We start from the raw sequence: 72,089 nt of genomic DNA, 5'->3' as shown, positions 1-72,089 counted from the left end.
TGAAGGTGAGTAAATGATGAGATACAGTAATTTTCTGTATTACTGGGGGGGTCAGCTTATAAAATATGAATTCCTCTTCACTGCATTAGTGGACAGTACACCCAGAAAATGGAGCTCACACATGCCCATTCGCCCAACAACACTTACCACTTTCGCCATTGGGGGCAGTGTGTCGCATTTTGGTAAGCACAGACCAATTTTAGCTAGAGAAAAGTCAACCTACTGTTTTATTCATGGAGGTGGATAATGGCAGTTTGAATAACAGTACCCAGCCGGTCAAATCTAAATTGTAAATTTAGCATAATATTCACGTATCACATACATACAGCATGTGTGTTTGCAAGTGGTGCACCATGCACATGCTGTATGGTGCATTCGAAGCGTAAGGCAATATGAACTCTGTGACCCCTCCCCAACCTTCGATTTTACCTCACACTGATTGCAACATGTCGCCACATAACAGTTCCTGCAATGACAGTGTTCTGTTTCCTGTAACAATCTTCTATTCCTTCCTTACCCCCTCCTGGGAGCACCAAGGGGTGCTAGGCACCACGACTATATTTACCTCACCTCCTCCGGCTTCTAGCCTTGGCCTTGACCTCCCCCCCCACAGGTGCCTGGCTTGTGCTGGGAAGGAGTGGCACTGTTATGGACCCCTTTCTGGGTCCTCTGAGTGCTGGCAATTAGTTCAACAGAATCCTGAAGGCTGCCAGAGCCATCTGTTCCAACAGAGGGACAAAGAGGGGGTCTCACACCTATTAATGGGCCTAAAGTGTTCGCCTGCCTCAATTAGTCCATGCGCCACATGAGGCTGGAGATGCCATACCAGGCTCGGCATGAGGAAGGGCGTTTAAGGGGAGGAGAGTTTACATCACATTTATCTCACTCTCCATTTAAAGCTCGAAACTGCAAAGCCAGTCACATGGGGTGATCACTGGTTCTCTGTTAACATGCCCCTAGCAGTGTCCGAGTTTGCACTCCACAACATGCAAAACAACCTATTGCAAGTCCTATTGCACTTTTCCTTGTAGAAGTTATTCTTTCTTTATTTGGAAATTTCGACTTTCCAAGTTGAAAGGAATACATAAGCATAAGGAAGGAATATATCTTTATATTTAATGAGACATTGTCATGATAAAAGTCACATGGCAACCATGCCATTATCCTGCCTTGGATTTCTATCAACAAGATTGGTCCGAGGATAGAACCTAGAAGCTACAGGGAACAGTGCAGTGATTATTGCTGATGAGAGAGAAAGAGAGATGGTATTGATCAATGTTCGAGTGTTGTTCTTGGTCTATCATGAGACCTCACTGACTGGGATTGAACACGGTTACAGTGGTATGGTATTTCTAATAATCTTTTCACTGTGAACTACCCCTGAAGAGCAGTACTTACACTTAATTTGATTCTGGACCTGAGGATATTGATACAAATTCTGCAGCATGTAGTGAGAAAATCAATGGTACTATGGACCTCCTGTAAGATAAAGGGAGAAAACTTAATGGAATGATAAATTAATGGAAAAAGAGCCAAAGGCTGCAGCATGTTTTGAACTTTGAGGTAGCATTTAGATGAGTTCTTTCCTCAACTAACCTTTTCCTAGAGACTTTACATAGAGTTATTTTTTAGGGCCATCAGAAAGCATATACAAGATCTGAAAACCTAAGCAAAAGTTGCTCTGGTCTAAAGGGCAGAGAAATGTTGATTCAGGGCTGAGGATGTTGATGGATTTTAGTTTAAAGGTAAAATTAAGATGGCTGTTCTGTTTCCAAGATTTTTGCTTGTTCTGTTGGTTTACTAAATTTCAACATTTCAGATTGATCACAAATCAGTACTCAGTTATAGGCTGGAAACATTTTGACAGTTTGGATCACTTCTAAAATAATCTTGGCATGAAATTCTGTAAGCATTTTTCTCATGCAAATTACCTGTCAAATCTCAAATTGATCTGGGCTCAGCATCAAGGTTTCTGGCTTGTCTGACACGTCTGCCTCTAGACAATACACCTACCCTGGGGTGACAAGTTCGGCCAACATTTATACTGCATATGTTGTTGTCGATTGTACATTGAAAAAGCACTGCAGTACTTAATAATAATAATAATAATAATAATAATAATAATAATTATATATATATATATATATATATATATATATATATATATATATATATATATATATATATATATATCATCCCCTTTTATAAAGAAATAAGGCACAAGAGGATGTCCATTACAATGATTTTACCATGGTAAAGGGGTGTTAAGAATAACACAAAACAGGGTGACTAAAACCCCTTTAACCAAAGTAAAATATTAAAATGACATCAATGTTCAACAAATAATTACATTTGTTGTAATGATAATCATAAAAAATATAGCTCATTAGATTAACAACTGGCTGTTTTTGATTGCTAGGCAAAGTAGCACCTTGGCGTATAAATATAGAAGTCAACTTATGCACTGTGTTTACTAGTGTACATATATTTAGTACAATAGTCTCTTTTACAGTGGCTTCAAATTTGGCTCATCCAATCATAGTTTAATAGTTAGAACTATCAATTTAATTATATAGATTCTATTCTATTTTCTGAAGAATTTTCTCTACATTTAACTCAAATTGTGAGAAATGTTGTGTTTTCTAGTTTTCAATTCTTGGCGAGATTATGACAGATTTTTTTAGAACAAAATGTTCAATAAATGTTCCAAGAGAGCTGGCATGCCTCCACTGTAATAACATACTCATCTGTTATGACATATGGAAATGTCTGCATGTCAATACTGATCAGGAGTGTTATGATATGTTTGATAGTTTCACTTTACAATGTCAATTGTTAGAGGGTATGTTGGATAAAAGCACTCTAGTAAGGGTCAATAAGTTAAACGAGAGCAGTATTTTAATGAATAGCATTTATGATTATGAGAGCAGTGAACATTTTAGATTTTAATCTAGGAATAAAGTGATGACATACTGTACGTTGACAACACAGAAGGACATTGTAGTGGGCGACCCCTCAGGTTTTTACCATTCCTTATGGTGAAAACATCTTTCTTATTGTGCAGGGAAAAGCGATTGTGCTCCTCGATAGGAGGGCAATCGAAAGGGAGAATGAAGGAGAGAAATGGAGAAAAGGTTGGATGGAACCCCTCTGCTCTCTCTCTTCCTCCACACCCAACATCTCACCAAATGGCTCCTCCAAACATTGTCCTTTCACAGACTAATAATAGCTGAGAGTTCAATTCTCCAGCCTCTTTGGAGTGTAGAGAGGGAAAAAGAGAAGCAGGGAGAGATAGAGTGTGTGATAGCAGTGATGATGGTCTACAACCACATGGATGATACATCTTGAGGAGGGGGTAACACAGAGAACAATTTGGCCCCCATCTTGAGGAGCACATTGTGAACTGTTGGGCCAAGTTCCTGGAGAGCTTGTGAGGGGGGTTGGGTTGAGGAGCTGAATGCATTTCTGTTAGATTTCAGGATGTGCCCTGCACACTTTAGCAAGAAAATACTCATATTGTGCCTGTCTGCATGAGAGAGACAGAGTGACACTGCTGTGGTACTGAATAACACACAAAAACTCTGTTCCCAAACCTAGTGAGGTCAAGGTAGACATGGCAAATATTGTGTGGCCTAGGTAGATACCACATTTTTTGCCAATTAACTCAAATCTAATAAAAAATTTACTATTTTATACAATATTTGGATACATAGGCAAAAAATATTGGCATCATGGGGGCACTCCTGATGCAAAGGTTGTTTAAAGGAACAGTTCACCCAAAAATGAAAATGCTCTCATTATTCACTTACCCTGATGCCATCCCAGACGTGTGTGGCTGTCTTTCTTCAGCAGAACACAAATGAAAATTTTTAGAAGAAGAAAGATCTCTGTCAGGTCCTTGGTAAATGGGTGTCAGCACTTTGACGGTCCAAAAGTCACATTTAGGCAGCGTAAAAGTAATCCATGTGACTCCAGTCGATCAATTCATGTCTTCTGAAGCGAATCGATAGGTTTATGTAAGAAACAAGTTGATAAATAAAACATTTTTAACTTTAAATCGGTGCTTCCGTCCAGGGCTCTGATGCTGTTAGAAAGGGCGAAACTCTCACGTGACATTCGTTTTTCTGTTGTAAATAAGCACCGCTTCCAAATTCTCTCGTTAACTTGCTGATGCTCTTACGTCATGTGACAGCTACGTGATGCGGCAATTGCTGGCAGGAAGCGCTTTTTAAAAGTTAATAATGTTTTAATTACCAATTTATTTTTTACACAAATATATCGATTTGCTTCAGAAGACATTCATTGATTGACTGGAGTCGCATGGATTACTTTAATGCTGCCTAAATTTGACTTTTGGATCATCAAAGTGCTGGCACCGTGTACTTGCATTATAAGGACCTCCATCTTCTTCTTAAAAAAATCTTCTTTTGTGTTCTGCTGAAGAAAGACAGCCATACACATCTGGGATGGCATCAGGGTAAGTGAATAATGAGAGAATTTTCATTTTTGGGTGAACTATTCCTTAAAGAAGGCTGTACCATGTGTTTGAGAATGCATTCATTTTGCTACATTTACGCCTCGGGGGAATAACGTTTTCCTCCACTGAAGACGAAGACTTTCAAAAACGCTCTTTATAACTGCAAACTTTGGAAAACTAATGACGTCAGGAAACTGAAACCTGAATATCCAAACTTAAATGCACGTGTGTTTCAGTTGTTTAAGATATTTAGTTTGAGCCTAATTTAAGCAACATTGCATGTATCATTCATGTAGAGGGCAATCGCAGGATGCATTGGGGTAAACTCAGTGAAAAACAAAATACAAGATGCCGGACAAGTCAAGACGAGTGTATTTTTTAAATTGTTTTATTTTCGGAATAGCATACTGCCATCCTATTACTACTTCTGCTGTATCCATGTATAGGGCCACAGCTATCCATTTCCAATGCAATATCAATGCAATATCCACATTGGTGTCCCCTTACGAGCGCCCCTAGCTGGGTTTCCATCCACGTATTATTGTGCAAATTTTGAGATGTTGCATAAAAAATGCCAGATGGAAACACAGATATGCAAATAAAATCTAACTCTAACCCTAAGCATAAAAAAATAAATAATAATTTATATGCTCGCTTGAGGTGGATAAATGTTTTATTTGTTAAGAAGACATGAGCATAAACAATGATGGAAACGTGTTTACCAAACATATTCCTATAGAATTCATATAGCAATGTGGATAGAAAAACCATGTCCGTTATCAAAATGATTGGCTAGTATTACCTCCCAGAATTGTCTGACACACTTTCGCTCCCAGACATAAGACATGGCAAACATAAAGTTTGTCAGTAATTTTGTTACGTTTAATAAAACAGACACGGTGGCTTCAACCTCCATTTTCCATTTCGGCAGTTTCCCCAGAACAGATGATTTTGCTCACTTGAACACAAAACGCTGCTTTAATCACTAATTGTTGTTGCAATATACCGAATGTTCACATACATTACATTTGTAACTTGGATGGAAACATGAATACTGTCTATATTCTGCAGAAATTAGTATGGTAGTATGCTATTCTGAACACAACTTTTGACTATAACTAGGCTATGTTTTAATGTATTGTTAACAATATGTTAAATTGAATAAAAAATTTTTACCCAATTTTACCAAGTATTTTGTGTACTATGTAAAGTTTAAGATGAGAGTATCATGTTATTAGCTTAGCAACATGCTGGACCCGCTATGTTGCCTCCTGGTGACTTTGTGTGAAAGAATGCTCATGCAATCACAGCTCTCACTTGAGCATTCTTTCTCACTTTATTGCACTTGCAATCCAAGACAAACAGTGATAAAGCTAAGGTAACCATAGCTACCTCTAATGCCCTGTGGAATCTTTCATTTTCTATAACACCTTCAGAATGTTTCTGCCAGTGAATAATTTCTCTCTCTCATATTCTACAGCTCTTCAAGGTCATTGAAACATAGGATGCTGTTGGATGGAATTCAATGCCCATTTCTTTTTCTTTATCACTTGGAAATGACTGTTGGTTTTAACAAAATATCTGGGCACACAAAACATATGGTGTAGTATTTAGTGGTGCATAATAAGGCAAGCATCACAATTAGAAATGAGTAATACCACTTATTTTCTTTTCAACCAATGCAAAGTACTACAAAGGCAACATCTCTGATATCAAGGCCAATGCGCCTCTAGATACCTTTATTAAATGGAAAGTTTTTGTGAATTCTAAAATTCAAAGATAAAATAGGTAAGTACAGCCATTTAAAATTAAAAAGCCATTACTTCAGAAACATCAGTTTTTCTAATTACCGCTTTATCATGACAGCTTGTAGTGCAGTGCTACTATCAAGGTGGTAAGTATATTTGTACTACGCTGTTTTATCATGCAAAGGGACGTGTCTTAAGCACTTAAGCGAAAGGGACATGTCTAGATGATTGACACACTAAAGTAGAGCCTCATGCTGTGTTTTTTTTTTACTTGGCATTATTCCTGTTGTAGGGTCAAAGGTCATTCCCCCATGGGGAAACAAACAGCTCTTTCTTTGAGTGCACATTCAAACAGTTATGAAACGTTTTCTGTCACAGACCTCTAGTGTTCATATTTGAAAAATTGTTCACCAGAGGAACATATCAAGTGTAGTAATTGAAAAGAAGAGTAAAAGTAAGTTACAATACAGAGATGAAAGCTTGCTCTGTGGAGACTACAGGTCAAAGGTCACATCATACCCCAAGGAGGTACACGACAAGGATGTAATAGGTTTTCTCTCACCACCCCACATTCTCAAAGGTTTTGCCCTAACTAATTTTGGGGTTAGGGTTACCCATGTCTGCCAAAGGTCTAGAACACTTTAGCACAAAAGGTTGACAGTTTTTCCTGTGGAGTCTTGGATGTAACAAAGCAATAGTTCTCACTCTTCGAGAAGGATTTTGGAGAGATTTCTTGCCCCTTGGGCACTTGTCTTTAACAGCACGTATTCTGGTTCCCTCTGCTGAAATAAAATTCAAAACATTACTATATCTTCATACAGATGAGGGAAAGTTGAATGTTTTCAAAACAATCATTGTTTTCTAGCTTCGAGTTTCAGAGGGTGGTGACTGGACGTGTCTAGACGATGAAGAATGAAAACGGTCCGTTGGCTATGAATAAACACTTTGATCTGCGCATGATTAGGCTTGCTCATCTTTGTTGGTGGGGATTATTTGTGCTTAATTTAATTCAAAATGCTTTCCAACGTAATGCACGGATAAGCTGGACATTTCTACAGCAAAATCAGAGGAATCACAATTCATTAGGTGTGAAGTGGTGCTACACAGACTGAATTTTGAGAGCAAACTCTGGAAACAAGAACAAATAACTTTTATTTGTATTTTCTGAAGAAAAATGGGAGTGGTGCTTATGCTTGTGCAACACTTGCCGCCATGATGCAAGACTATTGTAGCTGGTTGCCAGGGCTTTGCTATGTGGTTGCTAGGGTATTCTTGGTGGTTGCTTGATGGCCCAAGTTAAAAAAGTCTACACCCAAGTCTCTGTTATATTCTGGTCCCTTGACATGGCTTGGGTTCCTCTGGATTTTTGCCCAATTTATCACCTGCCAGGAGCAAATCATGAGTCAAATTGCGGTGGAAAGTAATAGCATATATCTCTTTATAAAGCTGGGCAGTTTGAGGTATCATTTATATTCGTAGGACAATCAGTGTGGGTCAAATTTAATACTCACGACTAGAGATTTGTTGAAATCCCAACCCTAGTTATGAGCAATAGTAATGTGATGCTTGGAAAGGCAAATCATGATCCTTACCACACAGGGTTGTTTCAGACCATTCTGGTGCACTAGGCAAGATCTCTATTGCTGCCCCCATTTGTTGGGGGGAGGGGGGGGGGCGGAGTTTGGAGTGCGTTGCTTTGGCACCCTCTTTGGCGCCCCCTGCCTAGTTCGCCTAAGCCTAGAAATGGCCCTGTTACCACATATGAGTTGCCAAACAACCATGTTTCTCTGTGAGCTTGATTACATGGACACCAGAAAGCCATTTATTGCAAGAAAGCTGCTTTTTTCATGGAAAAGTATGCAAAAAATGTTCCTACTCCTTTAAAAATAATAATTAATAAGTGTCCTGTGATATCTCACCGGTCTCTATGACAGCCGTAGACTTTGTAAACAGCAAACAAAAATGTGTCCGCAAACCGTGGATATTTACGCTTTTCACTTGTCAATTATTTTGCTCGTTCTCATAGGGTTGTATTTGAAGCAGATCATTGAGGCTATGATTCATAATGTTTGTCAGTTGAGGACGCAATTGTGCCACTGTTGAATTTGACAGCCACAGGAACAAACAATGCTGCTTTTTTGCTCGGTTTTGGTCTCAAAATTATCTTTGGAGGGCAGGGTTTTATAATGAGGGGACATGGCTAATTCAACGGCTCAGTCACGTGAAAGCTTCAAAATGCTAAAATCGCTTACAGCACCAAATTCATTGGTGTATGAATTTACATGCACGTGGACGGCTTTCTATTTACTCTCGTCAGTAAGCAACTTTTTCCAGGCAACATAATTTCCCTGTGACACTTAAATAACAAACATGGGATCCGTGGAAGAGATGTTGCTGTTTTTTTTTCTTAACTGTCTATTGTAACCTGCAGCCCAATTGTGGTGCAATAGTGGGGTTTCCCTCTTACATCATACCCCCAATGTATTGACAAGCACACATCTAAACAATATTAAGTAATTAATCTCACTGTCATTAACTATGCATGAAAAACAATATATGCCTCTGCATATCTTTATTAGAACAAGCACAGTGAGGCTGACTTAAATGGTCTTGTACTGTATATACATTAACACCATGGATGCCTGTTTCACTTACTCTCTGGACTTCTTTAAAATGTATATTATGTTGTTGTTATATAGCTTTTGAGTTGGACACATTTGCTTTTAACCTCAGTGTCAATTCCTGGAGAGTTCTGCAGTACTTGAAGAGATGTACCATACATTGTAGAGATTGCTTTGATAAATTGCAGATTAAAGCTAAAAACTGAATAGTCAACCTCACAAATAGACTAGTCGGTTATTGGATAATTAGTAGACCATCCTGAAACATTCATAATTATTTGCAAAACCTATCAAAGCAAGGTTAAAAAGAGAAAAGGTGTAAGAACCTCTATACCTACCCCCATGGAAAAGAATTAAGCATACTTTAAAAAAAATACTGATCATGAAGTACTTTCAAAGATCACACTTGAGGATATGTACTGTTATGAACACTCCCCTCAATAACCACCAGAGAGCGCCGTCACCCGAGTATTAACTGTTTCTCACGAACTACGAATCCCATCATCCTCAGCGGGACTGATTACTACACAACTGTACCTTATTTCATGGACTATTTAAGCACCGCAAAACTGGGTTCAGTGCAAAGTCTTGTTTTTGCCCTGGCTAACATTTCTGAGCGTTTTTCCATATTAGTCTGCCTGTGTTTGAACTTCTGCCTGTTATCGCCATTCTGATTCACTGCCGCCTGCCTTTTGACTTTGATCTGTTCCTGGATATACTCTTTGTGATTGTTTGTGAATCCCATCACCGCCAATCCATGACTCACCATACCAGATAAGTTTGACGGTACACCTTCTAAATGTAAGGGATTTTTGATGCAATGCTCAATGTTCGTGGGCCAACAGCCTACACTTTATCCCACTGAGGAAAGTCGCATTTGCTTTGTATGTTCACTGCTCACCAGGAGAGCACTGAATTGGCCTACTGCCGTGTGGTCTAATGAGGGTTTGAGATTCACCTCATTCACACAACGCTTTCGTGAGGTATTTGAACATCCCGAGGGAGGAAGAAGTGCGGGCGATCAGTTACTCTCTCTCCAACAAGGAAGAAATACAGCCGCCGAATATGCCCTGTCCATCCGCACTCTCACTGCACAGACTGTATGGGTTGACGACATGTTCAAGGTGCTGTTTCGAAGAGGATTAAACATCGAATTGCAATCGGAGTTGGCATGTCGTGATGAAGGAAGGATCTTGGACCAGTTCATTGATCTTGCCATCCATATTGACAATCTCATTCGCTCGCGGAGACCAGATAAACCTCCCTTGCAGAATTATCAGCCGGCACGCACTGCTGAGGAATCGGTGCCTATGCAAATAGGGCACGCTCATTTGACTTTGGAGGAGAGAGAACGCCGCGTCAGACAACACTTATGCTTATATTGCGGTCAACCCGGACATTTAAGAGCAGCCTGTCCCATACAACCAGCACAATCATCTCAATCGGCGGTGAGTAATGTCTCTCTACCTCTCCATGTAACCTCATGAATTGATGTTCCGATAACAATTTTCTTCACAAACAAATAATTTCCCACTCACGCCATACTCGACTCAGGGGCGGCTGGCAACTTTATTGATGAGGAGTTAGTCAGACAATTTAAGATACCACTAATTCCCTGTGAATCTCCCTTGGCAGTGGCAATGCAAGATGGATGTCCTGTGGGGACCGGCCATGTTCAATTCACCACCGCAGACATCACCCTTCAAGTGGGCATCATACACACTGAAATCACACGCCTCTATGTCATTCGCTTACCACACCAACCGTCATTCTCGCACTACCCTGGCTTCAGCAACATAACCCACAAATCTCTTGGAGAGAGAGACAGATATCACAATGGGGCTCCACATGCTTTTCCAACTGCCTGAGGTCAGTAGTTCCTTTATCTGTTGGAGCTGCATCAGTCACAGAGAAGATCATTGAGGTACCCAAATTACCAAAGGAATACACAGATCTGATGGAGGCCTTCAGTAAGACCAAAGCATCACTTCATTGTTCCAGCGACTGTGCTATTGAGCTATTACTGAGCACGAACCACCACAAGGCAGGATTTTTCCTTTATCTGAGCCTGAAGCCAAGGCCATGAAAGGTTACATCGAGGAGGAGCTGGCCAAGGGTTTCATACGACCATCCACTTCCCCTACTACAGCTGGATTCTTCTTCATGGGTAAGAAGGATGGTGGTCTCTGACCTTACATCGATTATCATGCTCTCAATGATATCACTACGAAATTTCGCTACCCTTTACCATTAGTCCCGGCAGCACTGGAAAAGCTACGAACCGCCAAGTATTTCACCAAACTGGATCTGCGTAGCGCTTATAACCTCATTCGCATCAGAGAGGGGGATGAGTGGAAGACAGCATTCTCCACCAGCAGTGGACACTATGAATACTTGGTTATGCCCTTCGGACTTGCTAACAGTCCTTCAGTGTTTCAGTCCTTCATCAACGATGTCTTCAGAGATATGTTAAACCGATGGGTGATTGTATACATCGACAAGGTTCTAATTTATTCTAATATCCTGGAGGAACACACTGGACATGTCAGAGCCATTCTCCAGCATCTAATCTCACACCAGCTCTACGCCAAGGCCGAGAAATGTGAGTTTAACCAAACATCTGTATCGTTTCCGGGCTACATCATTAGATCTGAGGGGGTCGCCATGGATGACAACAAGGTACGGGCAGTCTTAAACTGGCCTCAACCATCGTCTCTGAAGGAACTACAACGTTTTCTGGGGTTCGCTAATTTCTACCGACGGTTCATCAGGAATTTCAGCACGATTGCTGCACCTCTTATGTCCATGCAGAGAGGAGAGGGAAAAAAATATGTTGGTCTGCATCAGTATTACAAGCCTTCAAAGATCTCAAAGCCCACTTTACCTCTGCTCCCATTCTGTATCATCCTAATCCAGACTGTCTATTAGTAGTCGAGGTGGACGCCTCGAACACCAGGATCGGAGCCATTCTTTCACAACGCCATGGGTCACCTCCGAAACTCTACCCCTGTGCTTTCTAGTCCCGAAAAAGTTGGCAGGACAAAACTACAATGTGGGGAACCGAGAATTACTTGCCATGAAAGCAGCCCTGGAAGAATGGTGACATTGGTTGGAGGGGCAAAGCATCCATTTCTCGTGCTGACAGATCATCTGAACCTTGAATATCAGCGCTCAGCAAAGAGAATGAATCCACGGCAGGCCAGGTGCGCACTACTTTTTACACGTTTTGACTTCAAAATCACAAATCGACCTGGCTCTAAGAATGTTAAAGCTGATGCCCTCTCGTGTCAATTTGAAGCTTAGAATCAGAACCAGACATCAGAACTCATAATCCCCACATCTCTAATCATTGCACCAGTCCAATGGGACACCATGACAGAGATTAATCAGGCCCAGTCTCAAGATCTGGTTCCTCACGATTGCCCTGAAGGTAAAACCTATGTGCCACAGTCATTACGGGAAAAAGTTTTATGGAGGATCCATACCGCCACCAGCTCCAGGCACCCAGGCATCACGACTAAACTCCATCTGTTCCGGAACCAATTTTGGTGAAGAACCATGCAGGCAGACACCATTACTTATGTCAACCAATGCCCCACTTGTGCAGTAACCAAATCTTCCAGACTACTCCCGGCAGGCCTGCTATAACCACTTCCCATTCTGCAGCGCCCATGGTCTCACATCGCCAATGACTTTATCACTGATCTTCCAGTCTCTCAAGGTAACACCACAATCTTAACTGAAATCGATCGTTTCTCCAAGGCATGTTGATTAATCCCTCTTCCCAAGCTCCCCGCAGCCTTCGAGACAGCGGAACATCTATTACATCAAGTATTTCGGTTCTATGGGTTACCTGATGACATCGTATCCGACCGAGGTCCACAATTCACTGCTCGGGTCTGGATGGCCTTCTTCCGTCAATTAAATGTCAACATCAGCCTCACCTCTGGGTACCACCCTCAATCCAATGGGCAGACCGAATGTCTGAATCAAGAGATCACTCGTTTCCTCAGGATGTATTGCCATCAAAACCAAAACGACTGGAGCCGGTACCTGCTGTGGGCAGAATACGCCCAAAACTCACTACAGAAACCATCCATGGGCACGACTCCATTTCAATGTGTGCTGGGATTTCAACCACCCATGTTCCCCTGGTCAGGAGAGCCCACTGAACTACCGGCCATCAACGACTGGCTCCGGTAGAGCAAGGAAGTGTGGAACCAGGCACATGTCCATCTACAGCGAGCCGTGAGGAGACAGAAAGAGCAGGCCGATCGGCATCGTCGTCAGAGTCCACAATATATACCAGGACAATGGGTCTGGCCATTCATTCGCGACCTAAGCCTTCGTCTGCCCTGCAGAAAGCTCAATCCCAGGTATGTGGGTCCCTTTAAAATCATAAGACAAAACACTCCCATATCATTCCGTCTTCAACTGCCTGCTAACTATCGTATTTCTCCCACATTTCATGTCTCGCTGCTCAAACCTGCTGTTAGTCCGAGGGAGGAAGTGGAGGACAGTACTGTAAACCCCCCCCCCCCATAATCATGGATGGCGAGGAAGCTTACCAGGTTCAAGAACTCATGGACTCCAGACGGCGGGGTCACAGAATTCAATATCTGGTAGACTGGGAGGGATATGGTCCGGAGGAGCGTTCCTGTGTCAGTGCTGAGGACATTCTTGACCCCAACCTCATAACAGAATTCCACAGGACTCATACGCAAAGATCTGCCCCCAGACCCCGTGGAAGACCCCGGCATCGTGTGCTTCCTCACACCAGGAGCCGCTCGCGCGGGGGGGGGGGTTTGGGCTCTGTTACGAACACTCCCCTCGATAACCACCAGAGAACGCCATCACCCGAGTATTAACTCAGCGGGACTGATTACTACACACCTGTACCTTATTTCATGGACTATTTAAGCACTGCAAACACTGGGTTCAGTGCGAAGTCTTGTTTTTGCCCCGGCTAACATTTCTGAGTGTTTTTCCATATTAGTCTGCCTGTGTTAGAACTTCTGCCTGTTATCGTCATTCTGATTCACTGCCGCCTGCTTTGTGACTTTGATCTGTTCCTGCATATTCTCTTTGTGATTGTTTTCTGCCTGCCTTGACCCTTTGCCTGTTTTGGATTTGCCTGCATTGCTGTATATTTTGAATACTGACCTCTGCCTGTTGTATATTCTCTGTGACTTTACATGTAAAGCTGCAAATGGATCTAACTTCTAGTTCTCCTGAGTCTATGTTACATGTACAAAGCTAGTGATAAAAATTCACTTGTATTAAATAATACTGATCAATGAGTCAAAGTTCCTACATTGCATGATATTAAAACTTGTTTAACAAATGTTTGCAGAGACAGATGTACAAAAGCAGTGATGGGCAGTAGCGTCGCTAAAAATAGCGAATAGAATAGAAACACATTTCTGAGTAGCGATACGGTAGCTTCGTTTTTTTTTAAATCAAGTAGCTTTTCAGTAGCAAAGCTATATTTTTGACAAGGTAGCGGCATAGCATTGACAAAAGCTACACCGCTACATCATGCCTTGTATCTGGTGTTTACTAATGCCAGTTTTGAATCAGAACTAAAGATGTTCAATCACAAATTAATCGCTCATTTGAGTCAGTTCTTTACAATGAATTGGTCACACGTGATAGGAAAGTGGTCTGAATCATTTCGCGATTCAATCTGAATAACTCAGAAAGCTTGCACTCGCTCTGCTGAATCATTTGGTGCGAGCTCTCACTTGTCAACAAGTTTATGGATTATTTTATAATACGGCAAATAAAGATAAAACTGGTTGCAGTGGATCTACAATCAATCAATGGAAACCAAACCTGCAAATACATTCTATCGTTTGCCAGTGAAGAAGAAAGTCTTTATTATGTTCAATACGTGTGCAGATTGTGAATGACTTCTGCAGGTAAAGACAATTTCCAATCAAGAGAGTATCAAAACAATTGTTATCCTACACAAAAACACTTAAAAAAGTACCATGACATTACCATGTTTTTTTTTTTTGGATATGTACCATAACCTGGGAGCACCATGTTAATACAATGGTATATCAATGTGGTAATATAGCGAAGTACCATGGTATTTTTGTAATTACCTCGAAGCACCATGTAAATACAATAGTATATGAATATGGTAATCATATATCAAATTACCATGGCAGCAGGGTTGGGAGGGTTACTTTTGAAATGTATTCCAATACAGATTACAGAATACATGCTGTAAAATGTAATTTGTAATGTATTTCGTTAGATTACTCAAGGTCAGTAACGTATTCTAAATACTTTGGATTACTTCTTCAGCACTGGTAGATTTTTTCACTTGTTTTGACTATAAAAACTCTGCCAGTACAGTAAGACAAAATGCACATGTTAAAAATACATTCTCTGAAAAACCTAAATATCTTATGCAGTGTTGTTTCTAAAACAAGATTAATATAATTGATCTTGTTTTAAGGATTTTTAGATATTTTTACAGGAAAACAATACAAAAATTATCATCAAGAATACGATTACTAGAAAAAAAGAAATTATGATCCAACATGAATTTTCTTGATAAAAAAATATAATCATACCTGTTAACGCGCATGTAAAATGGATAGAAATAGCATTTTAGCTTAGCGTAAAGCTGACAATTTACACAAGGTTTATTTCTATTTCTTCTGCTCCAAACTTACTTCAAACTCACTTCTCTGTCTGCTCGTATGAATGTAACACATCATAAGAAAGTGTTTCAGCGCTGTTCAAATGCACTTTGGATCGCATCATTTATATGGATAAATGTTTTCCATCTAAAAGGACTAAATATTAAATGAAACAAATGACAATAAAATGCAAAGTAATCTCTTCAGTAATCAAAATACTTTTTGAATGTAACTGTATTTGAATTACCAATGATTTAAATTGTAACTGTAGTGGAATACAGTTATTTATATTTTGTATTTTAAATACGTAATCCCTACATGTATTCCGTTACTCCCCAAACCTGCATGGTAGTAACATGGTATTCTTTGAAGTACTTTGAAGCACCATGCAACTACAGAATGGTGCATAAATAGTTGTAATAGTTGTTATTGCCCATATGTGCTCACACACACACACACCACCAAGGAATTTAGCCTCTTATCAAAAGCTTCCAGTACATACAGAAATAATCAACTAGACACAGAATTACAGGATAAGATGAATTGTATACTGTAAGTATGCAGAGTTTTTATACAGAAATGTGAAATGAAATTACGTTTAAATGTGTATGGGTTTGTAGAGGTAGTAGTATAAATATAAAAAATAAAAATGTAAAAAATTGAGATTTTTCATATTGAACACATGTTTGTAGAGGTAGTATAAATATGAAAAATAAAATGTAAAAATAGTGATTTTACATGTTGAACATATAGGTCCGAATAGGTAGCATGCCAAAATATGAATTTACATGTTTGTTTGTTTGTTTTACGTGCACATACGTATTGCAACTACTGTATACTTGTATACTGTACAGTCGTCTTCAGCTGGCTCACAGGGGTTCTAAATACAATTATTATTTAATTAATTTCTATACACATTTTACAAATCAAACTACACAATGATCACTGTAAGACATTTTATATATTACAGTTTCATTTTTTTGTTAATGCATGATTTCCTGTAAAGCTGCTTTGAAACAATGTGTTTTGTGAAAAGTGCTATACCAATAAAAGTGACGACTTGTATTGCACTAAACTGTAATATACTGTACATGGCTTTGATAAACGTCATGCGAATATGTCTTTTAGGTTCTTTGTCTATGACAGTATGCTCTGTGCAAGTAGCTTAAATGTAGCAAGCTACTTTTGGTGTGTTGCTTGTAGTGTAACTTGCTACTTTTTCTGAAGTGTAGCTTTTAGCTTAGATTATCTAATTTTTCTGTTGAGTAGTTGGTAGTTTAGCTAGCTACATTTTGAGTAGCTTGCCCAACACTGTACTAAAGATGGTTAATTATACACTCTTTTGATAGTCATACACCTGTAGCACAAATGCTAGCATTGCTAATGCTCATTCCATTCAAAATCAGATGTGCAATATTCCAACTTGACATCTCTGACCATAAAGGCAAGATGCTCGGAAGATGACGTGTAAGGAAACAAAACTGCAACACTCCTGTTAGCTTAGCAGGTGTTTGACTTTCATCAAAAACGTCTCCTACAACCCAACTGATAAACAATGCTGCAAAGCTAGCATTTGTGCTACAGGTGTATGATAATCAAAAGAGAGTAATTAACCATGTTTTGGACCTGTCTCTGCAGGCGTTTGTTAAACAAGCTTTTATATCATGTAATGTCGGAACTGTAACAGACTCAGGAGAACCAGAAGGTAGATCCATTTGCAGCTTTACTTGTAAGGTCACAGAGAATATACAACAGGCAGAGGTCAGTATCCAAAATATACAGCAACATAGGCAAGTCCAATAATCGTGGTCACAAAACAGGCAGAGGGTCGAGGCAGGCAGAAAACAATGACAAAGAGTATTCCAGGAACAGATCAAGGTCAAAAGGCAGGCAGCAGAGAATTAAGACGATAATAACAGGCAGTAGTTCAAACACAAGCAGACTAGAATTGAAAAACACTCAGAATTGTTAGCCGGGGCAAAAACAAGACTTCGCACTGAGCCCTGTGTTTACAGTGCTTAAATAGTCCATGAAATGAGTTACAGGTGCATTGTAATCAGTCCCGCTGAGAATAATGGGAATCGAAGTTCGTAAGAACAGTTACTACTCGGGTGACAGTGCTCTCTGGTGGTTATCGAAGGGAGTGTTCGTAACAGAATGGATCATTGGAATGGAGTCATGCCCGTGGATGGTTTCTGTAGTGAGTTTTGGGAGTATTCTGCACACAGCAGGTACCGGCTGCCGTCGGTTTGGTTTTGATGGCAATACATCCTGAGAAAACGAGTGATTTCTTGATTCAGATGTTCGGTTTGCCCGTTGGATTGAGGATGGTACCCAGAGGTGAGGCTGATGTTGACATTTAGTTGACGGAAGAAGGTCGTCCAGACCCGAGCAGTGAATTGTGGACCCCTTCCTGCGGTGCATGTTTAGGGAAGTTTAACTGGTCTCCGCGAGCAAAGGAGATTGTCAATATGGATGGCAAGATCAATGAATTGGTCCAAGGTTCAACGTTCATCATGACATGCCAACTCTGATTGCAGTTCAATGTATAATCCTCTTCGAAACAGCACTTTGAAGGTGTCATCAACCCATACAGTCTGTGCAGCGAAAGTGCGGAATGACAGGGCATATTCGGCAGCTGTGTTTCTTCCTTGTTGGAGAGAGAGCAGCTGATTGCCAGCATTTTCCCCTCCCTCGGGATGTTCAAACACCTTGTGAAAGTGTTGTTTGAAGCTGGTGAATGAAGTGAATTTTGAACCCTCATTAGACCACACGCCAGTAGCCCAATCCAACACCCTCCCGGTGAGCAGCGAACATACAAAACAAATGCGACTCTCCTCCGTGGGATAAGGTGTAGGCTGTTGGCCCATGAACATCAAGCATTGCATCAGAAATCCCTTACATTTAGAAGGTGTGCTGTCAAATTTATCTGGGAAGGCGAGTCGTGGATTGGCGGTGATGGGATTTGGTGTTGTCGGATTCTCCGCTGGATCTGGTTGAGGTGTCGGCGGAGACGGGTTTGTCACGGATAGGTGAAGGTTTTCACCATCTCCTCTGTCAATGCGGTCAGCTGTTGTAATTGTTGCTGATGAACTCCCAGTACATCAGCCTGAGCGGAGAGTCCGTTGGAGAGCTGAAAAATTGCTGCTGGATCAGTAGGTGGTGAAGTCTTCTGTAACATAGACTCAGGAGAACCAGAAGGTAGATCCATTTGCAGCTTTACTTGTAAGGTCACAGAAAGGCAGAGGTCAGTATCCAAAATATACAGCAACGTAGGCAAATCCAATAATCGTGGTCACAAAACAGGCAGAGGGTCGAGGCAGGCAGAAAACAATGACAAAGAGTATTCCAGGAACAGATCAAGGTCAAAAGGCAGGCAGCAGAGAATCAAGATGATAATAACAGGCAGTAGTTTAAACACAGGCAGACTAGAATAGAAAAATGCTCAGAATTGTTAGCCGGGGCAAAAACAAGACTTCGCACTAAGCCCTGTGTTTGCAGAGCTTAAATAGTCCATGAAATGGGTTACAGGTGCTTTGTAATCAGTCCCGCTGAGGATAATGGGAATCATAGTTCGTAAGAACAGTTAATATTCGGGTGACGGCTCTCTCTGGTGGTTATCGAGGGGAGTGTTCATAATAGGAACTTTGACTTATTGATCGATAGTCACTTTTGCACATCTCCCTGGGTGCCGACATGTTTGTGTGACGTCACACACTTGCATCTCTGCAAAATTTGAATTTTTAAGATTTCCACATGAGATTCCAAGTTGGAAGTCCAACTTCAAGTGGTGTTTAATTGCACTTTTCCTAATAGGAAGTTTTCCTAACAGGAAATTCCACCTTTCCAAGTTGAATGGAACACAGCATTAGACATAAACCAATATACAGAAAATTGTTTCCTGCATATTTGGCTAGAAATATTTTAACATCAAAAGTACCCATATCACTTGCAAAGGATGTGTTTTATCACATGCACATTTGGTTATAAAAAGTTGCAATACATAAATTCCTCATTGGGGTTTACGTGATAACGGATTTAGAGACCTTACAATAATTGCATCTTGCCCTCCGGCTAAACAACATGAATATAATGCCAATATTATGAATATATGCCAGTTCATTATGAAACTGTGGCCGGACAAATTATTAGGTAATTAATGGGAAACACTGTTTATGATTTAATTACTTTCGTCTTTGTTTCTTTAATACAAAGATATACATTACTGAGCCTGCAGAGTTGCAAGTACAATGCGAGCATGTTAACCACAAGCTGCTCTGTGGAAATAAAGTTAACTAACTCACAGCACCTCCTGAGATGATCGGAGATCATTTGCAGCATTCTCATAGTCAACATTATTCTTGCAAACAGTTTTCAGATGAATGAGACCTGTTCCTGCTCATTCTGCATGCCTCTGAACAAACAGCGAATCAGACACGAGCATTGATTGCTTTTCTTTTGTCTCTGTTCTTAAAAATATAGTAAAGTGTGTTTCTTCAAGCGTGTGTCTTTGTGACTAACAGCATTTCTTGGCAGGTGTCACTAAGAGACGTCTTACAGGTCATCTGCCTGTTGCAGTTATTCCTCCTACACACTACACGACTTTCAAAGACGTCGGATTGTGGTACCGTTCATATTACACAACTTTCTGTCTTGTCATGGAAGTCGTGGGGTTTTCAAATTACAAGAGGAATCGGCGACGGGAGAACATTATAAAACATTTCACTATTGATGAATTCCCGACTACTCTGCCTGGACTCCAAAGTACGTTTCACATCAGAGTACATGCGAGAAGTGATACGAGATACGAAAACAAATGCATGATCATATGTTATGCATTTCAGAATATGATGTGTATGTTTTTAATCACCTTTACATAATGTGTAAAGGCATCATATATTTTATTGGTTACAATATGAAAAAGTACCTATTTGCTTACCTGACTGCCCAAGAGAATTGGCAATTTCTCTCCAACACTTCTCTTTCTCCACCCGGTTGTGGTACAGTTCAGAGGAAACATCAAATAGGCACTGGTGTTCCTGCCAATGTTCCACTAATTTTTCCTCTATTTCTTCAGTCCAATGAGACTTTCTTGATACCGCAGCCATGCTAGTTGATGTTCTGTTGCAGGTACAGCAGGACTCCTCCCACTGAAACTTCCCGTGCCCCGTTTCTTGCTCTCTCATTGGCTGTAGGTCAACGCTGCAGTTGTATTCAGTCAAAACACATTTCACATTGCGCGATTTGGAATCGCAGACAGGTCCAGATATTTAACATGCTAGATATCTTGCTGACATCGGCAACAGCCTTTGTCTTTGATTATTCATACATTGCGTTCGTCGCTCACGGGAGCGAGCTCTGATTTGCCTATGATTTCGGGCTTTTGTCAGTGATCTCCACAAAACTGTTGGCGAGTGAAAATCGGGCCTAAAATCGTGTAATGTAAACTTGGCATTAGATGAGAAAAATGACATGAAATTATAATGAGGAGCTTGCGTACTGGATTCAGCCTCGTCGCATTTTGTGGGCGCAAGTTTCACACCCTGGGTTACTGTTTAATATATTTGTTGACTTCCCAGATCCATGGTTTTGCCATTTCCTGATATTGTCGATCATCGTCTGTTAATCGAGTGTCGGAATTGGCATCAGGATCTTTGTAAAATATCGTCGATTCCTGATTACATCATCCTAGCCCTAAATTATACACAATAACACAAAATATTAGATGATGCTCACCATGTATAAAGAGTTGTCTGGATCAAAGAACAATCATGTTTTCATGCTGCTCCAACATAGCTGAGAAATCCATGAAGTCCAGGCATCCTTTCACACTGTGATACAGAAACACACAAGTTCGGAGAAATGAAATGCTAGAAACCTTGCTGCTTGCAGGATGACATGGAAGAAACCAAACTCATACCAAAGATAAATAGACAAAAAAAGACATCCTATTGACAATTTTGATATCCTTAAAATTGTACTTTGCTCACTTTTGAAATCCTAAAGAAAAAAGGGCACTACATTACTCCTCCGTTTTCAGCACCACATCCATATGGTCATAATTCTTTCTTGAAAAGAAATGGCTTACTTATAACTGAGTCTGGATATCAAGCAAGGATTGGAGAAAGTACACTATTATAACATCAAGAAACTTGCCAACATTAGCTTTAAGTTGTTAAATGTTTGCATTTCGAGTGCTTCAATCTCAAAGACTTATTCAGGATGAAGTCAAAAACAAACCATACATAAATAAAAAAACAACAACAAATGCTTATTTTATTAAATTGTTTAAAAGTTTAAGAGACTACTGGCTTCCTCTTCTTATTATTTGGACATCAGGACTTCATTGTGGACTTCATTCTCCTAATAACACATGAATATTGCGTGTTACACACTAAACAAATAACATGCATTCAGAGTAGGTCTTAGAAGGTCTACATGCTGTGTAGTTCACACAGAAAATACAAAGACACTGACCTTAAGGCGTAGAGACTTAGAACGGTCCAGGATGTGGAGCAGCTCAGACCTGATGTGAATGTGCTCTCCAAAGACTTTATGAGCCAGCCTCCCAGCAATGAAGAAGTACTTTCGACTGTTGCTGTAAAGAGAGACATAGAGACAACAGGTGATGTGATGATGAAAATCATGTGATCTTATATGGGTGAAAGATGGTTTTCTCTGAACCTATTCAGGAACTGCTCTCATTGGGCCTGATTTCTTGAAGTCTTCTGCATCATCAGGCGTGATGTGAAGAGTCCGAGATGCTAGCAGGAAGAAAAAGCAGGGAAAGACAAGTCAAGGACATTGAAAACAGTATTTGAGTGTTTGTAAGTGTAAAACATGATGCACTGAAGGAGTCTACACTTACCCAAATGTAATGCATCTCATTTTTCGAGAAACTGTGTGGACACGGGTCTTGTCGGTCGTGAGCTCTGTGAATGAATAGTAGACTTCTGGATGTCATCAGTCGAATCTGCTGCTGCACAAGAGAAAAAAAGAGAGCTTTTATCAAATCTGTAAAAGTGATAAAACTAGAGAAGAATGAATTACATAAAGTCCACTCAATAACTATTAGAAGAACTGCATTTTTACATAATCTGATGAAAATGTAAGCAGTGCTTGCCCATGCAAAAGTCACTGCCATGACAATAAGTGTTGCTAATGTGTTTTGAGTGGTTGCTAGGGTGCTGATAAATATGTTGTTGGCTGGTTACATACTGGCTCAAGTCAATGCAATTTTAATGTCTCCCCATAAAAAGGTATTTTTTAAGTTTGACATGTAAGAAGTGGAGCTGCTCACCGTTGTTGAGAACATCTTCAGTAGCTCGATCAGGGCTCGGTGTAGGCAGGGCGAGCCGATGTCAGCGGTGAGGCTGGTTCAGATCCTGTGATTCAGGGAAGCCTCTGTGGTTTGACGATTGTCAAACAAGAGCTTTTCATTCACCTGGATACACAAACAGACATGACTGTTGCACTCTAGCTCAAGTTCTGCTAACCTGATTTCAGTAGCCATATATAAGAATGAGGTTCCCTGAGCACTGACATTGCAGTTAAAAGGAACTGATATCAGCAGGTGTGGCAGCTCAGAGTTCAAAACGTCCAATAGGGCTGCAGAGATCAGTGGGCGGAGACTCTCACCTGTGACATTAGAGTCAGAGATGTGCATTCATCAATCAGTAGTCAATAGAGATAAGACAACTGAATATCAATTATAATCTGTTAGTCTGGCTGCTGTTGAAGCATCATTTACAGGAAGAGATTTAAAGAAAGAAAAGAAAGTCCAGAAAGAGGGGCTACTCACCCTGAGGGAGAACACCCACTGCAGCCCGTCGAGAGTTTGGTTGGAGCCGCACCAGCTGGTTAACAGGACAGACACTCACGGAGTCGGGAACCTTTGAAATATGCAAAATGAAGTTGCGGTATTTCATGTCAACTGCTCATATTCTATTCAGTTAACCCTATCCTGTTTTTATTTTTATTATAATTCTGTGTGTTTAATTCCTACTGTAAATGTTTTTGTAGCACATCTCACCTGAGGAACAGTGGCCACAAACTGTCCAGAGGGCACATCAGGCGGGATGGGGCGCAGAGCAGGAGGTGGTGACTCATTCTCATGCTCATTGTTGCCAGGTCGGGACTTCTCCTGGTTGTGCAGGGACAGGACAACACTTAAAAGTCTGCCGCCAACAACACGGCCGTTCATTGTTGCCACAGCCTTAGTGGCAGATTCAGCTGAGATGAAGGCCACGAATCCAAAACCTTTGCTCCACCCGTTCTCCATCATCATCTGAACCCAGAACAGTCAATGTGTTTTACGTAGGCTTTTGTTACTTACTTTATCTCTTTTTTTTTAACTAATGGCCACCCTACCTTTGCACTGATGACAGTTCCAAAGGGGGAGAATGCTGTGCGGAGCTGCTCGTTGTGCATGTTGTACGGCAGATTGGACACATAGAGACACACACCCTGTTGAGAAAACAAAGAGCGAAGAGTCAAGATCACAAGTCAGCCTACACCTCAAGACATCACTATTCACTAAAGATATAATAACTAATAAAGGGGGTCTGTGATGGATACCGGGTACTGCCTCTGGTGGTCCTGATTCCTTGTCTCAAAACTGGCCATCCGCTCAGCCTGACGCTCCTCGTATAATTTGTAGTGGCAAATAGACCTAAAAAACACAAAACGGGCTCATCTAAGTATGATTCTCCAGCATACATGTAAATAAGTTTTAGTATGTGAAGTGTAAGGCATTTTATGTCAAGTTTTGGAAGACAATAGACATTCAGCATCTTCAACAATGTAAGTGAATTAATAATCACACTTACACTATTTGGTCATTTAACATCATGCCATTTAGTTTCCTAATGGCCATCTCTGCAGCCTCATAGGTGGCAAAGTGGACGTAGCCATACACCTTGGAGCCGTTCTTATCACAGACCACCTTGATGAAAAAACAAAATCAAAATTGCACAAAACATTCAAATATGCATAAAAGACAGCTGACAAAGATTGGCACAGGATCTAACTGTGGCCAAACTGCAGCCATTACCTTGCACGAGAGGATGTCACCAAAGGTGGAGAAGGTGTCGTAGAGAGCCAGGCTATTGATGCTCTTCGCCAGACCCTTAATAAAGATGTTTCCGATCCCGGTCTTCCTAAGTGTGGCATCTCGCTGGGAAAACATGATCCTCATGGGCCTGTCAATAAGCACCTGGAAGAGGAGGGTGTCTAGGGCATTCTCAGCTAAAAGTGGGGGTTCATGTTAGTTTTTGATGGCCCATTCATACGTTACATTTGTTGCATTTCAAATTGTAACCAACCTGTTTCCATAAAGCCAGTTACACAGAATGGATCTGATTACAAGTTTAAGTTCACCTACCATCAGCGAGATTAACAAAATTAACATAGCCATACCCCAGGGAGAGCAATGTCTCCCTGTCCCTGCACACCCGCACAGAGAAGATCGGACCAAAGGGGATGAAGGTGTTGAGCAGCATCTCTTCGGTCACGTCCGGGTGGAGATCGCCGACGAACAAGGAGGAGCGCTCGTCGATATTGATGGACGACATCGTCTTCTTGTCAGTTGAAGTAAACTAATAAATAAATAAATAAACATTTTAACCTAAAAAATGTGCTTCATGTGGTAACCTCTAACTGTTTTGATTCAAAAGTATATACAGTATTTTAACGCCACTGAATCAACCTTAGTACATTAGGTTACAACAACAAAACAATTTTCAAGGGTTTGATAAGTAAAAATTGATATAAATGTAAGTACTGTAAATAAAGTAACAATTGCACGTTACCAATTTTGACAGTGTATATTATCTCTGAAGTATCTCTGAAGATCGTAATCCAGGACAAAATGTGTCAGATCAGATATGGAGATCACTCTATAATTTTCAAATGTAAATATTCGAAAGACTGACGCTTCCGTCGTCAAGGCAACAGATGACAGTTTGAAATAACGTGTACACGCCATTTATGAAAAACAACTTTTAATACTAATAAACTATCTAAAGTGTGTTTTTCTTTATTTTTACACTGTATTCAGGTTTAAATTAGTAATACCTGCTGACAGGATGGTTGTGACCAGGTCGTGACTTCTTGCATAGTGACGGCTTGGCCTATATTAATTAGGTTAAGCTAGTGTTGCCAGCATCGTTGAACGTTGCTAAGTAACCTTTCTGTAGCGTTTGGAAACGCAACTGCGTATTGGGCAAACGTCACGTTACTTAATTAATATTCATATTGTCTACATTCAAATTTTGTATTTCAAATAAAATAATAATAGTAGTAATAATAATAATAATAATAATAATAATAATAATAATAATAAATAAAAAAATAAAATAAAACATGTAAATCTTTCCTAAATTAACGGTGCTGGAAAATGTTGTCAAGTTGTCAGTTAGAAAAGATTTTCAATTAGTCAATTTCTACATCAATTCTGGATGTTGCACATATTTGTTTCTGAGAAAAAAATTATTTAAGAATATCGTTGGCCATGTAAAACTTTATTTGTTGTAGTGAATATGAATATAACATATTTTATATCTAAAATATAAAATATATTTTCATAAAAAATTATATCATATAAAATATTGTATAATGTTTTTCTGTAACAAGCTTGTCACGTAAATTAATCAAGAATAGAAAAAGTCATCTGTTGTATGCTTTTGACGAAGTATCAATGTTTTTAGAATTATTTTAATTATTTTATTATTTTCATTTTCATTATTGTTATTATTATTATTATGATTTTTTTAAGATGCTTATTGTTGTTGCTTGTTATTGTATTGTACATTTGGTTAAGTTTCTTAAAGCAAATAATAAAAATTATAATAAAATTACAGTAGTCATGCTTTGGCATTGTGTGTCTTTACCATCTAGGAAGGTTACCTAGCAACGCAAGCGTGATCTAATTAATATTCATGAGCTCAGCAGTCACTATGCCCTCACAACCATCCTGTCAGCAGCTATTACTCATTTAAACTTGAATACAGTGTAAAAAAAAAAAAAAAAAAAAACTTTTAGTTTATTAGTATTAAATGTTTTTTTTTTTTCATAAATGGCGTGTACACATTATTTCAAACTGGCATCTGTTGCCTTGACGACGGAAGCGTCAGTCTTTCGAATATTTACATTTGAAAATTATAGAGTGATCTCCATATCTGATCTGACACATTTTGTCCTGGATTACGATCTTCAGAGATACTTCAGAGATAATATACACTGTCAAAATTGGTAACGTGCAATTGTTACTTTATTTACAGTACTTACATTTATATCAATTTCTACTTATCAATCACTTGAAAATTGTTTTGTTGATGTAGCCTAATGTACTAAGGTTGATTCAGTGGCGTTAAAATACTGTATATACTTTTGAATCAAAACAGTTAGAGGTTACCACATGAAGCACATTTTTTAGGTTAAAATGTTTATTTATTTATTTATTAGTTTACTTCAACTGACAAGAAGACGATGTCGTCCATCAATATCGACGAGCGCTCCTCCTTGTTCGTCGGTGATCTCCACCCGGACGTGACCGAAGAGATGCTGCTCAACACCTTCATCCCCTTTGGTCCGATCTTCTCTGTGCGGGTGTGCAGGGACAGGGAGACATTGCTCTCCCTGGGGTATGGCTATGTTAATTTTGTTAATCTCGCTGATGGTAGGTGATCTTAAACTTGTAATCAGATCCATTCTGTGTAACTGGCTTTATGGAAACAGGTTGGTTACAATTTGAAATGCAACAAATGTAACGTATGAATGGGCCATCAAAAACTAACATGAACCCCCACTTTTAGCTGAGAATGCCCTAGACACCCTCCTCTTCCAGGTGCTTATTGACAGGCCCATGAGGATCATGTTTTCCCAGCGAGATGCCACACTTAGGAAGACCGGGATCGGGAACATCTTTATTAAGGGTCTGGCGAAGAGCATCAATAGCCTGGCTCTCTACAACACCTTCTCCACCTTTGGTGACATCCTCTCGTGCAAGGTAATGGCTGCAGTTTGGCCACAGTTAGATCCTGTGCCAATCTTTGTCAGATGACTTTTGTGCATATTTGAATGTCTTGTGCAATTTTGATTTTGTTTTTTCATCAAGGTGGTCTGTGATAAGAACGGCTCCAAGGTGTATGGCTACGTCCACTTTGCCACCTATGAGGCTGCAGAGATGGCCATTAGGAAACTAAATGGCATGATGTTAAATGACCAAATAGTGTAAGTGTCATTATTACTTCACTTACATTGTTGAAGATGCTGAATGTCTATTGTCTTCCAAAACTTGACATAAAATGCCTTACACTTCACATACTAAAACTTATTTACATGTATGCTGGAGAATCATACTTAGATGAGCCCGTTTTGTGTTTTTTAGGTCTATTTACCACTACAAATTATACGAGGAGCGTCAGGCTGAGCGGATGGCCAGTTTTGAGACAAGGAATCAGGACCACCAGAGGCAGTACCCGGTATCCATCACAGACCCCCTTTATTAGTTATTATATCTTTAGTGAATAGTGATGTCTTGCGGTGTAGGCTGACTTGTGAACATGACTTGTGCTCTTTGTTTTCTCAACAGGGTGTGAGTCTCTATGTGTCCAATCTGCCGTACAACATGCACGACGAGCAGCTCCGCACAGCATTCTCCCCCTTTGGAACAGTCATCAGTGCAAAGGTAGGGTGGCCATTAGTTAAAAAAAAGAGATAAAGTAAGTAACAAAAGCCTACGTAAAACACATTGACTGTTCTGGGTTCAGGTGATGATGGAGAACGGGCGGAGCAAAGGTTTTGGATTCGTGGCCTTCATCTCAGCTGAATCTGCCACTAAGGCTGTGGCAACAATGAACGGCCGTGTTGTTGGCGGCAGGTTTTTACGTGTTGTCCTGTCCCTGCACAACCAGGAGAAATCCCGACCTGGCAACAATGAGCATGAGAATGAGTCACCACCTCCTGCTCTGCGCCCCATCCCGCCTGATGTGCCCTCTGGACAGTTTGTGGCCACTGTTCCTCAGGTGAGATGTGCTACAATAACATTTACAGTAGGAATTAAACACACAGGATTATCATAAAAACAAAAACAGGATACAGTTAACTGAATAGAATATGAGCAGTTGACATGAAATACCGCAACTTCATTTTGCATATTTCAAAGGTTCCCGACTCCGTGAGTGTCTGTCCTGTTAACCAGCTGGCGCGGCTCCAACCAAACTCTCGACGGGCTGCAGTGGGTGTTCTCCCTCAGGGTGAGTAACCCCTCTTTCTGGACTTTCATTTCTTTCTTTAAATCTCTTCCTGTAAATGATGCTTCAACAGCAGCCAGACTAACAGATTATAATAAATATTCAGTTGTCTTATCTCTATTGACTACTGATTGATCAATGCACATCTCTGACTCTAATGCCACAGGTGAGAGTCTCCGCCCACTGATCTCTGCAGCCCTGTTGGATGTTTTGAACTCCGAGCTGTCGCGTCTGCTGATATCAGTTACTCTAGACTTCAAGGTCAGTGATCAGGCAACCTCATTTTTCATATATAACTACTGGATTCAGGCTAGCAGAAATTGAACTAGAGTACAACAGTCCTGTTTGTGTGTCCAGGTGAATGAAGTCGTGTCTTTGTTTGACACTTCTCAAACTATCGAGGCAACCCTAATGTCACAGGCACTGAACCAACAGCACCCCAGACGTCAGCTCGCCCTGCCTGCACCGAGTCCTGATCCGCAGGTGAGATAGGCTACAATATCATTTAAAATGACAAATAAATGCAAATAATTTAGTATTATTTAAACATTTGGAAAAGGAGAAATATAGCACCTGTATCTTCTCTGGGTACCTTGTGTCACTATTATAAATGCCCCAGCAACAACGTTTTACTGTATTTGTTAAAAGTTTCTGTACGATTCCAATTCAAACTATACAAACACACAGGACTTCTAATGACTTACATTAGAAAAGAGCAAAAGATTCATTATGTGTATTTCAAAGGTTCCTGATTCCGTGAGTGTCTGTCCTGTTAACCAGCTGACACAAATCCAACAAAGCTCTCGACGGGCTGCAGTGGGTGTTCGACCTCGGGGTGAGTAACCCCTCTTTCTGGACTTTTCTTTCTTTCTTTAACTCTCTTCCTGTAAGTGATTCTTCAACAGCAGCCATACTAACAGATTATAATTAATATTCAGTTGTCTTATCTCTATTGACTATTGATTGAGGAATGCACATCTCTGACTGTAATGTCACAGGAGAGAGTCTCCGCCCACTGATCTCTGCAGCCCTATTGGACGTTTTGAACTCCGAGCTGTCGCGTCTGCTGATATCAGTTACTCTAGACTTCAAGGTCAGTGATCAGGCAGCCTCATTGTCTTATAAAGCATCTGGATTGAGGCTAGCAGAAACTGAACTAGAATACAACAGTCCTGTTTGTGTGTCCAGGTGAATGAAGTCGTGTCTTTGTTTGACACTTGTCAAACTATCGAGGCAACGCTGACGTCACAGGCACAGAACCAACGACACCCCAGACGTCAGCTCGCCCTGCCTGCACCGAATCCTAATCCGCAGGTGAAATATGCCACAATAACATTTAAAGTGCCCCCCCCCCCCCCCCCATTTTTATCTGCAGAAATTGGTCAATTTTGCACTAACATGATTAAAATTGTGTATTGCGAATCAGAATCAAGATAAGCAATTATTAATGTCAAGTTAAAAAAGACAGAGACCTCAGTTGATAGTGATTAAAACAGATAAAAAAGTTTAACTTACGAAGAACTGTTCTTAACATTTCTACAGCAAACTTACTGTGGTAAGTATGAGTTCAGTATTCAGAGTACTGAACTCTTTTAGTAACAGTCATATCTGTTATGACGTGAATCAACATGTCTTGTTAATTAATTTATTTTAAGTTGTTATTTTTAATTTACATTGGAGCAAATGTAGGTGTGCTTTTTGCTTTTATATGTGCTCCTTTGGTAATGAGGGCTGACACAAATTTAATTCACAACATGGAATTCTCAAGAATTATTTACACATTTGGAGAGAAAAAAAATACCACACATGCATCAAATATGAATTAGAGTACAACAGTCATGTAAGCATGTTTGTGTGTCCAGGTGAATGAAGCCATGTATTTGTTTGACCCTTGTCAAACCATTGAGACTACACTGACATCACAGGCACAGAACCACCCCAGACGTCAGCTCGCCCTGCCTGCACCGAGTCCTGATCCGCAGGTGAGATATGCCACAATACCACTTACATTGACAAATAAATGCAAATTATCTAGTATAATTTAAACATTTAGAAAGGGAAACAAATACCACCTGTATCCTGTCTGGTTACCGCGTGTCACTATCATACTGTAAATGTCCCGGCAACAAAGTTTTACTGTATTTGTTGAAAGTTTCTGTAAGATTCCAATTAAAACTTTCCAAACACACAGGACTTCCAATGACTTACATCAGAAAAGAGCAAAAGATGTCTGTTAATACAGCGGATGGGAACAGCTGGATTGATCATTAATGTTTTTAATGTGGGGCTTAATGAATGTCAATTAACTGAACTCATTTTGCATATTTTAAAGGTTCCCGACTCTGTTTGTGTTTGGCACACTACCCAGCTGACGCGGCTCCAACCAAGCTCTCGACTGGCTGCAGTAGGTGTTCTCCCTCAGGGTGAGTAGCCCCTCTTTCTGGACTTTTCTTTCTTTCTTTAACTCTCTTCCGTAAATGATGCTTCAACAGCAGCCAGACAAACAGATTATAATTGATATTCAGTTGTCTTATCTCTATTGACTGTTGATTGATGAATGCACATCTCTGACTGTAATGTCACAGGAGAGAGTCTCCGCCCATTGATCTCTGCCGCCCTGTTGGATGTTTTGAACTCCGAGCTGTCGCGCCTGCTGATATCAGTTACTCTAGACTTCAAGGTCAGTGATCAGGCAGCCTCATTGTCTTATATAGCTTCTGGATTGAGGCTAGCAGAAATTGAACTAGAATACAAAAGTCCTGTTTGTGTGTCCAGGTGAATGAAGTCGTGTCTTTGTTTGACACTTGTCAAACTATCGAGGCAACCCTGATGTCACAGGCACTGAACCAACAGCACCCCAGACGTCAGCTCGCCCTGCCTGCACCGAGTCCTGATCCGCAGGTGAGATATGCCACAATAACATTTAAAATGACAAATAAATGCAAATAATTTAGTACTATTTAAACATTTGGAAAAGGGGAAATATACCACCTGTATCTTCTCTGGGTACCTTGTGTCACTATTATAAATGCCCCAGCAACAACGTTTTACTGTATTTGTTGAAAGTTTCTGTACGATTCCAATTCAAACTATACAAACACACAGGACTTCTAATGACTTACATTAGAAAAGAGCAAAAGATTCATTATGTGTATTTCAAAGGTTCCCGACTCCATGAGTGTCTGTCCTGTTAACCAGCTTGTACAAATCCAACGAAGCTCTCGAAGGGCTGCAGTGGGTGTTCGACCTTGGGGTGAGTAGTCCTTCTTTCTGGACTTTCATTTCTCTCTTTAACTCTCTTCAAATGATGCTTCAACAAAAAACTAACTAACAGATTATAATTAATATTCAATTGTCTTATCTCTATTGACTACTGATTGATCAATGCACATCTCTGACTCTAATGTCACAGGTGAGAGTCTCCGCCCACTGATCTCTGCAGCTCTATTGGACGTTTTGAATTCCGAGCTGTCGCATCTGCTGATATCAGTTACTCTAGACTTCAAGGTCAGTGATCAGGCAACCTCATTGTCTTATAAAGCATCTGGATTGAGGCTAGCAGAAACTGAACTAGAATACAACAGTCCTGTTTGTGTGTCCAGGTGAATGAAGTCGTGTCTTTGTTTGACACTTGTCAAACTATCGAGGCAACGCTGACGTCACAGGCACAGAACCAACGACACCCCAGATGTCAGCTCGCCCTGCCTGCACCGAATCCTAATCCGCAGGTGAGATATGCCACAATAACATTTAAAGTGCCACCCCCCCCATTTTTATCTGCAGAAATTGGTCAATTTTGCACTAACATGATTAAAAATGTGTATTGCGAATCAGAATCAAGATAAGCAATTATTAATGTCAAGTTAAAAAAGACAGAGACCTCAGTTGATAGTGATTAAAACAGATAAAAAAGTTTAACTTACGAAGAACTGTTCTTAACATTTCTACAGCAAACTTACTGTGGTAAGTATGAGTTCAGTATTCAGAGTACTGAACTCTTTTAGTAACAGTCATATCTGTTATGGCGTGAATCAACATGTCTTGTTAATTAATTTATTTTAAGTTGTTATTTTTAATTTACATTGGAGCAAATGTAGGTGTGCTTTTTGCTTTTATATGTGCTCCTTTGGTAATGAGGGCTGACACAAATTTAATTCACAACATGAAATTCTCAAGAATTATTTACACATTTGGAGAGAAAAAAAAATACCACCCATGCATCAAATATGAATTAGAGTACAACAGTCATGTAAGCATGTTTGTGTGTCCAGGTGAATGAAGCCATGTATTTGTTTGACCCTTGTCAAACCATTGAGACTACACTGACATCACAGGCACAGAACCACCCCAGACATCAGCTCGCCCTGCCTGCACCGAGTCCTGATCCGCAGGTGAGATATGCCACAATACCACTTACATTGACAAATAAATGCAAATTATCTAGTATAATTTAAACATTTAGAAAGGAAAACAAATACCACCTGTATCCTGTCTGGTTACCGCGTGTCACTATCATACTGTAAATGTCCCGGCAACAAAGTTTTACTGTATTTGTGGAAAGTTTCTGTAAGATTCCAATTAAAACTTTCCAAACACACAGGACTTCCAATGACTTACATCAGAAAAGAGCAAAAGATGTCTGTTAATACAGCGGATGGGAACAGCTGGATTGATCATTAATATTTTTAATGTGGGGCTTAATGAATGTCAATTAACTGAACTCATTTTGCATATTTTAAAGGTTCCCGACTCTGTTTGTGTTTGGCACACTACCCAGCTGACGCGGCTCCAACCAAGCTCTCGACTGGCTGCAGTAGGTGTTCTCCCTCAGGGTGAGTAGCCCCTCTTTCTGGACTTTTCTTTCTTTCTTTAACTCTCTTCCTGTAAACGATGCTTCAACAGAAGCCAGACAAACAGATTATAATTAATATTCAGTTGTCTTATCTCTATTGACTATTGATTGATGAATGCACATCTCTGACTGTAATGTCACAGGTGAGAGTCTCCGCCCACTGATCTCTGCCGCCTTGTTGGAAGTTTTGAACACCGAGCTGTCGCGTCTGCTGATATCAGTAACTCTAAACTTCAAGGTCAGTGATCAGGCAACCTCATTCTCATTTACAGCTACTGGATTGAGGCTAGCAGAAATTGAACTAGAATACAAAAGTCCTGTTTGTGTGTCCAGGTGAATGAAGTCATGTCTTTGTTTGACACTTGTCAAACTATCGAGGCAACCCTGATGTCACAGGCACTGAACCAACGGCACTCCAGACGTCAGCTCGTTCTGCCTGCACCGAGTCCTGATCCGCAGGTGAGATAGGCTACAATATAATTTAAAATGACAAATAAATGCAAATAATTTAGTATTATTTAAACATTTGGAAAAGGAGAAATATAGCACCTGTATCTTCTCTGGGTACCTTGTGTCACTATTATAAATGCCCCAGCAACAACGTTTTACTGTATTTGTTAAAAGTTTCTGTACGATTCCAATTCAAACTATACAAACACACAGGACTTCTAATGACTTACATTAGAAAAGAGCAAAAGATTCATTATGTGTATTTCAAAGGTTCCTGATTCCGTGAGTGTCTGTCCTGTTAACCAGCTGACACAAATCCAACAAAGCTCTCGACGGGCTGCAGTGGGTGTTCGACCTCGGGGTGAGTAACCCCTCTTTCTGGACTTTTCTTTCTTTCTTTAACTCTCTTCCTGTAAGTGATTCTTCAACAGCAGCCATACTAACAGATTATAATTAATATTCAGTTGTCTTATCTCTATTGACTACTGATTGATGAATGCACATCTCTGACTATAATGTCACAGGTGAGAGTCTCCGCCCACTGATCTCTGCAGCCCTATTGGACGTTTTGAACTCCGAGCTGTCGCGTCTGCTGATATCAGTTACTCTAGACTTCAAGGTCAGTGATCAGGCAACCTCATTGTCTTATAACGCATTTGGATTGAGGCTAGCAAAAATTGAACTAGAGTACAACAGTCCTGTTTGTGTGTCCAGGTGAATGAAGTCATATCTTTGTTTGACACTTGTCAAACTATCGAGGCAACCCTGATGTCACAGGTACAGAACCAACGGCACCCCAAACGTCAGCTTGCCCTGCCTGCACCGAGTCCTGATCTACAGGTGAAAAATGGCACTTATACTGATATAAATAAATGCTAATTGTAGTATTATTTAAACATTTGGAAAAGGGAAAAATATACCACCGGTACCTTGTGTCACTTTCATAAATGTCCCGGCAACAACATTTTACTGTATTTGTTGAAAGTTTCTGTAAGATTCCAATTAAAACTGTCCAAACACACAGGACTTCCAATGACTTACATCAGAAAAGAGCAAAAGATGTCTGTTAATACAGCGGATGGGAACAGCTGGATTGATCATTAAAATTTTTAATGTGGGGCTTAGTGAAAGTCAATTAACTGAACTTCATTTTGCATATTTTAAAGGTTCCCGACTCTGTTTGTGTTTGGCACACTACCCAGCTGACGCGGCTCCAACCAAGCTCTCGACTGGCTGCAGTAGGTGTTCTCCCTCAGGGTGAGTAGCCCCTCTTTCTGGACTTTTCTTTCTTTCTTTAACTCATTTTTTTAAATTATGCTTCAACAAAAAACAGACTAACAGTTTATAATTAATATTGGTTGTTTTCTCTTTATTGACTACTGATTGATGAATGCACATCTCTGACTGTAATGTCACAGGTGAGAGTCTCCACCCACTGATCTCTACAGCCCTATCGGATGTTTTTAACTTCAAGCTGACGCATCTGCTGATATCAGTAACTCTAGACTACAAGGTCAATGATCAGGCAACCTCATTCTCATTTACAGCTACTGGATTCAGGCTAGCAGAAACTGAACTAGAGTAAAACAGTTATGTATGTTTGTGTGTCCAGGTGAATGAAGTAATGCTTTTGTTTGACACTTGTCAAACTATCAAGGCAACCCTGACATCACAGAACAAACACCACCGCAGACGTCAGCTCACCCTGCCTGCGCCAAGCCCTGATCCACAGGTGAGATATACCATAATATAATTTACAGTGACAAAGAAATGTGCCTATTACCAAGTTCTCTGTAATACTCGATTCTGATTGGTCAATCGCGCAATCCAGCGGTTTGATATTTCTGTGAATGACCGCATGTGATATCAGAGTGGTCATACAGGTATTGCAATTCCTAGATCCTACTTCTCGTACCACACTGCCATCTGTACAAGCTAATGAAATAATTTAAACTCAAATCAATATTTCATGTCCATTTATTTATTTAATTGGTTGGTAGCCATGTAATAAGCGGTATAATGTACAGTCAGCCGGTCATTTTCGCAAAAAAACAGAACTACAACAGATCTCCGACACAAACTGGAGGTGGAATTCAGCTTTTTCTAGAGACTCCGTGATTTCTCATCACATAATAACATAATTTCAACACAAATCAATATTTCATGTCCATTTGCAGTGAGCCGGTCATTATCGCAAAATGAACCCATTCAGAGTCAGACAAGATCCCTCCACTCCACGTCAGGGTTTATTTTGCGATAGCATTCGGAAAAGTAAAAAAATGCCACATTTATCATATTTGAACTAGAGTACAACAGTCATGTATATTTGTGTGTCCAGATGAATGAAGTAATGCTTTTGTTTGACCATTGTCAAACAATCAAGGCAACTCTGATGTCACCGAACAAACAGCACCCCAGACGTCAGCTCGCTCTGCCTGGACCGAGCCCTGATCCGCATGTGAGATATGCCACAATAACATTTACATAAATAAATATGCATAACTTTCAATAATTTACCTTTCAATAATTCTTTTCCAGCAGCAATGTTTTACCATATTTTTTTATACTTGCTGTAAATTTACAGTATAAAACTATCCAAACACACAGGACTTCCAATGACTTACATTCAAAAAATGCAAAAGCTTGTCTAATTATATTGGGCACGGCAACAGTTGGATTGGTCGTTTTTAATGTGGGACTTAATGAATGTCAATTAACTGAACTTCATTTTGCATATTTTAAGGTTCCTGACTCTGTTTGTGTTTGGCACACTACCCAGCTGACGCGGCTCCACCCAAGCTCTCGACAGGCTGCAGTGGGTGTTCTCCCTCAGGGTGAGTAGCCCCTCTTTCTGGACTTCTCTTTCTTTCTTTAACTCTCTTCCTGTAAATGATGCTTCAACAGCAGCCAGACTAACAGATTATAATAAATATTCAGTTGTCTTATCTATCTATTGACTACTGATTGATGAATGCAATCTGACTCTAATGCCACAGGTGAGAGTCTCCGCCCACTGATCTCTGCAGCCCTATTGGATGTTTTGAACTCCAAGCTGCCGCGCCTGCTGATATCAGTTCCTTTTAACTGCAATGTCAGTGCTCAGGCAACCTCATTCTTACATATGGCTACTGAAATCAGGTTAGCAGAACTTGAACTAGAGTGCAACAGTCATGTCTGTTTGTGTATCCAGGTGAATGAAATGATCTTGTTTGACAATCGTCAAATCACCGAGGCTACCCTGACGTCAGAGGATCTGAACCAGCACCACCACAGACGTCAGCTCGCCCTGCCTACACCGAGCCCTGATCGAGCTACTGAAGATGTTCTCAACAACTGTGAGCAGCTCCACTTCTTACATGTCAAACTTAAAAAATACTTTTTATGGAGAGACATTAAAATTGCATTGACTTGAGCCAGTATGTAACCAGCCAACAACATCTTTATCAGCACCCTAGCAACCACTCAAAACACATTAGCAACACATATTGTCATGGCAGTGACTTTTGCATGGGCAAGCACTGCTTACATTTTCTTCAGATGATGTAAAAATGCAGTTCTTCTAATAGTTATTGAGTGGACTTTATGTAATTCATTCTTCTCTAGTTTTATCACTTTTACAGATTTGATAAAAGCTCTCTTTTTTCTCTTGTGCAGCAGCAGATTCGACTGATGACGTCCAGAAGTCTACTATTCATTCACAGAGCTCACGACCGACAAGACCCGTGTCCACACAGTTTCTCGAAAAATTGGCTGCATTACATTTGGGTGAGTGTAGACTCCTTCATTGCATCATGTTTTACACTTACAAACACTCAAATACTGTTTTCAATGTCCCTGACTTGTCTTTCTCTGCTTTTTCCTCCTGCTAGCATCTCGGACTCTTCACATCACGCCTGATGATGCAGAAGACTTCAAGAAATCAGGCCCAATGAGAGCAGTTCCTGAACAGGTACAGAGAAAACCATCTTTCACCCATATAAGATCACATGATTTTCATCATCACATCACCTGTTGTCTCTATGTCTCTCTTTACAGCAACAGTTGAAAGACTCAAGTACTTCTTCATTGCTGGGAGGCTGGCTCATAAAGTCTTTGGAGAGCACATTCACATCAGGTCTGAGCTGCCCCACATCCTGGACCATTCTAAGTCTCTACGCCTTAAGGTCAGTGTCTTTGTATTTTCTGTGTGAACTACACAGCATGTAGACCTTCTAAGACCTACTCTGAATGTATGTTATTTGTTTAGTGTGTAACACGCAATATTCATGTGTTATTAGGAGAATGAAGTCCGGAATTAAATCCTGATGTCCATATAAGAAGAGGAGGAAGCCATTGCACTTCACACACAGAAATACTTTTCAGTAGCAATTTAATAAAATAAGCATTTGTTGTTGTTTTCATTTATTTATTGTATGGTTTGTTTTTGACTTCATCCTGAATTCATCTTTGAGACATAAGCACTTGAAGGTACAAAACTTTCAGACACTTAAAGCTTGATAGCAAGAAATGTTAGAACTGAGTCATTCATTATGTAAACTGTGTCTAGTGGCAGAGAAAAACTTATGACTGTGGCGCTGAAAACTGAGGTTTTTGAATATAGTGCCCTTTTTTCTTTAGGATATAAAAAATGAGCAAAGTACACTTCTTATGAATATTAAGATTGTCAATATTATGAGTTCTTTGTCTGGTAATCTTTGGTGTGATTTTGGTTAGTTGTTTTCCAGCAAGGTTTCTAACATTACTCTTTCTCTGAACCTTTGCTTGTGTGTTTCAGTATCACAGTGTGAAAGGAAGCCTGGACTTAGGAAGACTGATGTGGAAGATGTGGTTCTTCTTTGATCCAGATAACTCTTTATACATGGTGAGCATCTCCTAAAGCAGGCGCTCCACTAGCAGGCTCCAAACAACTCAAATTTGGCCGAGGGTGTCACACATGCAGACTGTTTTGCTAAGATCTTCAGTCGGAGGTATGACATACTTGCCAATAAAAAAATACTGGAGTAGTGACAAACATACCAACTCACCGCAACTCTCTTTTTGATTCCCTGTCACGTGGAGCTTGCCGAAATAACAACAGGAGTACTGCGTGATTTAGGCCGTTTTCAGACCTGTAGCTTGATTGATTTGTTCCAAAACAGAGGTTAAAATACAGTGTTGTATTTTCTTCATGGTTCGGTTTGCTTTTACAAGGTTATGTTTTAAAATGGACCAAAACTGTAAAATTTCCATTGTGGTTATTGGTTTAGAGGTAAACCGATATATCGGTTTTACCGATTAATCAGTGTCGATAGTTTTAATTTAGTGAATGCAGGCTATAAAATGTTTGGTAAATGATTAAATGTAGAGGATTGTAATGAAGCCAAGTCTCCATCATTTCAAAATAAGTAAGTGTATTTTGGGCTTGTTTATTGTTAAAAGTCCCATGTTATGCACCAAATCCTCATTTTTTCTGGTTATTATTGGGATTTTGGTTGCACAATAAACTGCTGGGATTTTATTAATTTTGGACTCTTGTTGTCTCAATGTTTGTGCCGGTCATAGTAAGGAAAGACTTTATTTAACAGTCTATAAATTCTATAAATCAATTTTAAAACCTATCGACCAATTAATCTGTAATCAGCCTTTTCCACCACCTTAGTTATCGTATCGGCAAAATCCACTATTGGTCGACCTCTATCACAGAGCTCGCTCTCTCTCCCCATCATGCACCTGTACACTTGTTCACACCCATACACACAGAAAGAGTGTAGCCACGTTTTTACCCGTCTGTTCTGTCACTATCCAAAAGTGAGAAGCAATTGTGAAGATCGACCTATATAATGTAGCCGCCAAAAGGCTATATCTGCGTTGCCCTTAGGAAGCAATTCATGGAGTAACTTTACCTTGTGAAAGTATGTGATAATGTATTTATCCCCTCGAGGCTTGCTGTAGAACGTGTATGTCCATATGCAGCTTTCAGTTAGTAAAGAAGTTCGATAAAAACATACTGTTGTGGCTCCACTCTCTGAAGTCATTTTAGTGAAAAAGGCAGGAAAATTGCTTAGTGACAGAATCTCTATGGATTACAGTCAGCATTTGTGATGATATGAAAACGCTCATTGGTCACTTGACGAGAACACAAGCCCTCGCCTCGGAGACAGAACAATTTTTTCTAACCATTTTGATGTCCTTTTCCGTTGCAGGAACCATGAACTCAGCAGGCAGTCCAGAGAGTCTAGTGATAAATGTCCTCCCGCTGAAAGACGCTAATGCGTACATCATCTCTCTCCGCCCAGCAGTTGATTAAGTTAATGAAGCTCACACCTGAAAGTCACTGGAAAAATTACCTAGTGGAGCGCTGGCTTAAGAGAACCAACACATTTTTTTTTAAAGTAAATCTTAGAATTAATTGTTGCATGTGTGTCTACTGCATTATAGTATGTATTTTTGTACTGTCTTTATCACTATAACACAATATTGGTAAAGAGTTCAGAAATGGATCAAGTGACAAATTCTGCATTAAATGCTTTGAAGTTCTGTATAACTATGAATGATGGCAGAATTTTTATTGTATGGTGAACTATCCTTTTAATTATCAATAAATATCTCATAGTATAAACTTTGGGATGTTTATATACGCCCCCCCACCCCCCCCCCCCCAATTCTGCAATTCTGAAACATTTGCCATTACACTTTAAATGTATTTTTATTATAATCTTGAAATGACTTGCATTTAAACTTGAATTGTAGATTTTAATGTGAGGTTTACATCAGCACCACGTTCTATGAATTCAGCAACAGAAGCATCAATTTTTATCACTTTTTTAATCTGAATTACCCAGAAAGCTTGCACTCGCTCTGCTGAATCATTTGGTGCACCATGTTAATACAATGGTATATCAATGTGGTAATATAGAGAAGTACCATGGTATTTTTATAAATACCTTGAAGCACAATGTAAATACAATAGTATATGAATATGGTAATCATATATCAAATTACCATGGCAGCAGGGTTAGGAGGGTTACTTTTGAAATGTATTAAACTACAGATTACAGAATACATGCTGTAAAATGTAATTTGTAATGTATTTCGTTAGATTACTCAAGGTCAGTAACGTATTCTAAATACTTTGGATTACTTCTTCAGCACTGGTAGATTTTTTCACTTGTTTTGACTATAAAAACTCTGCCAGTACAGTGAAACAAAATGCACATGTTAAAAATACATTCTCTGAAAAACATAAATATCTTATGCAGTGTTGTTTCTAAAACAAGATTAATTAAATTGATCTTGTTTTAAGGATTTTTAGATATTTTTTCAGGAAAACAATAAAAAAATAATTATCAAGAATATGATTTTTGCCCTACTATCAAAGGTCTTACTAGAAAAAAAGAAATCATCCAACCTGAATTTTCTTGATAAAAAAATATTATCGTGCCTGGTAACGTGCATGTAAAATGGCTAGAAATAGCATTTTAGCTTAGCGTAAAGCTAACAATTTACACAAGGTTTATTTCTATTTCTTCTGCTCCAAACTTACTTCAAACTCACTTCTCTGCCTGCTCATAACACATTATAAGAAAGTGTTTCAGCGCTGTTCAAATGCACTTTGGATCGCATCATTTATATGAATAAATGTTTTCCATCTGAAAGGACTAAATATTAAATGAAACAAATGACAATAAAATGCAAAGTAATCTCTTCAGTATTCAAAATACTTTTTGAATGTAACTGTATTTGAATTACCAATGATTTAAATTGTAACTGTAGTGGAATACAGTTATTTATATTTTGTATTTTAAATACGTAATCCTGTTACATGTATTCCGTTACTCCCCAAACCTGCATGGTAGTAACATGGTATTCTTTGAAGTACTTTGAAGCACCATGCAACTACAGAATGATGCATAAATAGTTGTATATCAAAGTACCATGGTATTACCATCTGATAACATCAGAAATCACATTGTTATTGCCCATATGTGCTCACACACACACACACACACACACACACACCAAGGAATTTAGCCTCTTATCAAAAGCTTCCAGTACATACAGAAATACTCAGCTTGACACAGAATTACAGGATAAGATGAATTGTATACTGTAAGTATGAAGAATTTGTATACAGAAATGTGAAATGAAATTACGTTTAAATGCGTATGGGTTTGTAGAGGTAGTGTAAATCTAAAAAATAAAATGTAAAAATAGTGATTAATAGCCGACGATACCCAACTTTATATTTCTTCAAAACCTGATGAGATTTCACAATTCTCCAAATTAGCAGAGTGTATCAATGAAATAAAAGATTGGATGGCCGGAAATTTCCTTCTACTCAATTCCGACAAAACAGAGGTACTAATTATTGGACCAAAAATAAGACACTAAAATATAATTTGACTCTCGATGAATGTTCTGTTACATCGTCTCCAATGTTTGTAGAACAGCTTTCTTCCACCTCAGAAATATTGCTAAATTACGACACATGCTCTCTGTTGCTGATGCCGAAAAACTAATTCATGCGTTCATGACCTCAAGACTAGATTATTGTAATGCATTACTGGGAGGATGTCCAGCAAGATCAATAAATAAACTTCAATTAGTTCAAAATGCAGCAGCCAGAGTGCTGACGAGAACCAAGAAATATGGTCATATTAGCCCAATTTTATCATCGTTACATTGGCTACCTGTTAAATTTCGTATTAATTTTAAAATTCTGTTAACTACGTACAAAACTTTGAATGGTCTAGCTACACAGTACTTAAGTGACCATCTGACATGCTATATTCCATCATGTTCATTACAATTGCAAAATTCTGGCCTGTTAATAGTTCCTAGAATATCAAAATCCACAAAAGGAGGTAGATCCTTTTCATATTTGGCTCCTAAACTATGGAATAGTCTCCCTAACACTGTTCGAGATGCAGACACACTCACTCAGTTTAAGTCTAGACTAAAGACTAGCCAGGCATACACCTAATTTATCCTTCAACTCACAATTAGGCTGCTTTAGTTAGGTCTGCCAGAACCAGAAACAGTGATCATAATCTATAACTCTGCAATGAATTGAATGACATCTATGCTAATATAATTTTCTTTGTTTCCCTGTCTCAACCTCGGGCCTCCTATCCTGAGGTCAGCAGAACCGGATGGATCCAGCTCCATTCCTGCTTCGTGTTGGACTCCACTGCTACGTATTGCTGTGTGATGATGACTAATAGCAGCCGGTGCCAGCCAAACATCACTTCAGTCTATTATGATGGACTTCAAAGGATGAACTGATGCCAACTCCAACCATAAGACATGGGATACTTCATATGCCATTGCCTGAACCTTGGACTTAGGATAGAACTCACTGAAATTACTGGCCAGGTTGAACTGCGATGCACCTAACTGATCTCTGCCTGCATCACCTCAGTCTAATGATGGACTACACTCTTGAAATGGAATACACAGACTATTAATTAATTGCCAACAAAACCCTTCATCAGCCAACTAACAAGGACAATTGCATCTATGTGAACTCCTGCAGTTAATCCAGGATGGACTTCAAAGACATTAGTCATTAATCTTACAGTTCATACAAAATCTTTGTTTGAAACACTGACCCTTAACACTTACTTAGTTTAATAATTTTAAACCATAACTTGCACTATACATAAGTAATATTGGCATTATATTCATGATGTTAGCCAGAGGGGAACTGGCCCCCACAGTGAGCCTGGTTTCTCCCAAGGTTATTTTTCTCAATTAACCAACATCTTATGGAGTTTTGTGTTCCTTGCCACAGTCGCCTTCAGCTTGCTCACTGGGGTTCTAAATACAATTATTATTTAATTACTTATTTTTAAACACGATTCACAATTGTATTTTATCAAACTACACAATGATGACTCTATGACATTATAGATATTACAGTTTAATTTTCTGTTAATGCCTGATCTTCTGTAAAGCTGCTTTGAAATGATGTGTGTTGTGAAAGGCGCTATACAAATAAAAATGACTTGACTTGATTTTACATGTTGAACACATGGGTCAGAATAGGTAGTATGTCTAAATATGAATTTACATGTTTGTTTGTTTTATGTGCACATATGTATTGCAACTACTGTATACTTGTATACTTTACAGTCGCCTTCAGCTTGCTCACAGGGGTTCCAAATACAATTATTATTTAATTATTTAATTTCTATACACATTTTACAGTCATATTTAATCAATCTACACAATGATCACTATAAGACATAATATATATTACAGTTTCATTTTTATTTTTTAAATGCATGATTTCCTGTAAAGCTGCTTTGAAACTGTGTGTTGTGAAAAGCACTATAAAAAAAAGTGATGACTTGTATTGCACTAAACTGTAATATACTGTACCATGGCTTTGATAAACATCATGCGAATATGTCTTTATGTGCTTTGTCTATGACAGTTTGCTCTGTGCATCTGTGGTTAAAAAACTGTAGCAAGCTACTTTTGGCATGTAGCTTGTAGTGTAACTTGCTACTTTTTCTGAAGTGTAGCTTTTAGCTTAGCTTAAGACATTTTTCTGTTGAATAGTTGGTAGTTTAGCTAGCTACATTTTTTGAGTAGCTTGCCCAACATTGTACAAAAGATGGTTAATTATACACTCTTTTGATAGTCATAAATCTGTAGCACAAATGCTAGCATTGCTAATGCTCATTCCATTCAAAGTCAGATGTGGGATATTCCAACTTGACATCTCTGACCATAAAGGCATTACATTGCAAGATGCTCAGAAGATGACATGGAAGGAATAAAATCTGCAACGCTCCCGTTAGCTTAGAAGGTGTTTGACTTTCATCAAAAACGTCTCCTACAACCCAACTGATAAACAATGCTGCAACGCTAGCATTTGTGCTACAGGTGTACGATAATCAAAAGAGTGTAATTAACCATGTTTTGGACCTGTCTCTGCAGGTGTTTGTTAAACAAGCTTTTATATCATGTAATGTCGGAACTGTAACATAGATTTGCAGCTTTACTTATAAGGTCACAGAGAATGTACAACAGGCAGAGGTCAGTATCCAAAATATACAGCAACGTAGGCAAATCCAATAATCGTGGTCACAAAACAGGCAGAGGGTCGAGGCAGGCAGAAAACAATGACAAAGAGTATTCCAGGAACAGATCAAGGTCAAAAGACAGGCAGCAGAGAATCAAGATGATAATAACAGGCAGTAATTCAAACACAAGCAGACTAGAATAGAAAAAAACTCAGAATTGTTAGCTGGGGCAAAAACAAGACTTTGCACTGAGCCCTGTGTTAGCAGTGCTTAAATAGTCCATGAAATAGGTTACAGGTGCATTGTAATCAGTCCCGCTGAGGATAATGGGAATCGTAGTTCTTAAGAACAGTTAATACTTGGGTGATGGCGCTCTCTGGTGGTTATCAAGGGGAGTGTTCGTAACAGAGCCCCCCCTGCGAGCGGCTCCCGACGCGAGGAAGCACACGACGCCAGGGTCTTCCACAGGGTCTGGGGGCAGGTCTTTGCGAGTGAGTCCTGTGGAATTCTATTATGAGGTTGGGGTCAAGAATGTCCTCAGCATTGACCAGGACTGCTCCTCCGGACCATATCCCTCCCAGTCTACTAGATATTGAATTACACGACCCCGCTGTCTGGAGTCCTTGAGTTCTCGAACCTAGTAAGCTTCCTCGCCATCCACTATTATGGGGGGGCATTGTCCTCCACTTCCTCCCTCGGACCACCAGCAGGTTTGAGCAGCGAGACATGGAATGTGGGAGAAATACGATAGTTAGCGGGCAGTTAAAGATGGAATGATATGGGAGTGATTTGTTTTAGGATTTTGAAGGGACCCACATACCTGGGATTGAGTCTTTTGCAGGGCAGACAAAGGCGTAGGTCACAAGTGGAGTGCCAGACCCATTGTCCTGGGGTATACTGGAGACTCAGACGACAATGCTGATCGGCCTGCTCTTTCTGTCTCCTCACAGCTCGCTGTAGATGGACATGCGCCTGGTTCCACACTTCCTCGCTCTGCCGGAGCCAGTCATTGATGGCCGGCAATTCCGTGGGTTCTCCTGACCAGGGGAACAAGGCTGGTTGAAATCTCAGCACACATTGAAATGGAGTCATGCCCGTGGATGGTTTCTGTAGTGAGTTTTGGGCGTATTCTGCCTACAGCAGGTACCGGCTCCAGTCGGTTTGGTTTTGATGGCAATACATCCTAAGAATACAAGTGATTTCTTGATTCAGATGTTCGGTTTGCCCGTTGGATTGAGGATGGTACCCAGAGATGAGGCTGATGTTGACATTAAGTTGACAGAAGAAGGCCGTCCAGACCCGAGCAGTGAATTGTGGACCCCGGTCGGATACGATGTCTTCATGTAACTCGTAGAACCGAAATACTTGATGTAATAGATGTTCTGCTGTCTCGAAGGCTATGGGGAGCTTGGGTAGAGGGATTAATCGACATGCTTTGGAAAAACGATCGATTACTGTTAAGATTGTGGTGTTACCTTGAGAGACTGGAAGATCGGTGATAAAGTCAATGGCGATGTGAGACCATGGGAGTGGTTGAAGCAGGCCTGCCGGGAGTAGTCTGGAAGATTTGGCTACTGCACAAGTGGAGCATTGGTTGACATAAGAAATGGTGTCTGCCTGCATGTTTCTCCACCAAAATTGGTTCCGGAGCAGTTGGAGTGTAGCCGTGATGCCTGGGTGCCCGGAGCTGGTGGCAGTATGGACCCCCCATAAAACCTTCCGTAATGATTGTGGCACATAGGTTTTGCCTTCAGGGCAATCATGAGGAACTGGATCTTGAGACTGGGCCTGGGTAATTTCTGTCATGATGTCCCACTGGACTGGGGCTATGATTAGAGATGTGGGGATTATGGGTTTTGATGTCTGTTTCTGATTCTGAGCTTCGAATTGATGAGAGAGGGCATCAGCTTTAACATTCTTGGTGCCAGGGCGATATGTGATCTTGAAGTCAAATTGTGTAAAAAATCTGGATTCAATTCAATCTCTTTGCTGAGCGCAGATATTCAAGGTTCCGATGATCTGTCAACACGGAAAATGGATGCTTTGCCCCCTCCAGCCAATGTTGCCATTCCTCCAGGGCTGCTTTCATGGCGAGTAATTCTCGGTTCCCCACATCGTAGTTTTGTTCTGCCGTGGAGAGTTTTAGGGAATAGAAGGCATAGAGGTAGAGTTTCGGAGGTGACCCATGGCATTGTGAGAGAATGGCTCCAATCCCGGTATTCGAAGCATCCACCTCAACTACTAATGGATAATATGGATTCGGATGATGCAGAATGGGAGCGGAGGTGAAGTGGGCTTTGAGGTCCTTAAAGGCTTGTAATGCTGATGCAGACCAACATAGTTTGGTGCCCCTCCTCTTTGCATGGAGGTAAGGTGTGCAGCAATCATGCTGAAGTTCCTGATGAACCATCTGTAGAAGTTAGCGAACCCCAAAAAACGTTGTAGTTCCTTCAGAGAAGATAGTTGAGGCCAGTTTAAGACTGCCCGCACCTTGTTGTCATCCATGGCGACCCCCTCAGAGCTAATGATGTAGCCCAAGAATGACACAGATGTCTGATGAAACTCACATTTCTCGGCCTTGGCCTAGAGCTGGTGTGAGATTAGAACGGCTCTGACATGTCCGATGAGTTCTTCCAGGGTATTGGAATAAATTAGAATGTCGTCGATGTATACAATCACCCATCGGTTTAACATATCTCTGAAGACATCATTGATGAAGGACTGAAACACTGAAGGACTATTGGCAAGGCCAAAGGGCATGACCAAGTATTCATAGCACCCACTGCTGGTGGAAAATGCTATCTTCCATTCGTCCCCTTCTCTGATGCGAATGAGGTAAATGACTTATTTGCGAAGGAAATTGTTATCGGCACATCAATGCATGAGGTTACATGGAGAGGTAGAGAGACATTACTCACCACCGGTTTAGATGGTTGTGCTGGTCGTACGGGACAGATTGCTCGTAAATGTCCGGGATGACCGCAATATAAGCATAGGCATTGTCTGATGTGGCGTTCTCTCTCCTCTGAAGTTAGATGTGCGTGACCTATTTGCATGAGCACCGATTCCTCGGCAGTGCATGTCGGCTGATAATTCTGCAGGGGAAGTTTAACTGGTCTCTGCAAGTAAAGGAGATTGTCAATACGGATGGCAACATCAATAAATTGGTCCAAGGGTCAACATTCATCATGACATGCCAACTCTGATTGCAGTTCAATGTATAATCCTCTTCGAAACAGCACTTTGAACGTGCAGCGAGAGTGTGGAATGACAGGGCTTATTCGGAGGCGTGTTTCTTCATTGTTGGAGAGAAAGCAGCTGATCGCCAGCACTTTTCCCTTCCTCTGGATGTTCAAACACCTCGCGAAAGTGTTGTGTGAAGCTGGTGAATGAAGTGAATTTCGAACCCTCATCAGACCACATGGTAGTAGCCCAATCCAACGCCCTCCCGGTGAGCAGCGAACATACAAATCAAATGCGGCTCTACTCCGTAGGATAAAGTGTAGGCTGTTGGCCCACGAACATCGAGCATTGCATCAGAAATCCCTTACATTTAGAAGGTGTGCCGTCAAACTTATCTGGGAAGGCGAGTCGTGGATTGAGGTGATGGGATTCGGTGTTGTCAGATTCTCCGCTGGATCTGGTTGAGGTGTCGTGGAGAAGGGTTTGTCGCAGGTAGGTGAAGAGTTTTCACCATCTCCTCTGTCAACGAGGTCAGCTGTTGAAATTGTTGCTGATGAACTGCCAGTACACCAGCCTGAGTGGAGAGTTCGTTGGAGAGCTGAAAAATTGCTGCTGGATCAGTGGGTGGCGAAGTCTTCTGTAACATAGACTCAGGAGAACCAGAAGGTAGATCCACTCGTTTACTCGTAAGGTCACAGAGAATATACAACAGGCAGAGGTCAGTATCCAAAATATACAACAACATAGGCAAATCCAATAATCGTGGTCACAAAACAGGCAGAGGGTTGAGGCAGGCAGAAAACAATGACAAAGAGTATTCCAGGAACAGATCAATGTCAAAAGGCAGGTAGCAGAGAATCAAGACGATAATAACAGGCAGTAAGTAGTTCAAACACAGGCAGACTAGAATTGAAAAATGCTCAGAATTGTTAGCCAGGGCAAAAACAAGACTTGTTGTAGCACCCTGTGTTTGCAGTGCTTAAATAGTCCATGAAATTGGTTACAGGTGCATTGTAATCAGTTCCGCTGAGGATAATGGGTATCGTAGTTTTTAAGAACAGTTAATACTCGTGTGACAGCACTCTCTGGTGGTTATCGAGGGGAATGTTCGTAACAGGAACTTTGACTCATTGATCGATATTTAATTAAATATATGTGTGGCAGCGGGGGCGTGGTCAAGCGCCCGTCCGGAGAGAGAGAAAGCGGTAAGGGCGCTTACACCTGAGCTAAATTATGCCTAACACCTGTTTCTAATTCCAGTGAGCATGGGGAGAGCGGCATAAAAGCAGCCACACAACCAGCAGAGGAGAGAGAGAGCCTGGGTCCAGAAAGATGAAGAGATTATTGTGAAGCTGAAGAGGATAGTGTGTGAAGCTGTGAGCGCTGAAGTGTGGTCATTAAAATCCTTACCTGTGAGTGGAGCAACCTGCCTGCCGTGTCCTCCTTATCGACCGCCTTCACACTGGTGCCGAAACCTGGGACCCGAAGTTGGAAGTGCTCTCCATGGAGCCCTCCACCCAGTTGGCCGAAGTCCTTCAGTCCCTTGCCGGACTGCATCAAACTCACCAACAAACCCTGCTTGATCTGGAGCCTCCTCAGCCAGGAGAGAGCCCCGGCCGTGACCCCGGACAGCCACAGCCCACTGCCCCCACCCACACTCTTAAAGATGGGGGTGGAAGACGATCCAGAGGCCTTCCTCGATCTCTTTGAACGAACCGCGGAGATCTGTCGCTGGCTGCATTACCAGTGGGTGGCCAGATTCCTTCCGTTGCTGTTCGGGGAAGCCCAGCTCATGGCGCAACAACTGCTGGCAGCTAACCTCCTGGCTTATGAGGATCTAAAGAAGACTATCCTGCAATGGGTTGGCCGCAGTCCTGAGCAGTCCCGCCAGCTCTTCAGAACCCTGGAGCTCTGCCACCGCGGCCAGTTCCCAGAGCGAGGTGGTGGGCACACAACCCTGCCTCTACAGTGCCCCGCTGCTCTCCCCCTCAGGTGGAAGTGTCCGCTGACGCAGGTGCAGGCGTGGCGTCTGGGCGGGCCTGCTGGAGTTGCGGGGATCCGGGACACTTCTGGATCAGTGCCCTGTGATGGAGCTGGGGACGGTGGTCCGGATCCCCGACGCCCCGCAGGCTGCCCCCGACCGAGCTGGAGCGTACCGGATACCGGTAAGAATCAAGGGGGGTACTCACCAAGCTTTGGTGGACACAGGTTGTAATCAAACCACTATCCACCAATGTTTGGTTCAACATGGGGCATTGGGCACAGCTAAAACTGTGAGGGTGAAGTGTGTGCATGGGGATATTCACAAATACCCTGTGGTGACCCTTGCAATTAAATTTCAGGGAACAAAACATAGAGTGGAGGCCGCGGTTAGTTCCCGCCTCACCCATCCGCTGATTCTGGGGACTAATTGGCCTGAATTTCGGAATGTATTAAAGGGAATATGTGCGGATGGGTCCTGCGTAAAAGCAGTGGGATGTGAAGTGTGCAATGCTCTGGTGGGGGAGGCGGAGCTAGGGCCGGCCCCTCCCATCCTCAGGGGATTTCCCGAATGGGATTTCCCTTTGGAGCAGTCGCGAGACGAAACCCTCAAGCACGCCTTGAACCAAGTGAGAGTGGTTGAAGGTCAAAAACTCTGACCGAGCATTGCACTTTCATATCCCTATTTTTCGATTATAAACGAGCAGTTGTATAGAGTGAAGCAGGACGCTCAAACAAAGGAAGATACAACCCAGCTCTTAATACCATGGAGCTGCCGGGAAATGGTGTTCCAGGCTATAATCTGATGGCAGGTCATCTAGGGGAAAGAAAGACACTGAACCGCTTAATAGCCTGTTTTTATTGGCCGGGCATTGGCGGCGATGTCCGCCGTTGGTGTGCGGCATGCCGTGAATGTCAACTAGTGAATCCACCAGCCACCCCAAAAGCGCCGTTGCACCCCCTTCCCTTGATCGAGGTCCCTTTCGAGAAAATTGGCATGGACCTCGTCGGGCCATTAGAGCGGACAGCACGCGGACATCGCTTTGTATTAGTCCTAGTGGATTATGCAACGCGATATCCGGAAGCAGTGCCTTTGCGCAACATCTCAGCACACAGTGTTGCGGAGGCACTCTTCAAAATAATCTCCCGGGTGGGGATTCCGAAAGAAATCCTTACCGATCAGGGCACAACTTTTATGTCACGGACACTACGCAAGCTTTACGAATTATTGGGCATTAAGTCAATCCGCACCAGCGTTTACCATCCACAAACAGATGGCCTGGTCGAGCGATTTAATAAAACCCTTAAGAACATGATTCCTAAGTTCATGCATGGGGATGCATTTGACAAACAGGACATTGGATTTGACAAAGGGTTATTGGCAGATCCCCTTGACACCAATTTCCCGCGAAAAAACAGCCTTCTCCACGCCGTTTGGATTGCACCAATATGTGACGCTTCCGTTCGGTTTGTTTGGGGCTTCCGTTCGGTTTGTCCTTCATGCGGTGGAGCCATTGGAGTGGGGCGTGATCCGAGCAGAGGGTGAAGGCCCGCCCCAGCAGGTAGTACCGGAGAGTGAGGACCGCCCACTTGATGGCCAGACACTCCTTCTCCATGGTGCTGTACTTTCTCTCCCTTAAGGAGAGCTTACGGCTGATGTACAGTACCAGGCGCTCCTCCCGCCCCACCACCTGTGAGAGTACGGCCCCCAGTCCTCTGTCTGAAGCGTCCATCTGCAATACAAAAGGGAGAGAGAAGTTAGGTGCATGCAAAAGCGGCCCCCTGCAAAGTGCGGCTTTAACCTGCGAGAACACCTGTTGGCACTGCTCCGTCCACTGGACCGGGTCTGGAGCTCCCTTTTAAGTGAGATCAGTCAGCGGGCTGGTGACGTCCAAATAATTAGGCAGACCTGATGTGAATGTGCTCTCCAAAGACTTTATGAGCCAGCCTCCCAACAATGAAGAAGCACTTGAGTCTTTCGACTGTTGCTGTAAAGAGAGACATACGTGAAAACTTTTCATTTCAGAGAAGACAACAGAGATGTGATGATGAAAATCATGTGATCTTATATGGGAGAAAGATGGTTTTCTCTGTACCTGTGTTGGAACTGCTCTCATTGGGCCTGATTTGTTGAAGTCATCTGCATCATCAGGCGTGATGTGAAGAGTCAGAGATCCTAGCAGGAAGAAAAAGCAGAGAAAGACAAGTCAGGGACATTGAAAACAGTATTAGAGTGTTTGTAAGTAGGGCTGGGACGATTCATCAACGTAATCGATTACAGAAATACATCGATTTGCATGACATGCGTCGTTGCGTCGCAATGGAGTAATTAAAATGGCAGAGCCTGGTTTAAGCATGGTTTCCCCCGAAGAACAAGCTGCAGCTAAAAAAACTCGCCCACGGTCATCTAAAGCATGGGAGTATTTTAGCCAGAGACCCAACAATGTGGTGCTGTGTAAGCTATGCAAATTGGAAATGGCTTATCACAGCAGTACAACCACCATGAACGAACACTTGAAACGAAAGCATCCCGGAGCACTTTGTCAAGACGGCAGCAAGGCAGCACCGTAAGTCCTGTTTACTTTTTGTCCCCACCCAAGCATGACATTTTAGTATTACAACACGTGTTTCTCTTAGTAGTAGTCACTTAAAATTGATTTTCTGAATGTTTCCTCATCGCCCCCATGTTAAAAGTAATTTCTGCACCGCAGCTAACGTTGGGTGACCATACGACCTCTTTTTCCCGGACATGTCCTCTTTTTCGGACCTTAAAAAAGCGTCCGGCCGGGATTTCCAAATTTGCTAAAATATCCGAGATTCGGCTTTAGTTGCATTATGATGTGCATCTGATCTAATAGTGTGTGCGTGCGCATATTTGCATTGCTTTAACCCCTCATTGTAAGTCCCGCCTTCTCACACACCAATTGGTCAATTATAAGAGGCTTGCAGCAACTATTGGCCAAATTCCTGCCTGTCAATCTCTTCACGAACGTGTGAAGCGCTGTTGTGTTCAGCATCAAACAGCTGCTTGACAGCAGCAGCAAATGACAGCTGAGTGGAAACAATGCCCAAACAAAAGTGCAAATTTACTGAAGATTTGTGCAAAATTCCCATGCTTTCGTCCAGGTCGAGATCCGTGGGAAGCAGAATGTATGACATGTAAAGCTGGCACTTATGTGTCAGTTGCTAATAAAGGTGCAAGTGATTTAGAAGCACACATTAGCTCTGCGAAGCATAAAGGGTCAGCAAAAGGTGAAAGTTCATCAGTTAAATTAATGGACTACTTTTTGCAACCAGGTAAAATTATCACATTGCTTCATTTTCCATGGCCATTCAAAATAATAGTAATATTAAATGAAGGTACACTTATGACATCAAATATTTTATTTTAGTACATGGACCTTTAAAAGAATGTTGGAATTTTTTATTTATTTATATATATTTATGTTATGCTGATAGAGTGTCTTTTTCACTGTATTAAAGTTTGCATTCATGGTAACACTGTTTTGAACCCTATTATCCCCCCGGCAAAAAAAAAAAAAAAAGGTGTCCTCTTTTCGGAAAACCAAAATCCTCTTTCCTCCTGAAAGTGACTTGAATTTTACATTTGTTTCATTTATTTTGTTGTTGGATTGCTAAATGTAGATTGCACTTTCCTTTTACTTGAATTGAACAAGTTCTTTTATTTTAGAGAGATTTTATGTTGGACTGTAAAATGGAGATTACCAGTTAAGACAGGGCTATTTTTGTTGGAGAATAATGCCCTGCAGTGCACACTTTGTTTCTTGTACATTTGTTTGTGTTTAAGAGAAGATATATATATATATATATATTAATATATAGAAATATTAATGAGATAAATTTTTTCTATTTATTTTGGGTTAATTAATTGTTATATTAATCAAGTAATAATTATAAAAAAATCTTTAGAATAATCTGCAAATTAGTCGTTAGATTAAAGGACTTCTCTTGGTTGTGCCGGGACAGGACAACACGTAAAAACCTGCCGCCAACAACACGGCCGTTCATTTTTGCCACATTTTTGCCTTAGGGGCAGATTCAGCTGAGATGAAGGCCACGAATCCAAAACCTTTGCTCCGCCCGTTCTCCATCATCACCTGAACCCAGAACAGTCAATGTGTTTTACGTAGAAAAAATAATTTAAGTATATCGTTGACCATGTAAAACTTTATTTGTTGTAGTGAATATGAATATGAATATAAAATATTTTATATCTAAAATATAAAATATATTTTTTATAAAAAATTATATCATATATAAAATATTTTATAATGTTTTCTGTAACAAGCTTGTCTATTTATACAGTCACATAAATTAATCAAGAATAAAAAAAGTTGTATGCTTTTGATGAAGTATCAATGTTTTTAGAATTATTTTCATTATTATTTTCATTTTCATTATTGTTATTATTATTATTATTATGATTTTTTTTAAGATGCTTATTGTTGTTGCTTGTTATTGTATTGTACATTTGGTTAAGTTGCTTAAAGCACAATAATAAAAATTATAATAAAATTACTGTAGTGATGCTTTGGCATTGTGTGTCTTTACCATCTAGGAAGGTTACCTAGCAACGGAAGCGTGATCTAATTAATATTCATGAGCTCAGCAGTCACTATGCCCTCACAACCATCCTGTCAGCAGGTATTACTCATTTAAACTTGAATACAGTGTAAAAAAAAAAAAAAAACAATCAAAAAAAAAAACTTTTAGTTTATTAGTATTAAAAGGTTTTTTTTTTTTCATAAATGGCATGTACACATTATTTCAAACTGGCATCTGTTGCCTTGACGACGGAAGCGTCAGTCTTTCGAATATTTACATTTGAAAATTATAGAGTGATCTCCATATCTGATCTGACACATTTTGTCCTGGATTACGATCTTCAGAGATACTTCAGAGATAATATACACTGTCAAAATTGGTAACGTGCAATTGTTACTTTATTTACAGTACTTACATTTATATCAATTTCTACTTATCAAACCCTTGAAAACTGTTTTGTTGATGTAGCCTAATGTACTAAGGTTGATTCAGTGGCGTTAAAATACTGTATATACTTTTGAATCAAAACAGTTAGAGGTTACCACATGAAGCACATTTTTTTAGGTTAAAATGTTTATTTATTTATTTATTTATTAGTTTACTTCAACTGACAAGAAGACGATGTCGTCCATCAATATCGACGAGCGCTCCTCCTTGTTCGTCGGCGATCTCCACCCGGACGTGACCGAAGAGATGCTGCTCAACACCTTCATCCCCTTTGGTCCGATCTTCTCTGTGCGGGTGTGCAGGGACAGGGAGACATTGCTCTCCCTGGGGTATGGCTATGTTAATTTTGTTAATCTCGCTGATGGTAGGTGATCTTAAACTTGTAATCAGATCCATTCTGTGTAACTGGCTTTATGGAAACAGGTTGGTTACAATTTGAAATGCAACAAATGTAACGTATGAATGGGCCATCAAAAACTAACATGAACCCCCACTTTTAGCTGAGAATGCCCTAGACACCCTCCTCTTCCAGGTGCTTATTGACAGGCCCATGAGGATCATGTTTTCCCAGCGAGATGCCACACTTAGGAAGACCGGGATCGGAAACATCTTTATTAAGGGTCTGGCGAAGAGCATCAATAGCCTGGCTCTCTACGACACCTTCTCCACCTTTGGTGACATCCTCTCGTGCAAGGTAATGGCTGCAGTTTGGCCACAGTTAGATCCTGTGCCAATCTTTGTCAGCTGTCTTTTGTGCATATTTGAATGTTTTGTGCAATTTTGATTTTGTTTTTTCATCAAGGTGGTCTGTGATAAGAACGGCTCCAAGGTGTATGGCTACGTCCACTTTGCCACCTATGAGGCTGCAGAGATGGCCATTAGGAAACTAAATGGCATGATGTTAAATGACCAAATAGTGTAAGTGTGATTATTAATTCACTTACATTGTTGAAGATGCTGAATGTCTATTGTCTTCCAAAACTTGACATAAAATGCCTTACACTTCACATACTAAAACTTATTTACATGTATGCTGGAGAATCATACTTAGATGAGCCCGTTTTGTGTTTTTTAGGTCTATTTGCCACTACAAATTATACGAGGAGCGTCAGGCTGAGCGGATGGCCAGTTTTGAGACAAGGAATCAGGACCACCAGAGGCAGTACCCGGTATCCATCACAGACCCCCTTTATTAGTTATTATATCTTTAGTGAATTGTGATATATTGCGGTGTAGGCTGACTTGTGAACATGACTTGTGCTCTATGTTTTCTCAACAGGGTGTGAGTCTCTATGTGTCCAATCTGCCGTACAACATGCACGACGAGCAGCTCCGCACAGCATTCTCCCCCTTTGGAACAGTCATCAGTGCAAAGGTAGGGTGGCCATTAGTTAAATAAAAAGAGATAAAGTAAGTAACAAAAGCCTACGTAAAACACATTGGCTGTTCTGGGTTCAGGTGATGATGGAGAACGGGCGGAGCAAAGGTTTTGGATTCGTGGCCTTCATCTCAGCTGAAGCTGCCACTAAGGCTGTGGCAACAATGAACGGCCGTGTTGTTGGTGGCAGGTTTTTACGTGTAGTCCTGTCCCTGCACAACCAGGAGAAGTCCCGACCTGGCAACAATGAGCATGAGAATGAGTCGCCACCTCCTGCTCTGCGCCCCGCCCCGCCTGATGTGCCCTCTGGACAGTTTGTGGCCACTGTTCCTCAGGTGAGATGTGCTACAAAAACATTTACAGTAGGAATTAAACAAGCAGGATTATAATAAAAACAAATACAGGATAGGGTTAACTGAATAGAATATGAGCAGTTGACATGAAATACCGCAACTTCATTTTGCATATTTCAAAGGTTCCCGACTCCATGAGTGTCTGTTCTGTTAACCAGCTGGCGCGGCTCCAACCAAGCTCTCGACAGGCTGCAGTAGGTGTTCTCCCTCAGGGTGAGTAGCCCCTCTTTCTGGACTTTCATTTTTCCTTTAACTCTCTTCCTGTAAATGATGCTTCAACAGCAGCCAGACTAACAGATTATAATTAATATTCAGTTGTCTTATCTCTATTGACTATTGATTGATCAATGCACATCTCTGACTGTAATGTCACAGGTGAGAGTCTCCGCCCACTGATCTCTGCAGCCCTATTGAACGTTTTGAACTCCGAGCTGCCGCGCCTGATGATATCAGTTACTCTAGACTTCAAGGTCAGTGATCAGGCAACCTCATTTTTCATATATAACTACTGGATTCAGGCTAGCAGAAATTGAACTAGATTACAACAGTCCTGTTTGTGTGTCCAGGTGAATGAAGTTGTGTCTTTGTTTGACACTTGTCAAACTATCGAGGCTACCGTGACGTCACAGAACAAACGCCACCCCAGACGTCAGCTCGCCCTGCCTGCACCGAGTCCTGATCCGCAGGTGAGATATGCCACAATAACATTTAAAATGACAAATAAATGCAAATAGTTTAGTATTATTTAAACATTTGGAAAAGGAGAAATATAGCACCTGTATCTTCTCTGGGTACCTTGTGCACTTTTTTTACGTTTTACTGTATTTGTTAAAAGTTTCTGTACGATTCCAATTCAAACTATACAAACACACAGGACTTCCAATGACTGACATTAGAAAAGAACAAAAGATTCATTATGTGTATTTCAAAGGTTCCCGACTCCGTGAGTGTCTGTCCTGTTAACCAGCTTGTACAAATCCAACGAAGCTCTCGAAGGGCTGCAGTGGGTGTTCGACCTCGGGGTGAGTAGTCCTTCTTTCTGGACTTTCATTTCTTTCTTTAACTCTCTTTAAATGATGCTTCAACAAAAAACTAACTAACAGATTATAATAAATATTCAGTTGTCTTATCTCTATTGACTACTGATTGATCAATGCACATCTCTGACTCTAATGCCACAGGTGAGAGTCTCCGCCCACTGATCTCTGCAGCTCTATTGGACGTTTTGAACTCCGAGCTGTCGCATCTGCTGATATCAGTTACTCTAGACTTCAAGGTCAGTGATCAGGCAGCCTCATTGTCTTATAAAGCATCTGGATTGAGGCTAGCAGAAATTGAACTAGAATACAACAGTCCTGTTTGTGTGTCCAGGTGAATGAAGTCGTGTCTTTGTTTGACACTTGTCAAACTATCGAGGCAACCCTGATGTCACAGGCACTGAACCAACGGCACTCCAGACGTCAGCTCGCCCTGCCTGCACCGAGTCCTGATCCGCAGGTGAGATATGCCACAATAACATTTAAAATGACAAATAAATGCAAATAGTTTAGTATTATTTAAACATTTGGAAAAGGAGAAATATAGCACCTGTATCTTCTCTGGGTACCTTGTGCACTTTTTTTACGTTTTACTGTATTTGTTAAAAGTTTCTGTACGATTCCAATTCAAACTATACAAACACACAGGACTTCCAATGACTGACATTAGAAAAGAACAAAAGATTCATTATGTGTATTTCAAAGGTTCCCGACTCCATGAGTGTCTGTCCTGTTAACCAGCTTGTACAAATCCAACGAAGCTCTCGAAGGGCTGCAGTGGGTGTTCGACCTCGGGGTGAGTAGTCCTTCTTTCTGGACTTTCATTTCTTTCTTTAACTCTCTTTAAATGATGCTTCAACAAAAAACTAACTAACAGATTATAATAAATATTCAGTTGTCTTTTCTCTATTGACTACTGATTGATCAATGCACATCTCTGACTCTAATGCCACAGGTGAGAGTCTCCGCCCACTGATCTCTGCAGCTCTATTGGACGTTTTGAACTCCGAGCTGTCGCATCTGCTGATATCAGTTACTCTAGACTTCAAGGTCAGTGATCAGGCAGCCTCATTGTCTTATAAAGCATCTGGATTGAGGCTAGCAGAAATTGAGCTAGAATACAACAGTCCTGTTTGTGTGTCCAGGTGAATGAAGTCGTGTCTTTGTTTGACACTTGTCAAACTATCGAGGCAACGCTGACGTCACAGGCACAGAACCAACGACACCCCAGACGTCAGCTCGCCCTGCCTGCACCGAGTCCTAATCCGCAGGTGAGATGGGCTACAATAACATTTAAAGTGCCCCCCCCCCCCATTTTTATCTGCAAAAATTGGTCAGTTTTGCACTAACGATTAAAAATGTGTATTGCGAATCAGAATCAAGATAAGCAATTATTAATGTCAAGTTAAAAAAGACAGAGACCTCAGTTGATAGTGATTAAAACAGATAAAAAAGTTTAACTTACGAAGAACTGTTCTTAACATTTCTACAGCAAACTTACTGTGGTAAGTATGAGTTCAGTATTCAGAGTACTGAACTCTTTTAGTAACAGTCATATCTGTTATGACGTGAATCAACATGTCTTGTTAATTAATTTATTTTAAGTTGTTATTTTTAATTTACATTGGAGCAAATGTAGGTGTGCTTTTTGCTTTTATATGTGCTCCTTTGGTAATGAGGGCTGACACAAATTTAATTCACAACATGGAATTCTCAAGAATTATTTACACATTTGGAGAGAAAAAAAATACCACACATGCATCAAATATGAATTAGAGTACAACAGTCATGTAAGCATGTTTGTGTGTCCAGGTGAATGAAGCCATGTATTTGTTTGACCCTTGTCAAACCATTGAGACTACACTGACATCACAGGCACAGAACCACCCCAGACGTCAGCTCGCCCTGCCTGCACCGAGTCCTGATCCGCAGGTGAGATATGCCACAATACCACTTACATTGACAAATAAATGCAAATTATCTAGTATAATTTAAACATTTAGAAAGGGAAACAAATACCACCTGTATCCTGTCTGGTTACCGCGTGTCACTATCATACTGTAAATGTCCCGGCAACAAAGTTTTACTGTATTTGTGGAAAGTTTCTGTAAGATTCCAATTAAAACTTTCCAAACACACAGGACTTCCAATGACTTACATCAGAAAAGAGCAAAAGATGTCTGTTAATACAGCGGATGGGAACAGCTGGATTGATCATTAATATTTTTAATGTGGGGCTTAATGAATGTCAATTAACTGAACTCATTTTGCATATTTTAAAGGTTCCCGACTCTGTTTGTGTTTGGCACACTACCCAGCTGACGCGGCTCCAACCAAGCTCTCGACTGGCTGCAGTAGGTGTTCTCCCTCAGGGTGAGTAGCCCCTCTTTCTGGACTTTTCTTTCTTTCTTTAACTCTCTTCCTGTAAACGATGCTTCAACAGCAGCCAGACTAACAGATTATAATAAATATTCAGTTGTCTTATCTCTATTGACTATTGATTGATGAATGCACATCTCTGACTGTAATGTCACAGGAGAGAGTCTCCGCCCACTGATCTCTGCAGCCCTGTTGGATGTTTTGAACACCGAGCTGCCGCGCCTGCTGATATCAGTAACTCTAAACTTCAAGGTCAGTGATCAGGCAACCTCATTCTCATTTACAGCTACTGGATTGAGGCTAGCAGAAATTGAACTAGAATACAACAGTCCTATTTGTGTGTCCAGGTGAATGAAGTCATGTCTTTGTTTGACACTTGTCAAACTATCGAGGCAACCCTGATGTCACAGGCACTGAACCAACGGCACTCCAGACGTCAGCTCGCCCTGCCTGCACCGAGTCCTGATCCGCAGGTGAGATAGGCTACAATATAATTTAAAATGACAAATAAATGCAAATAATTTAGTACTATTTAAACATTTGGAAAAGGAGAAATATACCACCTGTATCTTCTCTGGGTACCTTGTGTCACTATTATAAATGCCCCAGCAACAACGTTTTACTGTATTTGTTGAAAGTTTCTGTACGATTCCAATTCAAACTATACAAACACACAGGACTTCTAATGACTTACATTAGAAAAGAGCAAAAGATTCATTATGTGTATTTCAAAGGTTCCCGACTCCATGAGTGTCTGTCCTGTTAACCAGCTTGACACAAATCCAACAAAGCTCTCGACGGGCTGCAGTGGGTGTTCGACCTCGGGGTGAGTAACCCCTCTTTCTGGACTTTTCTTTCTTTCTTTAACTCTCTTCCTGTAAGTGATGCTTCAACAGCAGCCATACTAACAGATTATAATTAATATTCAGTTGTCTTATCTCTATTGACTACTGATTGATCAATGCACATCTCTGACTCTAATGCCACAGGTGAGAGTCTCCGCCCACTGATCTCTGCAGCCCTATTGGACGTTTTGAACTCTGAGCTGTCGTGTCTGCTGATATCAGTTACTCTAGACTTCAAGGTCAGTGATCAGGCAACCTCATTGTCTTATAAAGCATCTGGATTGAGGCTAGCAGAAATTGAACTAGAATACAACAGTCCTGTTTGTGTGTCCAGGTGAATGAAGTCGTGTCTTTGTTTGACACTTGTCAAACTAGCGAGGCAATCCTGATGTCACAGGTACAGAACCAACGGCACCCCAAACGTCAGCTCGCCCTGCCTGCACCGAGTCCTGATCCGCAGGTGAAAAATGACACTTATACTGATATAAATAAATGCTAATTATGTAGTATTATTTAAACATTTGGAAAGGGGAAAAATATACCACCGGTACCTTGTGTCACTTTCATAAATGTCCCGGCAACAACATTTTACTGTATTTGTTGAAAGTTTCTGTAAGATTCCAATTAAAACTGTCCAAACACACAGGACTTCCAATGACTTACATCAGAAAAGAGCAAAAGATGTCTGTTAATACAGCGGATGGGAACAGCTGGATTGATCATTAATATTTTTAATGTGGGGCTTAATGAATGTCAATTAACTGAACTCATTTTGCATATTTTAAAGGTTCCCGACTCTGTTTGTGTTTGGCACACTACCCAGCTGACGCGGCTCCAACCAAGCTCTCGACCGGCTGCAGTAGGTGTTCTCCCTCAGGGTGAGTAGCCCCTCTTTCTGGACTTTTCTTTCTTTCTTTAAATGTTTTTTTTTTAATTATGCTTCAACAAAAAACAGACTAACAGTTTATAATTAATATTGGTTGTTTTCTCTTTATTGACTACTGATTGATGAATGCACATCTCTGACTGTAATGTCACAGGTGAGAGTCTCCGCCCACTGATCTCTGCCGCCCTGTTGGATGTTTTTAACTTCAAGCTGACGCATCTGCTGATATCAGTAACTCTAGACTACAAGGTCAATGATCAGGCAACCTCATTCTCATTTACAGCTACTGGATTCAGGCTAGCAGAAACTGAACTAGAGTAAAACAGTTATGTATGTTTGTGTGTCCAGGTGAATGAAGTAATCCTTTTGTTTGACTCTTGTCAAACTATCAAGGCAACCCTGACATCACAGAACAAACACCACCCCAGATGTCAGCTCACCCTGCCTGCACCAAGCCCTGATCCGCAGGTGAGATATACCATAATATAATTTACAGTGACAAAGAAATGTGCCTATTACCAAGTTCTCTGTAATACTCGATTCTGATTGGTCAATCGCGCAATCCAGCGGTTTGATATTTCTGTGAATGACCGCATGTGATATCAGAGTGGTCATACAGGTATTGCAATTCCTAGATCCTACTTCTCGTACCACACTGCCATCTGTACAAGCTAATGAAATAATTTAAACTCAAATCAATATTTCATGTCCATTTATTTATTTAATTGGTTGGTAGCCATGTAATAAGCGGTATAATGTACAGTCAGCCGGTCATTTTCGCAAAAAAACAGAACAACAACAGATCTCCGACACAAACTGGAGGTGGAATTCAGCTTTTTCTAGAGACTCCGTGATTTCTCATCACATAATAACATAATTTCAACACAAATCAATATTTCATGTCCATTTGCAGTGAGCCGGTCATTATCGCAAAATGAACCCATTCAGAGTCAGACAAGATCCCTCCACTCCACGTCAGGGTTTATTTTGCGATAGCATTCGGAAAAGTAAAAAAATGCCACATTTATCATATTTGAACTAGAGTACAACAGTCATGTATATTTGTGTGTCCAGATGAATGAAATAATGCTTTTGTTTGACCATTGTCAAACAATCAAGGCAACTCTGATGTCACCGAACAAACAGCACCCCAGACGTCAGCTCGCTCTGCCTGGACCGAGCCCTGATCCGCATGTGAGATATGCCACAATAACATTTACATAAATAAATATGCATAACTTTCAATAATTTACCTTTCAATAATACTTTTCCAGCAGCAATGTTTTACCATATTTTTTTATACTTTCTGTAAATTTACAATTTAAAACTATCCAAACACACAGGACTTCCAATGACTTACATTCAAAAAATGCAAAAGCTTGTCTAATTATATTGGGCACGGCAACAGTTGGATTGGTCGTTTTTAATGTGGGGCTTAATGAATGTCAATTAACTGAACTTCATTTTGCATATTTTAAGGTTCCTGACTCTGTTTGTGTTTGGCACACTACCCAGCTGACGTGGCTCCAACCAAGCTCTCGACAGGCTGCAGTGGGTGTTCTCCCTCAGGGTGAGGAGCCTCTCTTTCTGGATTTTTCTCTTTCTTTCTTTAACTCTCTTCCTGTAAATGATGCTTCAACAGCAGCCAGACTAACAGATTATAATTGATATTCAGTTGTCTTATCTCTATTGACTACTGATTGATGAATGCAATCTGACTCTAATGCCACAGGTGAGAGTCTCCGCCCACTGATCTCTGCAGCCCTATTGGATGTTTTGAACTCCAAGCTGCCGCGCCTGCTGATATCAGTTCCTTTTAACTGCAATGTCAGTGCTCAGGCAACCTCATTCTTATATATGGCTACTGAAATCAGGTTTGCAGAACTTGAACTAGAGTGCAACAGTCATGTCTGTTTGTGTATCCAGGTGAATGAAATGATCTTGTTTGACAATCGTCAAATCACCGAGGCTACCCTGACGTCAGAGGATCTGAACCAGCACCACCGCAGACGTCAGCTCGCCCTGCCTACACCGAGCCCTGATCGAGCTACTGAAGATGTTCTCAACAACTGTGAGCAGCTCCACTTCTTACATGTCAAACTTAAAAAATACTTTTTTATGGAGAGACGTTAAAATTGCATTGACTTGAGCCAGTATGTAACCAGCCAACAACATCTTTATCAGCATCCTAGCAACCACTCAAAACACATTAGCAACACATATTGTCATGGCATTGACTTTTGCATGGGCAAGCACTGCTTACATTTTCTTCAGATGATGTAAAAATGCAGTTCTTCTAATAGTTATTGAGTGGACTTTATGTAATTCATTCTTCTCTAGTTTTATCACTTTTACAGATTTGATAAAAGCTCTCTTTTTTCTCTTGTGCAGCAGCAGATTCGACTGATGACATCCAGAATTCTACTATCCGTTCACAGAGCTCACGACCGACGAGACCCGTGTCCACACAGTTTCTCGAAAAATTGGCTGCATTACATTTGCGTGAGTGTAGACTCCTTCAGTGCATCATGTTTTACACTTACAAACACTCAAATACTGTTTTCAATGTCCCTGACTTGTCTTTCTCTGCTTTTTCCTCCTGCTAGCATCTCAGACTCTTCACATCACGCCTGATGATGCAGATGACTTCAACAAATCAGGCCCAATGAGAGCAGTTCCTGAACAGGTATAGAGAAAACCATCTTTCACCCATATAAGATCACATGATTTTCATCATCACATCACCTGTTGTCTCTATGTCTCTCTTTACAGCAACAGTCGAAAGACTCAAGTACTTCTTCATTGCTGGGAGGCTGGCTCATAAAGTCTTTGGAGAGCACATTCACATCAGGTCTGAGCTGCCCCACATCCTGGACCATTCTAAGTCTCTACGCCTTAAGGTCAGTGTCTTTGTATTTTCTGTGTGAACTACACAGCATGTAGACCTTCTAAGACCTACTCTGAATGTATGTTATTTGTTTAGTGTGTAACACGCAATATTCATGTGTTATTAGGAGAATGAAGTCCGGAATTAAATCCTGATGTCCATATAAGAAGAGGAGGAAGCCATTGCACTTCACACACAGAAATACTTTTCAGTAGCAATTTAATAAAATAAGCATTTGTTGTTGTTTTCATTTATTTATTGTATGGTTTGTTTTTGACTTCATCCTGAATTCATCTTTGAGACATAAGCACTTGAAGGTACAAAACTTTCAGACACTTAAAGCTTGATAGCAAGAAATGTTAGAACTGAGTCATTCATTATGTAAACTGTGTCTAGTGGCAGAGAAAAACTTATGACTGTGGCGCTGAAAACTGAGGTTTTTGAATATAGTGCCCTTTTTTCTTTAGGATATAAAAAATGAGCAAAGTACACTTTTTATGAATATTAAGATTGTCAATATTATGAGTTCTTTGTCTGGTAATCTTTGGTGTGATTTTGGTTAGTTGTTTTCCAGCAAGGTTTCTAACATTACTCTTTCTCTGAACCTTTGCTTGTGTGTTTCAGTATCACAGTGTGAAAGGAAGCCTGGACTTAGGAAGACTGATGTGGAAGATGTGGTTCTTCTTTGATCCAGATAACTCTTTATACATGGTGAGCATCTCCTAAAGCAGGCGCTCCACTAGCAGGCTCCAAACAACTCAAATTTGTCCGAGGGTGTCACACATGCAGACTGTTTTGCTGAGATCTTCAGTCGGAGGTATGACATACTTGCCAATAAAAAATGGTGGAGTGGTGACAAACATACCAACTCACCGCAACTCTCTTCCTGATTCCCTGTCATGTGGAGCTCGCCGAAATAACAACAGGAGTACTGCGTGATTTAGGCCGTTTTCAGACCTGTAGCTTGATTGAATTGTTCCAAAACAGAGGTTAAAATACAGTGTTGTATTTTCTTCATGGTTCGGTTCGCTTTTACAAGGTTATGTTTTAAAATGGACCAAAACTGTAAAATTTCCATTGTGGTTATTGGTTTAGAGGTAAACTGATATATCGGTTTTACTGATTAATCGGTGTCGATAGTTGTCAGTAGTTTTAATTTAGTGAATGCAGGCTATAAAATGTTTGGTAAATGATTAAATGTAGAGGATTGTAATGAAGCCAAGTCTCCATCATTTCAAAGTAAGTGTATTTTGGGCTTGTTTATTGTTAAAAGTCCCATGTTATGCACCAAATCCTCATTTTTTCTGGTTATTATTGGGATTTTGGTTGCACAATAAACTGCTGGGATTTTATTAATTTTGGACTCTTGTTGTCTAATGTTTGTGCCAGTCATAGTAAGGAAAGACTTTATTTAACAGTCTATAAATTCTATGAATCAATTTTAAAAACTATCAGCCGATTAATCGGTAATCAGCCTTTTCCACCACCTTAGTTATCTTATCGGCAAAATCCAATATTGGTCGACCTCTATCACAGAGCTTGCTCTCTCTCCCCCTCCTGCACCTGTACACTTGCTCACACACATACACACAGAAAGAGTGTAGCCACGCTTTTACCTGTCTGTTCTGTCACTATCCAAAAGAGAGAAGCAATTGTGAAGATTGACCTATATAATATAGCCGCCAAAAGGCTATATCTGCGTTTTGATGATGAATTACAGATTTCTACTCCATCCAGGTGTTCTGGGAACCATTGTTTTGGTGTGGATCCGAGTGCGACTGGCATGTATAAATGCCTATGCGAACTGAACCGAGGGAAAAAAAATGCACCAGAATCCGAAATAAATGCTCCAAATGAGCCAGGTGTGAAAATGCCCTTAGGAAGCGATTCATGGAGTAACTTTACCTTGTGAAAGTACGTGATTCTGTATTTATCTCCTCGAGGCTTGCTGTAGAACGTGTATGTCAATATGCAGCTGTCAGTTAGTAAAGAAGTTCAATAAAAACGTCTCTGTTACTGCCGTATCTTCTGTTCCCTGGAGGGATCGAGATGTTGTATCGATGTAGTGACACTAGGGGTCGCTCGAGATCCCCAAACACCTCAGATCTTTGAGAAAAGGCCAATGAGAATTGGCGAGTGGAATTTGCATGCCACTCCCCCGGACATACGGGTATAAAAGGAGCTGGCTCGCAACCACTCAACCAGGTTTTGTGCTGAGGAGCCGAGACAGGGTCCTGGCCATTTTAGCGGGTAGTACAGCGTTGTGACAGGGGGGACACAGTGTCTCGTTCCCTCCATTAGGGAACGGAGGTTATGACAGTAACCGAGATGTTCCCCTTCTGTCACTCACCTGATGTTGTGTCGATGTAGTGACACTAGGGGTCCCTATACGAAATGCCACAACTAGCTGAACCGTGTTACATGGACTGCCGGTGCAAGCAAGCTGCTGCATGCGTAGTAGCAGGTGCACCGGTCTGCACGTAGCCTCCCCCAACGACCCAAAAAACGTCGTATAGTTCCCCACATCCCTGGGGGGAGGAGAGATGTATCTTGTATGGAAGCAGGCCGCGCCAGCCGCGGCCTTTTCTCTCTATGTTTTCTCTCCACATAGTATTCAGTTATTCGGCCATTTTAACGCTCAATATATATGCCAGGGAAGGTGTTCTTTTCCTATCCTATTCTTTCAGGGGGAAAAGACCCCACGGAGACCACATCCTGCCCAGAGGGAGGTAACATGTGGCAAGCACATCAGCCACACATGGAAGAGGTGCGGTGGTAGGTCCTGCCTGAAAGGGGATGAGCTCTACAAACACGGTGACCGGGACAGAGAGGGCTCTGTCGAAGGGAGACGCAGGTCTGTCACTGACAGAGAACGCTTGAAGGTCCCCGACCCTCTTGATGGAGGTGAGCGCAATCAGGAGGGCCGTCTTCAAGTAGAGGGCTTTCAACTCGACTGACTCTAGCGGCTCAAAGGGGGCTCCGCAAAGGCCCAGGAGGACCATGGAGAGATCCCATGAGGGGAACAGGCATGGCCTAGGAGGATTCAGCCTCCAGGTGCCTCTCAGGAAAATGATGGTCAGGTCGTGCTTCCCTAAGGACTTACCGTCCACTGTATCATGGTGTGCCGCTATGGCGGCCACATACACCTTAAAGGTGGAGGGGGACAGCCGTTCTTCCAGCCTCTCCCGCAGGAAGGGAAGCACTGACCCGACTGCGCATCTCTGAGGGTCTTCAGCTCGGGAAGAACACCAATTCGTGAACCGACGCCACTTCAGGGTATAAAGCTGCCTCGTGGAGGGAGCTCTGGCCTGAGTGATCGTGTCTACCACTGCTGGTGGTAGGCCACTTATGTCTTCCGCGTCCTGTCCAAGGGCCAGACGTGGAGGTTCCAGAGGTCTGGGCGCGGGTGCCAGATGGTGCCCCATCCCTGAAAAAGAAGGTCCTTCCTCAGGGGAATTCGTCAGGGATGGGCTGTCGTGAGGAGAGTGAGGTCTGAGAACCAAGTCTGGGTGGGCCAATACGGGGCCACGAAAGTGACCTGCTCCTCGTCCTCCCTGACCTTGCACAGGGTCTGTGCAATTAGGCTCACTGGGGGGAATGCATACTTGCACAGCATGTATGCACCGAAGTCCTCGGCGGTGTCGCCGAATAGGCCAATCTGGGAGATGGGGGCGTTGAGAAAGCGAACCTTGTCCGCGTCCCTCATCTCGACCAGATTCAGCCACAGGTGGCGTTCCTGGACCACGAGGGAGGACATCACCTGCCCGAGTGCTCGCGCCGTGACCTTCGTTGCCCGAAGGGCAAGGTCAGTCACCAAGTGCAGCTCCTGCATCACATCAGGATCAGGACTACCCATGTGCAGTTCCTTTAGTACCTTGGCCTGGTGTACTTGCAGGAGGGCCATGGCATGCAAGGCAGAGGTGGCCTGACCAGCGGCGCAGTAGGCTTTGGCCATCAGAGATGACGTCATCCTACAGGCCTTGGAAGGGAGTGCTGGGCGATCCCACCAGGTGGCTGCACTTTGCGGGCACAGGTGCACCGCAACTGCCTTATCCACCTGAGGGACCTCTGTATACCCGTGAGCCACCCCACCCTCGAGGATAGTGAGAGCAGACGAGCTGGGAGGTCGGTTTCTGGCAGAAAAAGGTGCCCTCCACGACCTTGTCGTGCACTTCCGGGAAGAAAGTGACCGGGGGGGGGTCGTGGCTGTGAGAACCAATCATCTAGCCACGAGGGCTCAGGGGAGGGTGGAAGGTTCCACTCCAACCTGACACACGCGGCGGCCCGGGCAAGCATGGCGATCATCTCGCCGTCAGCCTCAGACTGGGCGGGCTGACCCGAAGGTGGCAGCCCATTCGAGTCCTCGGTGTCTGACATCGCCAGTATGCTCTCCGATGCAGCGCTCGAGCACTCATCCCGCTCTGGAGCTCCGAAAGGGACACTAAGCTGGCCCTGGGGCGAGATGGTCTCCTCTTAGAACTCACCGGGGGCAAACGAGCATGCAGGGGAATGGTAGGAGCCGCACCCAATGAAGTCCCCAAATCGCCTCCAGCGCCAGCCTCGTATCCAGAGGTAAAAGGCGAGGCGCGGGGAGGGGGCGGCTAGAGTGCAAATGCAAATTCCACTCGCCAATTCTCATTGGCCTTTTCTCAAAGATCTGAGGTGTTCGGGGCTCTCAAGAGTGACCGAGTGAGTGACAGAAGGGGAACATACTGTTGTGGCTCCACTTTCTGAAGTCATTTTAGTGAAGAAAAAAAAAAGGCAGGAAAAACGCTTTGTGACAGAATCACTATGGATTACAGTCAGCGTTTGTGATGATATGCAGCTGAATGTAATGAAAACGTTCAGATCAGCTTGATCTTGTTAGTTCTTCAGGAAAAGAAGAAGCTCATTGGTCACTTGACGAAAACACAAGACCTCGTCTCGGCGACAGAACAATTTTTTCTAACCATTTTGATGTCCTTTTTCATTGCTGGAACCATGAACTCAGCAGGTAATCCAGACAGTCTAGTGATTAATGTCCTCCCACTGAAAGACGCTAATGCGTACATCGTCTCTCTCCGCCCAGCCGTTGATTATGTTAATGAAGCTCACACCTGAAAGTCACTGGAAAAATTACCTAGTGGAGCGCTGGCTTAAGAGAACCAAAACATTTTTTAAGTGAATCTTAGAATTAATTGTTACATGTGTGTCTACAGCATTATTGTATGTATTTTTGTACTGTCTTTATCACTATAACACAATATTGGTAAAGAGTTCAGAAATGGATCAAGTGAAAAAAATCTGCATTAAATGCTTTGAAGTTCTGTATAACTATGAATGATGGCAGAATTTTTATTGTATGGTGAACTATCCTTTTAATTATCAATAAATATTTGGTATGTTGAGTAATTTAAATGAAGCTGCTCTTTTGTATGGGCCTACTAGTGGGTTCAGTATGAGTGAATCAGCTTGTGTAACTTATAATCATACTGAACTGGCACTGGCAACAAGACAAGCTTGTACAAGCCTGGTCCAATATCTGCTTTTCTGACAGCATGACCTCAGGCTTTGTGATAATGTTTTTAAACTTGAGTGATAAATTAGACCGGGGAAATATGATGACAACATCAAACACTATTGCGTTTAAAACTGCCAAGCGAACAGAGATTGACACCTCAGTTACTCAACTTTGTTGCTTATCACTGTTCCCATCGTGTTTACACTAAGGCAGCAGGACTTTTACAAGTAGTTTTGTCAGAAGGCTGCTAGCATGTTTCCACAGGCAGCAGAGAATGCCACAGCCATGTTTGAAATCTTTCACGTGGCTGCAGTATGCACTGTAGGACATGTAGTATGGTCTATATAAGATTCCCATTGGCTCGACCTATAATAACCACATGGTTTCTTGCTGACTTTGCTGCTTGTTATTGAATGACAGATATGATTGTTCTCTATCCGTGTGTATTATAATCAGCAGTCTGAAAACTAAATGGACAAGTGTGAGTTGGCGGGAGGAGGCATCAATCAGCAAACATTCAGTTTCTTGCATAATCAGACCCGTTTCAAATGCCAAAAATTGCTGATGAAGGACTGTGTGCCGACAAGCAATAACAAAGAGATGGGCAGGGACATTTCCGGCCTGTTCTTGATTTCTCTACCAACGGTATGTATGAATTCTTGACAGCCAACAACATCCCTGTGCTGTTTTATAGCTCAAGTTTACACTAAATCAGCAATCTGATGACAAGCCTAATGTTGTCTTGTCTGGATGAGTTTTGAAGCAATAAGCTTCTCACCTGATTTTTTTTTTTTTTTAAAGTTTTGGTTTGTTATTCTTAACAGGTTATATTTCAAGGCATATTTTATTTTACCATTCATGTTTATATAAATAAATTTCACTCCTTGTTTTAGTTATGTTCATGTGTAAATTAAACGAGTAATTAATGTATTTATTTGATTTGATTTTTCCAACTTTATTACAATTAATTAACTTAGCCTGTCATTTCATTTTATTTATTTTGGCCGCTGTATTACATTTACTAAATAAGCAAAACCATTTCACACCTTGTTTATATATTTTTATTCATGTGTAAATTATTTTATTTTATTTTGCCCACTATATTCTATTTTATTTTATTTTTTATTTAGTTGGCCATATTCCATTTTATTCATTTTTATCTATTTATTTATTTTGTCCACTATATTGCATTTACTAAATAAATTAATACATTTCACACCTTGTTTATGTATTTGTTCACATGTAAATGTATTTATTAATTTATTTAATTTTATTTTGCATACTACTGAAGAATTAACTTATTTTATGTTTTGTTATTTAGTCTCCCATTTTCCATTTTATTTATCTATTATTTATTTTTTTTTTGTCCACTCTATTACCATTTATTTATCCCTTATATCCCTCCTTAGTACTTCTGCAAAAATTAGAGAAGCGCAAATGTTGGAGATTAAAGGTTAAGCAATTTTTGTGACACAAATGTCACCAAATAGAAATGCATAAATTATCGTTTTCATTCAAGTTTCCTGAACAATGTCTCTGTCTACCATCGGTGCATTGCTGCCACAGTGTTTACACTCTT

At 41.0% G+C, this 72,089-nt stretch overlaps 3 protein-coding genes across 3 annotated transcripts; 2 read left to right on the top strand and 1 right to left on the bottom strand.

Moving 5' to 3' along the window:
• Positions 1 to 15,986: 15,986 nt before the first annotated feature.
• On the top strand, positions 15,987 to 65,405 carry LOC127434728 (uncharacterized). Its single transcript, XM_051687670.1, has 29 exons — positions 15,987 to 16,054; positions 29,500 to 29,590; positions 29,754 to 29,848; positions 29,944 to 30,069; positions 30,618 to 30,737; positions 31,088 to 31,178; positions 31,341 to 31,435; positions 31,531 to 31,656; positions 31,918 to 32,008; positions 32,168 to 32,262; positions 32,358 to 32,483; positions 33,027 to 33,146; positions 33,497 to 33,587; positions 33,751 to 33,845; positions 33,941 to 34,066; positions 34,328 to 34,418; positions 34,582 to 34,676; positions 34,772 to 34,897; positions 35,224 to 35,314; positions 35,476 to 35,570; positions 35,670 to 35,789; positions 36,396 to 36,515; positions 36,801 to 36,891; positions 37,054 to 37,148; positions 37,248 to 37,392; positions 37,712 to 37,822; positions 37,927 to 38,006; positions 64,896 to 65,023; positions 65,138 to 65,405. The coding sequence occupies exons 5-29, from the start codon at positions 30,630 to 30,632 to the stop codon at positions 65,163 to 65,165; spliced, it is 2,580 nt and encodes an 859-aa protein (XP_051543630.1). The 5' UTR covers positions 15,987 to 16,054; positions 29,500 to 29,590; positions 29,754 to 29,848; positions 29,944 to 30,069; positions 30,618 to 30,629; the 3' UTR covers positions 65,166 to 65,405.
• On the bottom strand, positions 18,525 to 25,074 carry LOC127434217 (polyadenylate-binding protein 1-like). The gene is made up of 10 exons (XM_051686781.1): positions 24,885 to 25,074; positions 24,555 to 24,748; positions 24,331 to 24,446; positions 24,080 to 24,173; positions 23,873 to 23,968; positions 23,535 to 23,789; positions 23,304 to 23,394; positions 22,999 to 23,140; positions 21,980 to 22,100; positions 18,525 to 18,674 (listed from the first exon to the last, which is right to left on the bottom strand). Exons 1-10 carry the CDS (start codon positions 25,072 to 25,074, stop codon positions 18,525 to 18,527), a joined length of 1,449 nt encoding a protein of 482 aa, XP_051542741.1.
• On the top strand, positions 26,990 to 29,947 carry LOC127434216 (polyadenylate-binding protein 1A-like). The gene is made up of 11 exons (XM_051686780.1): positions 26,990 to 27,179; positions 27,316 to 27,509; positions 27,618 to 27,733; positions 27,891 to 27,984; positions 28,095 to 28,190; positions 28,273 to 28,527; positions 28,668 to 28,758; positions 28,922 to 29,016; positions 29,113 to 29,238; positions 29,500 to 29,590; positions 29,754 to 29,947. Exons 1-11 carry the CDS (start codon positions 26,990 to 26,992, stop codon positions 29,945 to 29,947), a joined length of 1,542 nt encoding a protein of 513 aa, XP_051542740.1.
• Positions 65,406 to 72,089: the final 6,684 nt, after the last annotated feature.

This window comes from Myxocyprinus asiaticus, chromosome 44, assembly GCF_019703515.2.
Source record: "Myxocyprinus asiaticus isolate MX2 ecotype Aquarium Trade chromosome 44, UBuf_Myxa_2, whole genome shotgun sequence".
NCBI lineage: Eukaryota > Metazoa > Chordata > Actinopteri > Cypriniformes > Catostomidae > Myxocyprinus > Myxocyprinus asiaticus.
The sequence above is the reverse complement of the archived record's forward strand: the minus strand, read 5'-3'. Positions and strand labels throughout refer to the sequence as shown.

Excerpts from the sequence above, each read along its gene's own strand:
- LOC127434217 (XM_051686781.1), bottom strand. The coding sequence starts at position 25,074 with ATGTCGTCCATCAATATCGACGAGCGCTCCTCCTTGTTCGTCGGCGAT. Across the intron at positions 24,174-24,330 it reads ATGTTAAATGACCAAATAGT|GTCTATTTGCCACTACAAAT; the intron begins GTAAGTGTGATT and ends TGTGTTTTTTAG. Across the intron at positions 23,790-23,872 it reads GAACTGTCATCAGTGCAAAG|ATGATGATGGAGAACGGGTG; the intron begins GTAGGGTGGCCA and ends TTCTGGGTTCAG.
- LOC127434216 (XM_051686780.1), top strand. The coding sequence starts at position 26,990 with ATGTCGTCCATCAATATCGACGAGCGCTCCTCCTTGTTCGTCGGTGAT. Across the intron at positions 28,759-28,921 it reads AGTGGGTGTTCTCCCTCAGG|GTGAGAGTCTCCGCCCACTG; the intron begins GTGAGTAACCCC and ends CTAATGCCACAG. Across the intron at positions 29,239-29,499 it reads CACCGAGTCCTGATCCGCAG|GTTCCTGATTCCGTGAGTGT; the intron begins GTGAGATAGGCT and ends TGTATTTCAAAG.
- LOC127434728 (XM_051687670.1), top strand. The coding sequence starts at position 30,630 with ATGTATTTGTTTGACCCTTGTCAAACCATTGAGACTACACTGACATCA. Across the intron at positions 33,846-33,940 it reads CAGTAACTCTAAACTTCAAG|GTGAATGAAGTCATGTCTTT; the intron begins GTCAGTGATCAG and ends TTGTGTGTCCAG. Across the intron at positions 34,677-34,771 it reads CAGTTACTCTAGACTTCAAG|GTGAATGAAGTCATATCTTT; the intron begins GTCAGTGATCAG and ends TTGTGTGTCCAG.